General features: G+C 38.3%; 2 protein-coding genes across 6 annotated transcripts; one reads left to right on the forward strand and one right to left on the reverse strand.

The window, feature by feature from the left end:
* Nucleotides 1–8728: 8728 nt before the first annotated feature.
* Nucleotides 8729–39295, reverse strand: CYLD (CYLD lysine 63 deubiquitinase). Of its 3 annotated transcripts, XM_031051810.2 has the most exons (18): nucleotides 39190–39295; nucleotides 34341–35011; nucleotides 32969–33271; nucleotides 31991–32096; nucleotides 30887–30985; nucleotides 29632–29748; nucleotides 27868–28020; nucleotides 27632–27792; nucleotides 26110–26275; nucleotides 25161–25302; nucleotides 24485–24607; nucleotides 23224–23315; nucleotides 21467–21533; nucleotides 17784–17916; nucleotides 17020–17128; nucleotides 15770–15888; nucleotides 14299–14515; nucleotides 8729–12855 (listed from the first exon to the last, which is right to left on the reverse strand). In XM_031051810.2, exons 2-18 carry the CDS (start codon nucleotides 34845–34847, stop codon nucleotides 12671–12673), a joined length of 2799 nt encoding a protein of 932 aa, XP_030907670.1. In that variant the 5' UTR covers nucleotides 34848–35011; nucleotides 39190–39295; the 3' UTR covers nucleotides 8729–12670. The 3 variants fall into 3 exon arrangements, with proteins under 3 accessions (XP_030907670.1, XP_030907671.1, XP_005152272.1); XM_031051811.2 differs by having other exon boundaries at nucleotides 27632–28020; nucleotides 33104–33271; XM_005152215.3 differs by having other exon boundaries at nucleotides 27632–28020.
* A 5422-nt stretch (nucleotides 39296–44717) lies between these two features.
* SNX20 (sorting nexin 20) lies at nucleotides 44718–52994 on the forward strand. Of its 3 annotated transcripts, none has more exons than XM_005152214.4 (4): nucleotides 44718–44832; nucleotides 46754–46931; nucleotides 48559–48710; nucleotides 51106–52994. In XM_005152214.4, the coding sequence occupies exons 2-4, from the start codon at nucleotides 46766–46768 to the stop codon at nucleotides 51772–51774; spliced, it is 987 nt and encodes a 328-aa protein (XP_005152271.1). In that variant the 5' UTR covers nucleotides 44718–44832; nucleotides 46754–46765; the 3' UTR covers nucleotides 51775–52994. The 3 variants fall into 3 exon arrangements, with proteins under 3 accessions (XP_005152271.1, XP_030907716.1, XP_030907718.1); XM_031051856.2 differs by having other exon boundaries at nucleotides 46754–46919; XM_031051858.2 differs by lacking the exons at nucleotides 44718–44832; nucleotides 46754–46931 and adding an exon at nucleotides 48056–48076.
* Nucleotides 52995–72089: the final 19095 nt, after the last annotated feature.

Below are 72089 nucleotides of genomic sequence, written 5' to 3' on the forward strand. Positions count from 1 at the left end.
GCTTTTAACAGCATAAACATAGCCAGGCCAGCCCTCAAAACAGACTCATGGCAAAGCATAAGGGAAGCCAAACTGTGTGAACAGAAACACTTCCCATTACAGGGGAGTGAATGCAGGACTTGCCTGCAGCCTCTGTAAAAGGAGCAGCATACATCAAGGCAACATGTCCATGGGGTGGAGTTCTGGATGTTTCATATGAAGGGTCTAATCCTGCCAGATGACCTCTACTTATGTTTCTTATTTCTCATTTCCTGACATAAGTGTCTGCTGGCAGGACTTTTGCTGAACATGCTCTGCCTTGTTTGGGCACCTAGAAAGAATCTGTATTTTTTCTCACAGGAGGCTATTTTTATATTATGACTTAAAGGCCTTTCAATGCATCTGTTGTTCATAATGTATGTAAGCTTATGACTTGTATTCGAGTACTTATTTTCACAACTACTTTTTATGAAGCTGTTGATGTACTTCAGGCAAAAAAAAAGGCCAATTCACAACATATTTGTGGCTGTTAATAGCCATTTGATGTGGTTCACTGAAGACACACATCTAATTTATGAAGCCAGCACTTTGGTTCCAAAATGTTGATCACATACATGCAAATGCAGTGTGAACCTGCTAGTGTATTGTACCTTTTGTGTCCAAAATCTAAGATTGCATAGGATATTAACTTTTTATTATGATTGTCAGGATATGACTATTTATTAATACTGTTCAGGGCTAATAGTCAAATTCATTGTTAAAGCTTAGGGCTAAACCTGAAATACAAAAACCAGCTGATGCTCCAAAAGCAGGATAGCCTCCAGCAGGAGGGTGGTTCCCCCATTGCAAACACAGACCTGCTTCAGCATGCTGACTAGAACACATCACCTTGTATAGACACGCAGGATGGAAAGTCTAATTCTAAGGAACATGTAAAGCAGCCCCAAAATTGGTAAGAATCTTTTTGAGCTGCTTCAGATTCTTTTTATTTCAGTGAACTTTTCATCACTTATCCTACTCTTTTTTTCAACAGAAATATTGTTTTACTTTACTTGTACTAACAAAGTCTCTGATCTGTTCAACATGAGACAGCTCATGCTGCACATATAATACTGCACAAATGAGAATGTATCTATCTCTGGTTACTGCTGTGCCATTTTTATATATTTTGTCACCCTTTCTTGATAAAAATTTAGTTTACCTTTGCTCTTTTTTTGACAAAATAATGAACAGAGGACACATGTCTTGTGTCATTTGCCTGCAATAATGCCAGACATTTTGCTAAGCTGCTGAATGCATGATTAACCTTAAAGTGATCCTACTTCTCTGTATCATTTTTCCTGTGGTCTGTTGTATGAAACTGTATTCACCATTACATGTGAAATATCATCTAGCATAGTTCACATTAACCCATTCTGAATTTCTCACACTCTCAAGCTGGTGCAAAATAATTCTTTCTCTCATTGTTATATATATTTGGCTACTCAAAATATTTACCCCAAACCAATCACTTACTTAATAGTGGTCTGTAAGGACCTATTAATGATGCTGACTTCTCTGGCCTGGTAAAAGTCATTATATAGTTTGCCAAACTTTTCCTGCTTAGAACACCCTTGTTATTTGAAACGATCTAGTAGAGAAATGTTTCTGTACCAAGTTATCACAGCCTGGCATGTTGTCAGGTAATTGGCAGTTATGAAAACACCACATTAATTCCCCTTAAACTTGATGTAGCTGTTCTCCTAATGTAAAATGTGGATTTAGGGGAGGAGAGAGTCTCTAAACATCATAACCTTGCTGAGAAGATTGTTACTCCACCTGGCAAATGCTCAACTGTGAGCAACAGATTTATTACCTGACATAATTAATGGCCTAGATAGTGACATTTCCCATATTATAGACAATCATGAATTATGAGCCCAGCTGCTAGCCTTCTCATTCACTGAAATCGGTTGATAAATATGTTTATTTGAGGTCAGCTTGGCCTCATCCATTAGAAATATTGTTTTTTCTAAACATTACATTGATTTAATTTAACTCTAATCAATTTAAAATGGTTCTGACAATTAACAAAAGCTTCAAATATGACCTTAAAGTAATAGGATTCATTAGCTATGTTTAGGATTAAACTTATCCTAATAGGGCTATTTTTCTTCTGAGGGCATGTAGTAGGCCGACTGGTGGTCAGTCAAAATGAAATCAATTATTATAAATTATACAGTTTGGGTTGATTATGTCGTGCATACTAATTTGTATAAATAAGGACCTCAAACAATAGAAGCCATTTATTAATAACTATCTGTATCCCAACCTGTATCACACTTTATGTTACAGCTGCAGGATCATCTGTTACCCATGAAGTATTATATTCTCTACTGCTAGGCATATATGCTAATTAAACCCATAATTAATTGTAACAGTTATAGTTAAAGTCAAAATGCTGACAGCCTTTTTGGCCTATTATTCATGGTAATCAACCGATTCAAAAGGCAACGTAATCAACAATTCCTGCACTAGCCAGGGGATCATAATACAATGGCAGCACTAGCGACAGCTGGCACCCACAGGTCTTTGGATACAATAGGAAATGTAAACCTCTAGAACTGAAATGCTTCAGTGTGAGCAGTGTCTATTGTTTGTCTGAGAGAAAATACAAGCAGAAGTCATATTTAAGAACTGAATCCCTAATGCAATGGTTAACAGAAATGCGCAAGAGCCATGCTCCAGGTAGCCCACCCTGCCTTCCAGGGTAGCAGCAGCACTGTGGGTTCTCACGTTAGAGATGGAGAGTGTTTCTGAGTATCAAGAACAGATTTTGTCTGCTTATTGAACATGAGCCTGCTGAAAGGTGAACAGTGACCAAAAGGTGTGTGTCTTGCTGGGTACATTATCCACAGTGGGACAATAGAATATGCACATTTCCTGCATACATCTGACTGTGTATCAACCTTTGAACCTGGAGGAAACTCCTTTTATTTTGTTCCCGGACACAGTGGCAGGTTCCATATCCACAGCAGCCCTGAGACAACAGGCTGGAGACAGCAAAAAGAAAGGGAGAATCTGAGCATTGTCAGCAGAGATCCACAAGTACTCTCCCAAGACTTGCTCTGAAACAAGTGTCCCATGTGGGCACAAATTAGGTTGTCTCCAGAGTTCCCTGAGCTCTTCAGCAGGCTACCAAGAGTGTAGTAAAGGCAAAATTAGTGGCCATTTTTAGCAATCATACCCTGCAGCACCATTGAGGTTTGATACCAGATAAGCCCTACGAACCTGTTGCATTCACCAAATGAATATCTCTTCATGGGTCTCTACTTGCTTTCCTCCTCCATTTAAACCCAGCCTAGTTACCTGGCACTGAATGTGGCCTCAGATCACAGTTTCTTTCTGAGTCGCTACTTCTGTGGTCAGGCACACTCATGGCCCATAGCAGTACTAAGCCAGCAAGTTTATACATACACAGTCTCAGATGTTCTGCTTCTTAAACAAGATTAGCCATAGTTTCATTACTAAGATTTACACTGTCAGTTACAGAGATGCCCATCCAATCCTATAACACAAAAATTTATGGGCATCACAGAGAAATTTTTATTGTTAGAGCTCATATACAATGTGTGCCCTTAGTGACACATTTTGAAATAAAATATACTGTACTAGTGATTTCTAATGCTTAAAATAAAATAAAACAATAATCAACTTTTAGCTGCAGTTTCCCCCCTGGTTATTGAGCTGAACTTAATGACTGGCTGAAAAGTATTTGTCAACGCAGCAGCTGGAGAGCAACACTTTCTTGTAGCTTTATGTCACAGCATATGCCAGCCACTCAGAACATGTGATAATTCAACTGGAGCTGGTACTACAATAGCAGATGGGTTGAAGCATTGTTATTCTCACTCTAGCTCCCAGCCCTTGAGGGATCACTAAATAAAATCAAAGCAGATGGACCATTACAAGCTCATTTGTGTTCACTACAAGCACCTCAACCTCCAGTTGTGATATACTGCACCTTTGTATAAAATGACATGTATGGTAACATGGCCTAATGAAAATAGCATCAGACTTGGCAAGTGAGGAATGAGGCTGGGAAATATGCACAGATCTATTTATCACCTGAGTTCTTACCTTGCAGAAAGGGTTCATTTTCCCCCCTTTTTCTCTATGTTTACCAGTGTATTTCTCTTCATGTTTATAATTTCATTTCCCCACACTTGTCATAAGAACTGAGAGAGACGGCCATTTGTTCTGGCTATAGGAGGTCTAGCAGGTTTCCCAGCCTTTGCAAAGACAGGATGAATGCTACTTACTAACAGTGCACAGCTCCTGGTACTCACTCATTTCTACATAGTGTTGATAAATATGTTCATCCAGGGGTCCCACAAGTGGCAGGGCTTTGACCACCCAGTAGTACCAGTAGCTGCAGGGAAAAAGACTTTCATGTGCACTTCTCAGCCTGCTGTTGTGATGAGGTCTGCCAGAATTCAGCAGCTTTGAGCCTATGAATGACTTGATTTGGTGCATAAAAATCAGTTGCCGTACCAAGCTCCAAAATCTCTGTGAGGTCAGAGTCAGCATCCCTGACCAAACTGTGAGTGTCCCAGGGCATGGGATGCAATTACTCAGATGAAAGTAATTAAGGATAGAAGGTATTAAAACTGTCAGTTATCCCGCACAGGGATCTCCTGGGGCCTGCTGGCAAGGTCAGAGTGTGCACTGAAAAGTTCTTCATGCCAGCTGCAGGAGCCCAACATAAAGTTGGAGCCACATCCAATGCTTGCTTAGAAAATGTTGTATTATTTTAATGTTTCCTGAGCACTTTGTGCAATGAGCCAACAATGTGACCTGGAGGCTTTTGTCCTACAGTTCCCACTTAGGCCATCATGCTCCAGGGAGCAATGGCAAGATGAAGTGTGGCAGGTGAGCTCTTGCATTGTTCTATGACCACTGTGGCCTTTCCACAAACACATGTGCCCACAGATATACCCATGCACATGCACCTGCATCCAGGCAATTCCAAAACTAAATTCTTCTCAAATATGAGCTTTTTGTATCTACACCTATCATTTTTTTTCTGCCTGGTTCTAAAGTTTTGAACAGTTTCTGTGCACTACTGCAGAGACAGCTACATTCAGTGTTAAGTAACATACATACACTGTGAACTTCTCAAAGGCTTTGGGATTTCTTTTTTTCCCCGTCTTAACAGGAAAAGTGGGAATAGTCAGTAAAGAGCTGGGGGAGAGTTCAATGCTCTTGTTTTATCTGTATGAAAGATCCATATTATACCTTGTATCTTCAGTAAAAGCTGTACATGTCAAGTGACTACCATAGGTCCTTCTCACATCAGCTGCTGCAGCAATGGAAAGCCAAAGGAATTGCTTCATTAGGGGTGATGAATACAGTTAAAAAAGCTTCTCCAGCTTCCTCTGTGAAACTGTGTCCTGCTGAGTGTTTTAATTGTGCAAAGACTCTGAGCGACCAGGTAATACTTCTCACCTCATCCAGAAACTGCAGATCAGCCAACAGACTCAAGGACAGTGCTTCCAGCCAGCATAGTGCATGCAGCTCCTGAGTCACCTTCATGGCTGGCTTGTTTGTTCTTCCTGAGTGCTTTATGTTAAGTGCAGCAACTCATCCTCAACTGTGAATGAGCATTACACCATCAGGAGCATGTGCAGGTCAGGTCAGACATCAGCACTGTGGCTTATCTGCTGGCCAGCCTTCCTATCAGGCAAAGTAATTTGCTAAGATAATTCTGTTTCCTGCCATCTATTACAATAAATCAACCACTGTAGCTTCATTGAAGTCTCTGCTAACTAATGAGCTGCCCTTGAAATTCTCAAAGCATATGCAGGGAGGGAGAAACCCCTTATTCTTCTAAGTATAATAAAGATAAACAACTTGATGTTCTGGGCAACACTGTGTCTCCTCAGCCCATGTTAATGGATAATTCTTGCCAGAGTCAGCTCAGACTGGGGCAAAAACCAGTAAATGTATTAATCATTCCTTTTAAGCAAATTTTCTGAATAATGTAATCTCAGGTGGTGGAGCATACATGTGGGTAAATGTGAACACAGAGAGGTGACACACAGCAAGAGTGTGAAATACAGTGAGAAAGAGCACTTTCAGGGAAGAGTGGAAGTAAAATGACAAGGAATCCACTACTGTGGCTTTTGAAGAAAGAAATAAGGATGTTCTCGTTAAATGGTAACCGTCTGACAATTTTGAGTAGAAAATAAATATTGAAATAGGTGGGAACTGAAGAAACATGAAGCATCCTCAAGCATTAGCAGCAAGAACTCAGGAGAAAAAAAGGTATTAAGTTCATTCTGCAGTAGTGATATCACCATTTGCAGCCTTATTTTAAATTAGAAGATGCACTAGTTTACACCCTGCTTCTGTTGTGTTGTTCAGATTTGATGTTTAATAATGCTGATGTATTTTTTTGGGTTATTTTAAAGGGACTTCTGTTGCTCATGGAATGTCAACATTTCCTTTTGGAATAACTGCAGATCAACACTAGGTTTGGAATAGCTCTACAGGGATAAAACTCAGTCGTGCTGTACCAGTTAGGCTACCAAAGAGAGCCAACACCTCAGCAATATTGTTGTGCTCATTCAGACAGTCATTTGGCAGAAAGATGTTTAAAAATAATTGCATAGCCCATCCCTGTCTTTAAACATTCAGGGGAAAAGTAACAGAAGGACTGATAATGTGACAACAATAATGAGGCTGAAGAACAGCATATTATAGTGTGAATACATCTATCCTTTGGTTTCATTTACATGTTTAGCAGCTGCTTGTTTCTCAGTCATAGAAAGATCATTACCTGACTTGTAAGAAGAAAGGGGAAGTCTGTTCACCTTTGGGCGACTAGCTCTGCATTTATTAATAGTTGTTGCCCATCTCATTATACATTTAATTGCTGCATTATAATTTATTTATTCGTTGAATTATTTTACTAGATGAGTAGAAACAAAATCACCTTTGCAAATTACTTTGATAGGTGGGAAGTTTTATGGTCAAAAAACCCAAAATGCAGCATGGCATATGAGATGCTGCCTAGTCAAAAGCATCTGAACACACGAGTGCTAGTTAGAAAGTGAAGGTGAATCCAGCCATTTCATACACTTCTTAAAAAGAAATTCCTAAGTAACTTAGATGCAATTATCTTTATATTCCCTGGTGTCTATTTTCTTCATGGAACAGGGAATAAGGTGAAAATGAAGGATAAATAGGATGGAAAGTCCTCAAAAATTAGAAACCTAAAAGCAAGAAGTGTGCAAAGCATTTGTTTAAGCTATGGCTGTCTTTCTGTTGGGTCTGTGGCTGGGCTGGATCCTCATGACATGACTGAAAGCTGTGACTGACACTGTGATTTGTTCTGTGGTGTTTTGTATGAGTTTTTGGCTTGAAAAATTACTAATGTGTTCAAGTTGTTTGTTTGCAGTTTTCATTAGCTCCCACTAAGGTCTACAAATGCCCCCAGTTTTCCTAGGTGTTTTACATCCCAGCTGTATCTGGTTTAGTTGCTGAAACAAAGGTTTCAGTTGTATCAATCACCCGAGCTTTGCACCACACGGTTCTGATGCCACATGACATTAAGCTGCACTGCCCATTTCAGGCTGATACCAGTGCCAGCCCAGCCTTGGGTAGCACCAGCGTTCAGCGGGGACCTCTGACCTGCGTGAGACCCCTGTGAGCTTGATCGTTGCAGGAACCACACATACTGCCAGCTCTGTGCTAAAGACCCGCCACATTGCATTTGATGTGTGTTTGAAATTTACAAACCTATGAAAGTTTTATATGTACCTAATTACGTTAGCCCAAAAGTAGTTTCAAGAGCGGCACTATAAAAATGGGATTACAATAGCTGTATAGACACATCACAATATAAATCTCTGCGTATACGACCAGGAAAGGCATTTGCAGCGGGTACAAGCAGTGCCCTCTTGTGACTGAACACGCGAAGTGCAGGCAGAGCTCGGCTCCGCGGAGCAAACAGGGATGTCGTTGCTGTAAAAACGGAGGGAGATGTTCCGAGCACCCTTCCCACAGCGAGCCACTTTAGCTTCTAAGAAGTCAAATGATAATCTTATTGCAGATATAAAACTCAGTTTAAAACAACCCAAGCCAACCAACCTACCCTTTACACTGCAGAAGTAGGTATTTTCCTGAAAACAGCGTTTGCAAGTATTTTTGTAAGTGGTTAAATGTTTTTAAGATTTTGAAAATACTTACATTGACAGCATTTCTTTTACAGACCCAGGCGGGACTTTTTCTTCATTATTTATTATTATTACTACAATACTGAGGAAATAAAAAAAGAAAATAAATAAACCACATATTTCTAGCTGGAAAATGCATGCAAATATGGTGTGCAAGCCTTTTAAATTGAAGCAGGCCTGAAGCTACAGCAAGAGCCCAGGAGGAGCTGATCTCCAGGGTTCGTAAGGTAAGCATCACACTAAGCATTTAAAAATACATTCATTTTTCCCCACAGGCAAACTGCAGTTAGCTGAGGTAGCAGCTTTGTGTTGGGTTTCCATTCCATACCTGGAACTTAACAGGTAAGACACAAGTAGCAGACTTAGATCTGATTTGGTACAGTAATGCAAGTCTTAAGTTTCCTAGAAATGCTGATATTAAGAGACTATCAAAAATATATTAATTATTCTACAGGCACACAGAATAAGCTAATTCATTACCGTTTGTAGTGCTCCCAAAACTCCAATCCCCAAAGAAAGGAACTGAGCCATAAGAATAATAAGTTTAATTTAATTAATACAGAAAGCACATGGTACATTCCTTTCCAGCAGCAGCTAATTCCACTCTTCCACTAGGGAAAAAGAAAAAAAGTTAAGGCTAGTTGAACACAACCTGATACAATGGTTTCTTTCCCAAACTCATTTCTGGAGACAGCACAAAACATGGGATGTTTATTTAGCAAAAATATCAAGGACAGAGAAAAACATGCTTTGTTACAGTGATAAAAACACACCACGCTTTCAGGCTGCTTTCTACACCAACTCAGTTCTGAAACCATAAAACTGCAGTTTGCAGTGTGTTCTGCCCCAGTCTCATGTTGGGCAGCTATCACTGGGAAACCTGGGGACCAAGTTCACCTATTCCATGGAGTGTAAAGTGCACAAGAAAAATAACTGCATTGAAAAAAAAAAAAAACAAACATCTGTAATAAAAAGTAATTCCTCTTACATGCAATACTTGCTTAAAGTGGAACTGTCACAGGCTGCATAGTGAAACACTATACTACATTTGCAAGAGCACAGATTCAGCATCACAGGCATCAGAAAGACTTGTACTGAACATAGGTATTTCGGTATTTTTTCCTCCAATTATCTCCCATGCCAAGACAAGCATTCTCATGCAGCTTATTGTGGCTCTAGGGTGCGCTCGTTTGGGTTTTTAGTGATGTGTACAGCATCACCTGTAACTAACACCTTCTCACTTCACCCTCTTATGTTCAAAATAAGCAAGCAGTTAGTGGTGCAATGAGTCTTCCCATCTACTACTGATTTGATCCCCTATTTCTAAAAATAATTAGCAGAGTAGGAGCTCAGAGTTTTATCAGTGCAGTATTTATCCCCAAATATTAAAGTTTCGGTATTACCAAACTTTAAATTTTTTACAGTCTGCCAGGAACCATATTTTCTGTTTTCCCACTCACAGGTTAAGGCCATTGTTAGCAATACTTAGGAGCCAAACCCTGAAACAATGATCTAAGTGCTATTATTAATTTATGGGCACATACACCATATAAAGAACAACTCACTGGGAGGTTCCCAAGTGCATTAAACACATAAAGGGTTGGGTGCATTCCCTGGAATCTTTGGCCATTACATTTACCAGCAGTAGCTGCTTCAGAATAAAGGCTACTGCTTCAAAATAGCTTATTCAGATCCCCTACAATAAATGCTGAAGGCTAAAAACAGTTTCTTACCCTTGTATGGAAGCTATTTTACAAGTTTCCTTTCACAGTGAAATCACTTTTCTGTCTGTGTACTCCTTTCTGAGACCAGAAATAAAAATTGGGGTTATTTCCACATTTCATTTACACTGCTAGATTATTTCCAAGCCAGTGCAGTACACCATAAAGCAATACTTTTTGGATAAGAAGACTCAGTTGTCAAAACCAATGCTGTTTTTTTAAGCTATAGAGACATCTCTGTCCTCTTCACTGATAAGCAATAGACTAACCATGTAATCATATACTGTTTGCAAAACTACTTACTGTTTTGCAACAACATAAAGTGGTTCAAAGGCGCAGGCTGTAGAGTACTGCCAGCACTTCCAAACACAGTATTTGTCAACAAGCAGCGTGCACAATAATGTACTTAAACTCCAGGTTTTCTGCACATTCTCTACATGTACCACAGGAAGAATTCACACAACTTCTTTTCCATTTCCAGTCTAAGGCCAGACAACTGGCAGCAAGAAGCCAAGCAGCTCATTTACACCCATCTGTTTTAAGTCACTTAATCAAAAATGCATCCTGAAAAAATGGGATTTTTGGATACTTGCACTTGTAGAAAAGGATATTTTGCTACAAGATTATTTAGCTAGAAAACTACAACATGGTTGCCAAGTCCCAGTCTCCCATCTGTCTATAGCAGTTCCAAGGCTTCAGGAAGAGGTAAGGTAAAATCATTTTAGGTAGTATGTAATGGCAGGTGGAAGGGGGAAGTGGCGGGGCAGCCTAGGGGTGGAAGGAGGGAAAGATGAAACACATGGAAGACAGAGAAGATAACGCACTGGGAAAATGAGAAGATAGGGAAGAGAGACTGCAGACACTCTGGTCTCACTGGTACATAGGTTTGTGCTTGAAAAGCCTTACACTTACCTTGAGATGCTTCTATGGCATCTTTGTCAATACATCTGAGCACCTGCAGCAGAGCAGAATGGTATGTAGCCAAGGAAAAGCCAAGAGACAGCAATCCACTCACTGACAGATGATTATAGAATACATCACCTAAACCCTCCCTGAAATTTTTCAGGAGAGAAACAGTTGAGAAAGAGTTCAAGAGCAAGCAGTAGTACTGAAACTAAAGTAAGAGGTTTTCCAGGAAGCACAGACTACGTAAGTAAAGCGAGGGAGTGTGGAACTAGTAAAGGCAAAAGCAACAGTGACATTTCTAACAACATTCTTGCTCGAGAATGAAAAATTAGAGCACACTTCATGCAGCGGCTAACAGAACAGAACTCATCACTCCTTGCTTTCCAGGTCAGTCCTTCAAATGGCTTTCAGATCTCTAATACTCTTCTGTGGTAAAGTGTATCCCAAAGGAAGAGTCTAGGTTTTCCAAGAACAAAGTAACACTATTTTCTACAATACGGGATCAGTCTCCATTGTCTTTAGAAGCAGTGGCTTTTTGCAAGTTGTATTTTGTGACTTCTCCTTCTATAGACTTGATCCCAAAGAGGAAGTTCTCCATATAAAACATCTTAGTCGAAACTGTACAGCTCATATATATGCAATTTGTACAACCAGATTTTACTGTATACATATAGTTGCAAGTTTGCTAGTCAGTGTAGACAAAAGTAGCTAAAAAGTAACTAAAATAGTATTTCACTGCAAACATGAAACAATAGACTTCAGAGATTAATATTTTACATCAACACAGGCTCACAGGTTTTGCAGCTTTTCAAGTCAGTTTTCATTAAAAGGTATACAGTAAAACTCTCATCTACTTTTATATATAGTCTCAGCTTTTCAAGCAGATTTCTAATATTCACCACCAGTAATCCTGAAATGAACAACCAGATGTATAACAGATCCTGGGGTAGCTTAATGTACTGTAGAAAAGTCAGTTTTGTTTACCAAGGTCTAGAATCCACTTCAGTAACATTCCCTGAGGCAACCCACTATTTGATTGTGTGGTTCTCCAATCATTTGTATATAGCTACTCTTCTGTTCTAGACTGCTTTGTTTCATTAAATAGACAGAAAAAAAAATCTGTTGACTTTCATTGCTAATTTTGTATTCCACCAACTATGCTTCCCCTTAATATCCTCTTCCCCTCCTCCTTTTCCCCTCCAAAAATCTTTTTTGCACAAGACAGGAGTTCAGATCTTTAAATGAACGTTAATTTTTGAATAAGAAATGTGTGAACTGAAAAGAATGTAGTAGACAGATGCAGAATAGAATTAACATGCAATGAACAGTCTAAAATTTATCTTGCTAAAACTGAAGTTGTTCTCTCTATTGAAGACAGAATCTGTGGTGCTAAAAAGACCAAGGCTGCAGAAAAGTGGACAGGTGGAGGTTACAGAAACAGAAGAGAATCACCATCCCTGGTCCACAGAAACACAATGAGCAAGAATCCAGTGTATCCTTACATGCTCAATGGACTAAGGAGGTTTCTCCTGATATAACTCCACCTTTAATATCTAAAAAAAGACGGTCTGTAATCTTAAAAGCACTTAAAGCTTTTAATTTTTAGTAACTTCACTTAGACTTTGTTTATAAAACAAACACACAAGCACACATCCCAGAGTGCAAAATGCTTAAATACTTCAATTACAGAACTCCACATGTGGTTTTTGGAAAAGTGATCCTTTTGCTCTTATAGTCCATTTCTTCCATGGCCAGCAACATCTGCATTAAAATTAACCAAAACATGCAGCAAATGCAGCAGTCAATAACTTTGTACTGTTTCTTCAGTTTTCCAGAAGCCATTGTTCATTTGTATAAACTCATCGTTGGACTTTGATACATGCACATGTACGCATCACAAAGTAGTCTTCTTGCACAACCTTGAATCTTTCTGGAATCTAATGAGTGTAATTCTTCTAGAGACATCTTCAGATATTCACCAACTTCTGGACATGGGGTAACTTGTGGAATGTTAAAGCCATTCTGACCTCCTTTTAACCATAAGTAAAGAAAAAGGAACAGATTAGGATAGCAGCTACATGCATGTGCCTTTGAAACATACATTAATTATGACAGCATCACCAGTTCCTGAAAATGCCTTCTGAAGAAATCTAAATACGCCTTTCTGGTCTATTGCAGTGTAAACATCTAAGAGACTGTTATCAGCCAAGAAAAATATCAGCTTTGGTGTCAGACTATCTTGTAGTGTTTACTAACAAAATATCCACACAACATCCCACCAGAGCAAGAACTTTGGATTAGTTAACACTAAAAATTCTGTGTGACTGTAGGAAGGTGACCTGAATATATACCCCACTTCGAATGCTACTGAAGTGGTTAATGATACAACAACTGGTAATGGCTGATGAATTTACAAGCCATGTTTGTCTGTACCTGACTTGTCAGACTAAGTCAGGGTTTGCTCCTGGGCACTTTCCATGTAAAAATGAGAACACTCAGGCAACACAAGTGTGAAAATCCATGACACCATTCCGCTGTAGATGTTTTTAGCTTATAGCTAAAAAAAAAAAAACAAAACTAAACAGTATCTGTGATGGAGAAAACTAATATCAGCAGAACATATACCCAGTGATTATTTATCTTGTACGATCTACACTCCTGAAATAAACTGGTTCTCTACACACGTGAGTCCTACATGTTTTCAAGCACTCTGAAACAGAACTCGATTGCCTACTGGTTGTTCCAAGAAAGAGACTTTAATCCTGCAGCAGCTTCACTTTCAACAGGAGGCAAGACTCTTCCCCCCCCCCACCAAATCACACTGTAACATGAGGGTTCAAGAATTCTTCATGCAAAGAGCTGTTACTATGAGTCTGTCATGTCATCTGTTGCTGTTTTTCTCAGGCACCAGAATTAAACAGTATTTAATGCAGCAGCATGTAAGAGAACACTTGTTTTACTGACATTTGTTTTATTACAGAGTAACAGTTTTCCACTGATAACTCGAAAGAGATTCAAAGGAAAGGCATAGATGTTGTGTGACTATTTTATTCTAAAGACACGTAGGCTAAGTCATCTAAGCAAAAGCAATAAAAATATTTGCATGCTACCCAGTAACTCCGTACATCCACTTAAATATCACCAGAAAAAACATTCCTGCAGTTAAAATTAATTCCCTGTCAAACCTGCAAAGTATAGAAAAGTGTCTAAAAGTCCAACCATAAAACCTGTGAAGTTACTACTATACCAGCTACTTACCAATTGGATTATCCATCCAATTTAGATGAAATTCAGATCATGAAAATCAGTGGCTGCTATAAAATCAATGCACTGAGGTAAGGCCGGGTCAAGATTAGTGTCCCAGCATCAAATGCATCAAATTAAACAATATTAATATCCAATACTTTAACAAAGAGGCACTGAAATTCAAAATAATAATAGAAAGAGTAGTAAGAATAAAAAAAAAGGTCTACCATCCCGATCTGCCATGCTGTCAAAGAAGAGCCAGGCGGAATCATCCCTCCCATATTTAACAAAAGCTACATAGTGGCTTGTTTCTATGCAGAGAACAGCAAACAACTCCATCTTCTGGTACGGGATGCAGCCGTGTCGCCAGTCCCAGTCTGGCAGGTCTTTAGGTAGTGACAATGGATTGAATTTATGACTCTGTCTCTTGGGATGAAGATGAACCTACAATTGAAGTGATATTTCAGAAGGGAGAAACTACCCCATAAGATTATTTGTTTCAGTGGCAGACAAAGCTAAAGAGAACATTACTGCTGAACTGAAGATTAGTGGCATTAGAGAAGGAGCTGCAGTAACAATAGCAGACTAAGCATTTCTTCTACTTTTCCCCACTACTGTAGTTCAATATTGCCCGAAAATTCTAATCTAAAGTTAGAAGGGAGGTCAGATTTAATGCAACAATTCTCTACTCTGCTCAGACTTGAAAACAAGCTATGGCTATGACAGCTTCATGCAAGTTACCAAGCAGTTTAAAATTAAGTGGTTCTGTCATGAATTTATTAATTCAAACAAGGTACCATATTATAGGCTTAAATTCTAAACCAACAATAGTGTGTGTGCCTTTAACATAGAAGAGACCAAACTTCTCTAATTACTTAGCATGTAGAGAGAAAGGAATGTTTAGCTGATGGGGGAAGAAACATCATAGGACTCGTAACAACTATGAGACAGTAAATAAGACCAAGGATGCTGGCCTTCAAGATAACAGAGTAGCACCCAACATGGAGCAAGACTGGAACAGGAGAGAAGCAAGAACATACCAACTGCCAACTCAGTACTAGGACCTTGTGAGCATGCACAAGCACTGAGGTCATTCAGTAAACACAGTGAGGAAGACTATCGGGGACCACCAGAAACCCCCACTCAGCAAGAAAGCACATGCATAATTAGGATGCAAATATTATGATTAGTTCCAGGAAATCTCATTAATATGTCAATAGTTTCCTGGAAAAGCTGCAAATATGCACAAGTATGCTAAATATATAGCTGCTGTTGGCAAGTACCGGCTGCGCTCATCTTCGCAAAATGATTCGCATGTGCACTCAGTGCCACAATAAAGAATGCTGCTTTCTAAAACTTCAAATTGAGTCTTAGAGAGTTTCTCCAACCAACTTTTACAGTGACATTTTATGTAAAATTATAATTTAAAGCAGGCAACAGTAAACAGATTCGAATTTGCTTATGATTATCTCTTCACTGTATTACATCCTGGATCTGGCAGTTGCCACGTTTTTAGTAAGAAACCATCAGTGAATACATTGCAGGGTCAAGTGGAGTCCCTAATTTGTCATCTGGTGAGCACAGTCACAGTAGTGCTGGTGAGAAAAATCTCACTTTGCTCTTATGCCTTTCTTTTAGTTATTACAGCATATACCATTTGGGTTAAACCTGCATAGAGTAACAAAGACAACAACTTACTTGGGTATTGCACGTTTTGCAGAACTGTTTGATTTTCCCAGCAGAAATATCAGTATCTTCGTAACATTCTCTGCACTCATACATAGCGAGCCCTCCACATATGCGGCACTGCCTGGGAGCTGCATTTTAAAGGAAGGTATTAGTCTCAAATTCAGGGAGGCATTTTTTGGTTTAAGACCAGGGGTATAGAAAGGAGTGAGAATTATGACTTTAAATTTAAAAAAGCCCACTACATAAAAAAAAAGCTAGAACCAGATTGTAAATCAAATCAAAAATGTACCACAGTATTTAACTTTTCTTTGACATAATGTGGAATAAGAGAAAAACACTGAGAGCAGGAAGTTGCAAAACAGTATGTTCTATCAACTGCATGAACAAGTGAAAGCAGGCTTTTACATAAAATCAGCTCTCTTTCATCGTACTGGTCCAGCTTTTAGCCCTTGGTCTGTCAACAACAGGGAAATAAAATAAAAAATATCGCAAGCTGATGGCCATCACAGAGATTATTACTCTAAATAATAGAAAATATTATTTTAGAATTATAACTCTATTATTTTAGAGATTATTTTTCTAAAATGTTAGTGGTTTTATGAATTCTTATCTCACATTTAAAAGTGGGTGTCTTAGGTGATGTAATGAAAAAAAAATCCGTCACAAAAAAGTGATCCAATTTGTAGTTTAAAAACGCACCATTGCTAGATGCTGCATATTTACACACTAATCTCAGCTTCTCCTGGTTTGACGAACTGATGACAGAAAGTTTAGGAATAAGCAGCACAGACTGATGAAGACTAATGAAACATAGTCAACATTGTAAATACCTGTTAACCAATCTCAGTGCTACACTTACTTAGTTTTTAAGATTTCCTAACTGCATATTAACAAATTGTTTTGCTGTTAATAACTCAATTTTAACAACACTGTTTTGAAATAAAAAAGTTTAGTTGTAGAGATACTCAAGAATTAAACATAATCAAGCAAGTTATATTCTGTATAGTTATAAGCAACATATAAGCAAGTTATATTCTCTGGGTCTTCTGAATTATAGCTTTTAATGGATGTAAGAAAAAAAAATAGCATTCAGCATTCTAGCTAGTAATCTTTCCTTTCTCCTCAGCCTGAGCATCTCGCACTACCTGGTTAAACATTTTATTAAAAACCAAACAAATCCCCAAAACTACCAGGTGTACTTACTTTGACTGTGTCAAGTCACTCTCAACAAATCTTTCATTACAATGCCATATACTTACTGTCTTCAAGTAAGTCTGTTATATTTAATTCCAAGGATGGAAAAATTTTGTTGAACATTTTGAAGTCTTTTCCAAACCGAGGCATCTGGATGATCAGGCAAGAGGGTGCCTAGGTAAATTGTCAGAATATAATGTAACAAGCTTCAGATAGACAATTACCTAAATTTAGAGAGATACATCTAATGCAATAAACGTTCATGTTATTTATAACTTGCAGCCTGTTGACTTCTAAATTAACAAGAGGGTAAGCAAAAGAGAAGTCTTCGAGAAAAAAAAATTAAATATGGGTTATATAAAAGCTTTTATATAAAATATAGCTTTTTAGCTTATAGCTAAAAAACAAAACAAACAACAGGAAAGTGGCATCTAAACCATTGTCAAATATTGTAAGTCCCAATCATATTCAAGTAGGATAGTAAATGTACTGGACTACATTCCCCATGCCATGGGGAAATCTTGCTTTGTAAACCTTTTTACAGAGGTATCTCAAAATACTAGCTCTTACAGCAACTTACTGGTGGTAAATAAGTTTGCTTTTAGTAATTCTTTACCTAAATTACTTTGGTCTGTTCAGCCAAAGGATACGTGGCATTAAGGCAATCTTAAAATATTTCTGTAACATAGGCAACCTGTACCACTGACATAGCACTCCCATTGCAAATATGTCTGCATTTTGTTTTCACACCAAAATCCCACTCTTATTCTATTGCTGAATGAGTGAACATCCAAGTATCATCACTAACTGAGCAACAGCTGTCACCCACCTCTGCAAACTTCAAGTTGCTGTTGATGAATGACCACTCTAGTAACTGCTGAATTGTTGGGACTCCAACTTTCTCATTTTTGTCCATGAAAATTTGATAGAAGTAACAGTCTTGTACTTTCTGACCTGCTGATCTAAAATCAGATTAAAAGAAAGCAGATTTAGAAGCTTTACTGCAACAATGATTGTATTTTCCTACTAAAATAACATCTACCAGAAAATAAAAGTCTATACAACATCCTCTCTACATTGAAATAGGTTGTGTTTTCAAAACCAATTCCAATACACAAAACCCCCCAATCAAACAAATATACCACTCCTCCACAGCCCTCCTTCCCCCAGGCCTCTTTCCCGCCCACCCCCTCCAAAAAAAAAAAACAAAAACAAAAACAACTAAAATGAAAAGAACCACAAAACTTCAATATTTTATACTGACAGAGGGGAAAAATATTAAGCTACCAATTTAAACAAGATTCAAGGTCAAATGTTTCAAAACAAAGTAAAAATTCAGTACTTATATCTTCACATTATTTTTCTCTAACATAAATGTAAAATTGCAATACTTGCGAAGAGAGATTCAGATGAGCAATACAACTCACACTGGAAGGGTGTAAGAAAGTGCACAAAAGACTGTGCTCACATTGGAGAAATGGGTTTTGCTATCATGAACAAAAAGCACACAGGAGAAACCAATAGCGAAAGAAAGAAGTTACGCAGGAGCTGTTTCATCCCAATGTTGACGTTCCTGGGAACATTCATCACATTTGCTATAAATGGTAACCTCTTCCCAACTCAGCTAACATTTAAGAAAACACTGCTTTTTAGAATACTCAAGTGTTGAAAAGATTCTAGCTGTATGATGTGCTCATAGTCACTATTATTAATCTTAAGCCTACTTTTAAGAAGAAAGGAGACTTCAGAATTACTCTTAGAGTCAAGGTAAGTGCATAACACATAACATTTTCAGAGCTAAAAGCTGAATAGTGGAACCTAACTTCTGTTCTCCTCTGTATAGCACAGACATGACAAAAACCTCAAAAGCCAAGGTTTCCAAAAGATGGTTACAGAAACATTGAGGAAATGTACAAGTGGAGTAAGAGGCATTTACTTTTATTTTATTTATTTCAGCTGTGATTTAGAATCATAGAATAGTCCGGTTTGGAAAGGACCTTAAGATCATTTAGTTCCAACCCCCCTGCCATGGGCAGGGACATCTCACACTAAATCATGTCAACCAAGGCTCTGTCCAACCTGGCCTCGAGCATTGCCAGGGATGGAGCATTCACAACTTCCCTGGGCAACCCATTCCAGTACCTCACCACCCTAACAGGAAAGAATTTCTTCCTTATATCCAATCTAAACCTCTCCTGTTAAAGTTTTAACCCATTGCCCAATGTCCTGTCACTACAGTCCCTAACGAAGAGTCCTTCTCCAGCATCCCTATAGCCCCCCTTCAGATACTGGAAGGCTGCTATGAGGTCTCCACGCAGCCTTCTCTTCTGCAGGCCGAACAGGTCCAACTTTCTCAGCCTGTCTTTACACAGGAGGTGCTCCAGTTCCCTGTCCTTGTGGCCCTCCTCTGGACTTGTTCCAACAGTTCCATGTCCTTTTTATGTTGAGGACACCAGAACTGCACACAATACTCCAAGTGACGTCTCATGAGAACAGAGGGGAGAGGCAGGACCACCTCCTTCAACCTGCTGGTCACACTCCTTTTGATGCAGCCCAGAATACGGTTGGCTTTCTGGGCTGTGAGCGCACACTGCAGTCGGCTCATGTTCATTTTCTCATCGACAACCACGCCCAAGTCCTTCTCTGCAGGGCTGCTCTGAATCTCTTCTCTGCCCAACCTGTAGCTGTGCCTGGGATTGCTCCAACCCAGGTGTAGGACCTGGCATGGTTAAACTTCATGAGGTTGGCATCAGCACACCTCACAAGTGTGTCAAGGTCCCTCTGAATGGCACTCCTTCCCTCTAGCGTATCAACAGAACCACACAGCTTGGTGTCATCAGCAAACTTGCTCAGGGTGCACTCAATCCCACTGTCCATGTCACTGACAACTATGTTGACAAAGACTGGTCCCAACGCCAATCCCTGAGGGACACCACTCGTTACTGGTCTACAGCTGGACATTGAACCATTGACTACAACTCCTTGCATGCGGCCATCCAGCCAGTTCTTTATCCACCGAGTGGTCCATCTATCAAATTGATGTCTAATTTAGAGAGAAGAATGTCATGTAGGACAGTGCTGAACACTTTGCACAGGTAGATGACATCAAGTGCTCTACCCCTGTCCATCAGTTCTGTAGCTCCATCATAGAAGGCCACCAAATTGGTCAGGCAGGATTTGCCCTTAGTGAAGCCATGCTGGCTGTCACCAAGCACCTTGTTGTTTTTCATGTGCCTTAGCATGCTTTCCAGAAGAATCTGGTCCAAGATTTTGCCAGGCACAGAGATGAGACTGACTGGTCTGTAATTCCCTGGGTCATCCATTTTCCCCTTCTTGAAAATGGGGGTTATATTTCCCTTTTTCCAGTCGTCAGGAACTTCACCTGTCTGCCATGATTTTTCAAATATGATGGCCAGTGGCTTAGCAACTTCATTCACCAGCTCCTTCAGGACCTGCGGATGGATTTCATCAGGTCCCATGGACTTGTGCACATTCAAGTTTTTAAGATGGTCTCAAACCAGATCCTCTCCTACAGTGGGCGTAGGGTCATCATTCTCACAGGCCCTGCATCTGCCTTCCAAGACTTGGGTCGTGTGGTCAGAGCCTTTGCCAGTGAAGACTGAGGCAAAGAAGTCATTAAGAACCTCAGCCTTCTCCAAATCCACAGCAGCACACCTGTTAACTACCAAAACCTAGAAATACATTCTCACATGAAGATCTATTATTCTAATTATATTAATAATAAAGACCCTTATTATAATTATACTTTGGTACCTTAGCTATTTCACAGGAATAATACATAAGGCACAGGGGGTTCTCAGAATGTATTTCATAGAATTGAAAAGAGGCAGTAACACCGTGAGGGTCTTAAGATGGCAAGCTGTTATTTGAACACTTCTTCATATAAACTAAAAACATACTTGAAGTTACTAGTTTTTGTGGTTTGTGGTGGTTTTTTGTTTGTTTTTTTTTTTTTTTAACCTAACAGTAGGCCTTTGTCTAGACAGAAACAGGAGCACAGTTCCAAATTCACATCTATATGCCTTGATCACTCATCCTTTCCAATTCTTTTCAAGATTTGCCTACAGAACCACCACAGAAGGTAGCCTCAGAACTCTCACATGTTGTCTATGTACTCTCACATGTCATCTACACAGTGAACTAGAGCATACTGCATACAGATGCTGTAACCAGTGCCATAGCTCCCATCTCTGCACACTACAACAGACAATGGGCACTTACCCTCACACTGCTGAGCTAAAGCAGCATATAAACTAATACAATTCCTTAGATGAGGAAAGGACTGAAAAACTGTGGACACTGGGGCAAAATCCACCTACCAAAAAAGATAGCTGCCAAATTTGTCAATAGAACTTTATTATATTGAATCTTATTAGTAATATGAATCATAACTCAAAGGTGCTCTAAGAGTTCAATTGGAAAGGCAGCAGATAGACAGTCTCTCACCAGCCTCTACAAATAGACAAGTTCAACAAAGAGAAAAAGACTCACCTTATTTTCAACAGTGGCTCAACTCTTAAAATATGGTGAAATAAAATATTCAAAAATTCTTCTGGATCTGCAGGAAGAGGGAGAAAAAAAAATCCAGTTACCATGCAAAACCAGATATATAATTAAAGATTGATTTTAAACAAATGTTTCCAAAATTTTAATAGGAACAGAAGTAAAGGTTCATTTTTACAGCTTTATTAACACTAGTAAGATGAGAAAATGAACATGAGCCGACTGCAGTGTGCGCTCACAGCCCAGAAAGCCAACCGTATTCTGGGCTGCATCAAAAGGAGTGTGACCAGCAGGTTGAAGGAGGTGGTCCTGCCTCTCCCCTCTGTTCTCATGAGATGTCACTTGGAGTATTGTGTGCAGTTCTGGTGTCCTCAACATAAAAAGGACATGGAACTGTTGGAACAAGTCCAGAGGAGGGCCACAAGGACAGGGAACTGGAGCACCTCCTGTGTAAAGACAGGCTGAGAAAGTTGGGCCTGTTCGGCCTGCAGAAGAGAAGGCTGCGTGGAGACCTCATAGCAGCCTTCCAGTATCTGAAGGGGGGCTATAGGGATGCTGGAGAAGGACTCTTCGTTAGGGACTGTAGTGACAGGACATTGGGCAATGGGTTAAAACTTTAACAGGAGAGGTTTAGATTGGATATAAGGAAGAAATTCTTTCCTGTTAGGGTGGTGAGGTACTGGAATGGGTTGCCCAGGGAAGTTGTGAATGCTCCATCCCTGGCAATGCTCGAGGCCAGGTTGGACAGAGCCTTGGTTGACATGATTTAGTGTGAGGTGTCCTTTGCCCATGGCGCGGGGGTTGGAACTAGATGATCTTAAGGTCCTTTCCAACCCTAACTATTCTATGATTCTGTGACAAACTATGAAGATTTTTATGACACAAAACGATTTAATCTTTTGGCGTCAAACAGTCCTAATAAGAGACACAAGCTCAATAGGCTAAAAAAAAGCTTTCCAGTAAAGATCCGAAAGATGCTCTCTATTTCAGGGGAATCATTTGGCATAATGCAACTGTTCCAGGAGAAATAAAACTTTTTAAAGAAAACAACGAAACTGCAGTGAAGCAGTGAGAAGTGGTGACAGTAACACACAAAAACCACAAAACAGCACAAAGTTCATCTAAACCAGAGACTGAATTCTCCAATCAAGAATGCAGCCAATAGTGGCATCCCAGAGATCTATTCTCCCCCAACACAGTTTTCTGATGTATTTCTCTTCCTGCCACTAACTAATAAATACTGGTTTTCAGCACTTAACATTTACAAAGAAAGTAGTGTTCACCCCCCCAAAAAAATGAAACTATATAATACAATACTAATTAATCATTGTATGCAGCAAAATATCAAAAGGTTGGGAATTTATTTTTCTAACATGATTTACACATTTTATTTCTTAATACTTAATACACTACTACATACCCATTGTGACAATGGAATGTTGTAGTGTAAAGATTATTCCTCAGGGACCAAAGGGACATTTTGAAAAAGGAGAAAGACCTCAGCTTTATTACAGTCTTCATTTCTGATGAAAAGCCTTAGATCTCCCCTCATTGCTAGAAGGCAGGGAAAGAAATACAGTCTTTTGCTGCCTTACAGCAGAAACTGTTCAGCTAGGGCTCTTCATATGTTAAGGAAACAAAGAGTTCTTTTTACCACCCAGTGGTCACTCAGATCTCTGGTGAAGATAATACTGCTACAGAGACATGTAAGTGTGGTTCAAAGAAAGAAAAATGACCTCATTTACCTTTTTCCTCTGAAGTGAATCCTGATGCAGCTTCAACTTTTTCAAGTATTTTCCTCAGTTTCATTATTTTTGTAGCACATACATATCCGTATCTGAGAGAAATCAGTTTAATAAGCCATTAGCTAGTTTGTGATCAAGTCAAAGATCCCTCTTTACCTGTGTACAATGTTGCTTCAAAACTATGACTGACTCCCAGTTTTTTCAATGCAGTATAAGTTCAGTGAAGGGCTTAACATCCTTACATAACCTTTAAGGCCTCTTTTAAAACATTAACTTACCAGGGTAACTGTTTTCTGGTCTGCCAGTCAATTACTTTTGTTTTCACTCTACTTTGCATCAGTTAATACATTTTCAGAATATCACATAACAGCACTGTGGGTGTTGTTAACAAAACAGTATTTCAGTATTTGAGAAAAAAAGATACAGAAGCTGAAGTTTTGAGGATTCGATCTTTTCCTCTAAAACTTTAGAAATGCAAATAAAGACTTGAGCATGATGGAAAGGCAGGAGAAGTAACACTTTCAGTCTCCTCAGTCACTTTTTCTGCTGACCAGGGTATATCCTACCTCCTATTACCAGAAAACCCTTGAACACACCAGGCAAAGTGCACACACTTGTATAAGGGTTCAGAAGCAGTCATTTCATTCCAGGAATCCAGAGAAAAATTTTGTAATAAATTGTTCAGTGACTGCACACAGAATTTCAAAACTACATGTCTGAAAAATAAAGTTACACACAAATAGCTTTTCATGCAGATTTTTACTGTATTTCCTTTGTTCATTGTGCCTAAAAAATTACAAAGCTCATGTTAAGTTGTTTAAATGTGTTTTGACCTCTTGTGGACTACATATAGAAACTAACAAAACTTTTAAAGCCCCGACAAATCTAACAAATTGTGAAACTCCACATAAGATAATTCAAATACTTTTCTTGTCAGCAACAGCATTAAAAACACGTAAATATGAATGCTATGAATAAATATATTTTGCATTTATCAATGCAAATTTTACAATAGCTTTATGCTGATCAATTTCCAAATAGAGACCAGTGAAAATATTTTATCAGCAAACAATGAATAACTCTTTCCAGCTAGCACTGCTTAAATTTACCACGCTGAATAAGTAAAAATAGTCCAACCAACAGAACAGACTGGCAGCAGCAGCTAGCTAAACTCTTTAGATTTGCAACAGGAATGCATATAAAGAAGAATCTGGTGTAAAAAATTATATTAGACCAGAGACCAACTAATGTCTTCACTTACATTCTCAGAGGATTCACGATCTCTGTCCTCAACAGCTCTTGGGTCTCACTATAATACTCTACGTCATTTTTTTCTTTAGGTCTGAGTAACACAGTGTCCAAAACAGAGCTAAAAGAAAACAAGCTAGGAAGAAAAAAAGAAAAGGAAGGTTGTTTTGATTCTGGAAGATACCACCACTCAGATGCTTGAGCAACATAAGACAAACCAAGCAAAGCCACAGGAAAAATTAATAGAATTAAATAAACTCAAAAATATATAGTTAAGAACAAGGACAACACAGCTGTACTAAACAGGAAAAGGCCACTCTAATCCAGTGTCCTTTCTACAGCAGAGTACAAAACCAGTTGGCCCAGGATTCTGCAAATGTAAGTTATAAGAGATTACCTCCCTCCCTCCACCACCCAGCCTGTGCACGCTCATCCTTCAGAACTCAATCAGGCTAGGGACTCAGTCAAAAAGAGCATGGATACATAAGGGCCAGCACAATTTGGACATGATTAGCACTTGCGTTCTGCTGCAAATGCTGCAGAAGCTGTTCAGATTGAAAGAGCATAGTAATGTGTCAAAGGTTGCAGTGCATGACTTTGTAGGCTGTGCAGCAATACAGTCATTACAACAAAGATCACGCGTTGTGCATTTGTAGCATGGGATGCCACTATACAAATTATGAACTTACCAGAATAAGGTGGAGTCTAAGTAACAGGAGTTGTAATGACCCTGGATACCTTTCTTCTTTCCAATCATTGTCTCTAAACCTTCTTTTTCCATTTTTGGAGGAGTGTTTTCTTCTACCACTTCACTTAAGTAACCTCCAAAGGCTGAAAGTTTTTTTTTCAAAAAACACTTTAAAGCCTCGAATTTTATCCTCCTTGATATTTTCCTATTAATGTTTTACAGCAAAGTTGCTGCCTTAGTGTGTAAGCATTCCTTCTCTGGGCTAGCATAGCATTTTATTATAGCTGAGACTCACTGCTTCCAGACAGCGAACAAGGCTTTACATTCCACTGACAATGCACATTAGAGTGCTTCAGAAAGCCTGGAGCACTGAATTAATTTTATCTAGTAGGAATGAAGTTCTCTTCTCATTATACATGCCCTGTTCTCACTATTTTACAAGTATCAGACACTTGTTTCTTTGCTTTTGTGTCAGGCTATACAACATGACCTAAGAAATCTCAAATATTTGAAGTCAGGAAAAAAAATGAATTTTTTACTACTAACTTCTACCATTCAAATACATGCTTTTCTGTGTTAAGATTTAGGAAAACACTAATCTGACATTACAGAAAAATAACTATCTTAATTTCTGATAATGCAGTCAACTATTAGCGTTGCAAACACTATTTTCAACAAAATTGCTTTGTAACTGCTAAAGATTTACAGCATAACAAAAAAAACTCAACTTCATTTTATGAATTTTTTTAAATATATGAACATTTGTTTGCTTTAAAAGGTAATCCGTAGAAGGGTTATGTTCTGTACAGACTGATATTCTAATTATTCATCTCATTTATGTAATACCTGTACAGATTTTCAAGTGTTCCATACAAAGAGCATATTGCAGAAATAAATTAAACCAAACCCCAGGTCAGTTCCTAGCTGATAAGTAAGCAGAAGCTCAGTACCTAGAGAGTTGCAGCGTTCAATCTGGTTGGAAACTGGCTGTAGTGAGGCAAACCTGGAATCTGGCCTGCAGCTTTTGAGTTTAACAAAAAGAGCTTTCTTCGGAGCACACGTGAAGTATCGAGTTCCCTTAAATGTGCCATCCGTACAACCTGCACATTCATCTTCCTGAAAATTCAAGTGAGAATTCACTATGTTTCTTATTTCTAGAATTCTAGAGTAAAACATTTGACAGTGTATCTACCCATACATCACCCTTCAGATACTCTGAAGCTTGATATACAATGTTCTTGCATTTTAGCATACAAAGCTCCAGCTGAAGTAGTCTTTAACAGGATTTATTGAGAAAATTAAGAGTCTCATTTTTTCCTTCATGCTTAAACTTTTACTCCATCCAAAATAAAAATTCCACCAGAAGCAGCTCGGGGGAGGTGGAAGAGGAGAGCAAGAATTAAACCTGTCAACATTAGGAACTTAATTAAGCTAGCCAGTAACTCCAGATACTTTCTGTAGTTAGAAACAACACACATCCACTACCAAGCATCTTTTAAAATGGAATTAAAATCACTAAGCACTGGATAGCATGAATACTTCCAGGGTGGCTGTTGCCTGCACAAGAAAAATACCTTCTGTGTGCACAACACACAAAATGTAATCAAGGAACGACAACACAAACTAGGTATGAAAAATAACAAGTTATCATTAGTGGTCTTTTGACAACAAGATTTAAGATATACTGTTTGCTTACTAACAACTGCTAGGTTTTAACACAGAAATGCCTGATGGCAAGTCCGAGACCCTGGTTCAACACAAAGCACCCTAAGATGCAGCCTCAGAACACCTGTGGCAAATGGTAGCTTGAGCTTCACAAAAAAAAAACAAAAAAAAAAACAAAAAAAAACCCACAAAAAAAACCCAAGCTGAAATTCCAGTCACATTCTCACCTACTTTGCTAAAGATGTCTGTTGTTTTACATAATTGTACACTGCTCTGAAATGTTACTGAACATGATTCCAAAATAAAGAACTGCATCTCCCTAATTGCATACACATTTATTTAGCTGATAGCCAATCACAACCTTGGCAGCAGCTGCCAGAGAGCAAATGTCAGCACAGAGCAGCAATTCATGGTTGTAGCAACTGTGAATCTACAAAGGGCCCACAAAACACATCAAGCACATGGCAGTCAAATTAATAGCATCACTACTAGCGATTATCAGAGCCAGTGATCTCTCTCTGACAGTCATGGCTCTGACCACTGCCCGTTTGCTGGTATGCAAAAAATAAACACACAATTCATATTCAGTAAGGACTCTTACAGCCAGAGCATTTTATGTAAACCTGCATTTTAACTTTTCTCAATTAGTATCTCCATAACACAAGCAAAGGGCTAAGCTGCTCTATAAAGAAATCACATGACAACCTGTCTGAACAAATTCCTCCAGACTGACTGCTTTGCAAAGTATACAGGCACCAACCCTCAGAAACAAAGCTAACATTAATATGGACTACAATTTATACTCACCAGCTCCAGTCCAGCTAATACTTCATTTACTCCAGGGGGCTGGCCAATCCATCGGATTACTCCATAGAAAGGAGGATTTTCTTTAACTTCGGCCAAGGATCCTGCTTCAAGACCATGCGAGTTCCCAGCTGGGCCTGCTGATGATGGACTCTCCTGGTTTGCTGTAGTATTTACATCACCAATGACAGACTGAACAGATAAAGAGAGAGGACTATGTCCAATAGTAGTACCAGTACCATTAGCACTTGATGTTTTTGTCAGGCTGAAAGGGAGGGAGTGAAATCTGTTTTCTGTAGACATAGAGTTCGTTAAAGGTGGCTGCAGTGGTGGTGAAGAATGTCCAAATCCAGGAGATGAATCACTAAGTGATTTTGCTGGGTCTTCAGCAGCTGTTAAAATCAAAACCAGGATATCAGTTAATGTTGGTATGTTTTTTTTCTTCCCATTTTACGAAAGGAAATACTTAGCTATCAAATCAATGAAGTGTATCTGCAAGCATATCAGATTTAATGGGTACCCTTGTGTAGGAAGCACCAACAGGTGGGAACATGCAGGAAGATGTTTGTCACTTGGCAACACTGGGGAGACAGAACTGGCTAAGCAGATACTGCTGCAATACCACCATTTTTACCACAAACCACAGAAACAAATAACAGAGAGAAAGGAGATGTTAGACAGAAACTACAAGGTTTAGACTGAAAACACTATGGTTTAAGCCCTTTAGCCCCACATCAGACTTTTTTCTCTGAATTCAAGTTAACAGCCGCAAGGATTATGACTGTAATGGACAAAAATAGGGAGAACTCATTGGTCACTCAGTCCTGTGTCACATTGGTGACTGCGGAAAGGATGTGACTCTCAGCTCACACAGAAATGTGTAATTGCTTGCAGACATGATTTGCAAATGCAAGAACATTTATTGCCCTTGCTCCATCACAATATACTTTGGTTCTAACATAATCTCTCAGTGGGTATAAAGAATTAAGGATTTCAATAAGTAATGATTAATGCAGAGCATGATAAAGAAGATCATAACTAGATGTAACAGCACAAGTGTTCTGTATCTTCTCTCATCTCTCTACATGGCCTCAATATACAACTGGTATTCACAGAGCAAAAGCTGCTTCTTTGCATCTCTTCTCCCCAGGCTGTTTTATTAACTTGAAGTTAATGTCCAAGAATTTTAATCCTTTACTTCCACAGTCCTTTCTAGATACGTATTTTCCTTGTTTATTTTAAATATTATAATAAACTAATTTTTAAACAGAGTTACAAACTAAGTAAGAACATCTTCACAGAACAGTTTGAATTTGCTTTCTTTTACGGTTCATGGAATTCTGGGACTACTACTGCTATAGGCTTCCAACCAACAATAACATTAGTCTACTATTTACCCATTCAGTCACTACCCAGCCAGCCATACTCCAGACAAATCAAGATATACTGATCCTTTAGGTATGTGCACCCATACTTGGAAGAATTCAGGGAGAGATTATACAACATAACCTCAAAAAATACTGTAAAAAATTATATGCTTATTCAGATTAATTACACCCTCAACCCCAGACTGATTAGCTGGCATGGCGGAATATTACAGTTCTTTTAGGTCTATAATATTAGCTACAAAAAGACAGACAAAGTAAAATTACTCTATACACTTGGCTGCAAGGAATATCTTCGTGTCTTCCTTCCAAGCCTCAGCTTTTATTTTGCCTGCAAGACATGTATTCCCACAGAGCTGCGCACAACACTGCCAAGAATGCAGTCTCCTACATGCAGGATAAAACCACAGGTCTGTCAATAAAGACAGAGTATGCTTCCGTGGGGGGTTCCAAGATACTTTTTATGATACAGTATATCTTCCACCAAGAAAATATATTCCCACTGCTCTAAATTTAAACTCATACTTATTTTATTTGACAAACATCAGCACATTCTAGTTTTGTTTGTTTTTTTAAATAAAGTGTATGCCTACATGAAAGACTATAATCTCTCTTTACCTTCATCAATATACCATGGGGGTTTTGCTTTTGTTTGAGGCTGAGAGTCAACCGATGAGCCATTTAATGTGTAGAAGGCTTCAGATCTGTTTCTTTTTCCAGTTTCAGAGGTAGATCCTGGAAAACAACATAAGGAGATTAATCTCCATCTAATAAAAGGTTAGCTACACTCTTATTTCATAATATAAATTTATTATACTTTCAAGAGGACAAAACTGCCTTTGAATAAAGCAACAAACTCCCTATCAAAGCTAACTCAGATCTAAGTTTGCAACACGGTAACAGTTTATCCCAAAACAACTTAATCTTCCAAACTGAAATTTCAAGTCACAGCCTGATGGCAGCAGAATATACTATGCAAGTGCCAGTTTTTCACTGCTGTAAGTTACAGATATAAGAAAGTATTTGAGATACAGTATACAGCAGGTATGTTTGGGTTTTAAAGCAAAAAAAAAAATGTAGGCAAATGAATTATGGATCCAATTCCACACAGCTATGACTTGGGCCAACATAAAACCACAGTTACTTGACTGAAGACTATTTCTGTCAGCATCCAATGCCAGGCAGAATGAAAGCTTACAGGATATACTGTCATTAGTATTCTACAACCCATACCAGACACTAGTAAACTCAAAACACTGAATTTTGATTTCTGCCTTTTTAAAATTAAACAGTTTCCCTTACAGGTTTTGGTTTGGGGTTTTTTGGTTGGTTGGTTGAATTTTTTTTTTGTTCATTTTGTTTTGTTTTTTTCCCTGAAGGATTTTCCCTGGAAGGATTCTTCCCCTGGAAGAGCTGGTCAAAACCAGAGCAAGGAGAAATTAATTCAGGAATTCAATCTTTGTTTTGAATTGCAGCAAAATTAACTATTTACTATTGAGTAGATCTGTTCCTGGGTTAAAAATTTGTCCATTTCTAGTCCTGCAGAAGGGAGACCATATTTATTAAAAAATAAAATAAACAGCCACACTTTCAGAAAACAGAATACATCTCTGAAATGGTTATAACAGAAAACAAGCTAATATGCTCCTGAAGTTTGCTAAACCTCAAGCTGTTTTTCATGAAAGTGAAGGTGTTTTGAGCAGGCTTAGGTTAAACCACCTACATTATTATGATAAAGTAAATTCACACTAATATTCTGCTTCAGAGAAATTTACCTTGACATGTAACTGAAATAATAAGTGATCAAAAATACAAGGCAACACTCTTCCCCAAACAACAGAAATTTGTAAAGAAAATTACATCCCATACATACCGGTGGACTTTGGCTTACTATGATTGAACAAGCTTTTGTCACCACCACCTCTTGACGTATAAGCAAGCTTGGGAGGTCTCCTGTCCTGTGACACCGTCTCTACGATACAGTATAAAGAGAATATTAGATTCCTTTTTCTATACTTTCACTATGTCAGAGAGAAGTTCAACTTCAAATGTAACTGAACCAAGGTCTAGCATCGTAAGTTTTAAAACTGAATGGAGCAAAACCTTGTTTGGCTCATAACCAACATTTTATATACATATGATTTGCTACTACCACATCAGCAATTACTTTATTCTGAAGTCTTCCATTATTTCTTGAACATAAAAAATACACTAAAGAACATGAAATCAATCTATGTGCATGCTTCCATTATGGGAACAGATGCATGAATTCCTAAACTTCGTTTTCTACCAACACATCTGCAACAAATGCTCTCTTCCAAAATAGAGAAGTTCCCATGAGTTCTCCAAAGAGAGGGAAAATTCATGCAAAAACATGCATCTCAACTAAACAAACAAGTAGGAAGTGAACATAGGAGAAATCAGCCAAACTGAAGAGAAGAGGAAGCAGTTAAGAGTACAGGCTATACAAAACCACACAACTCAGACAAGGAATCAGAGGGACTGTGGTGGTTACAAGTTAACATTATTCAGTGAGTTCTGTGGACAGTGAAACCGTCCACAGTTTTGTTAGGAATTTTCAAATATTTAGTCACAGAATGCGTATGTAACACTATCAATAGTTCTATCAATAATGGATAATATTATCAATATATTTCATGTGCAGAAAGAACAGTTTTCTGATCCAGGATACTTAAACTCCAGGAGTACACTAAACAACATTAAAAAATTAGCTACAGACACTTACATATTCCTAATTTTACATAACTCTAAATACCATACAATTTGACATTAATTTTGTTTCAATATTAAACCTTTTCTAATATTGAGAGCAAAACAAAAAGAAGAAGGAAACTGGAAAGATGTGTAACACAGAAGGTGAAGGATATTAATTCCACTGTACTATTTTAATCATGTAACTCTGCCTGGGTTGAGATGTTATCAAAGCTTGCCTTCTGGTTAAGAAAGTAAAGCATACCTGGAATAACATCATTGATATGCAAAAGAAGTGTACTTTCAACACTTGCAAAACTGCACAGCTGTATTCCATTATACCTTCCATCCCAGTTTCCGATAGGATTATCCTAAAAGTAGAAAGACATGTTACATGTATCCCAAGAGAAGATTTACAGCATACAAAATACACGTCTTTAAAAATATAAAAAGTGAAATGATAAAGTTTTACAACACCTACTTTTTTCTGTAACAAACTTTGTATTTGGAATATTCAAACATTAGTCTTCAAAGATGAACATGAACTTAAAAACTGTTCTTTTGAAAAATATTTCTTATTTTAACAAGCATTCTTCTACTAAAATTCATTATCTGTAAACAAGTTATAACTCCTATGCATTGCTAGGCAATGGCTACTACAATCAAGACAATGGAAGCACCTGATGATTTCAAAAAACAAAACACCCTTTAACTATCAAGAATTTGAAAGCTGTTAATTTTAAAAAATTCAAATTGCTAGAAATAACTTTTAATGGCAAGTTTCACATTTTCTTGAACAATTAACTTTTGTACTTAAAACTCAGTATTTTTAAGACAGGACAAAATCCAACAAACCAAGGTTACATGAAAAACAAGCTCTTGGAAACAGCTCACAAAGGCGTTAAGCTTACTGTTTCAAAAGGCAGAACAAACCCAGTCTCACAAGACAAACACTCAACTCCATTACAGCAAGACTGACATTTAACATTACAAGTAGCTCAGTGGAGGCTCCTCAGAGTACCCAGAGTATTTCTCCTGAACTGTTTAGAATCAAATAGGATATCATCTACCTGATGCCAAAAAAAACCAATCGCCAAAGGACATATTTGAACACAAGTGTTTATTTCCCCATTTTAGGTCAGCCTCCGCTGAAGTAGCTTGTGGATAATGTTTCTTCTGTATTGCATGTAATTTACTTGCTAACACACATGCAGAAGTTATTAAATTCAGATTATTTTCTTACCATGTCCACTCCAACAACGTATCCTAAACTCTCGTTTCCTGGTAAGACATCACAGAATATAACTGTCCCATACTCTATACTCTCTCCTATCTTCAGAGAAACCCTGGAGTTGATCTCCAGAGGAGGAAGTTCTACCTGCATTGCTTCAACAGGAGCTGCATAGTCACTTTCCAGTTCATTGTCATCATCTTCCACCAGCTCCAGTTTGTCCAAAGCAACAAAAACCCCACAATCCTCATCGCATCTGAAAAGCTGCTTGCCTTGGTACTGTCCATCAGTAAAGCCCTGACCACGACCTTCTTCCTAAGTGTTGGAGGAGGAGATAGGGATGAGAAAGGAAGGCAGGGGAAAAAAAAATAAAAAGAAGGAAAAGAAAAAGTGGTGTATTTTGTGCAGAAGCAGATTACTACAAAAGCTGTAACACAATGCAGTGCTCTGAAGAAACTGCAATTAGAACTAGCCTGGTGAACTACCATTATGTTCACTATATTTGGAGAAATGTGTTGCTGGTATTTGTGGCAAACATATGCTCTCTCTTAGGAGTATAAACAGTAAGATGTTGTTCAACTGGAGAGTAGCTGCCAGCAAAAGCCTTTTTATTTGGAGAAGCATGTTTTCTTCAGGTGCAAATCTTGTTTCCATCATCAAATTTTTACCATATCAAGACAAGACTAATTTGTGTTAGACATAATGCTAAGCATTCAAAAGTTCTACTTAGACACCAAATAAAGAGAGACAATTTTCAGAGGCACTTGGCCCTGATATTCCCAGAGGTTTAGTGGGAAACGCAAAGAATCTGGGGGAAGTTGAAAGAGGACTTTGAAAAACATATTTCTAGTGCCAGAATGGCACCCTCTTGAATCTAACCCTTCAAAAGCTTTTGGCCAACATTAATTTTGCAGACTTATCTCACTAGGCACACAACAGCAACATCCTCTATCTTAACTAGTTGCCATTTGACTTTTAGAGCTCTACAGAACTGGCAACCCTGAAATCCAAGCCTGCATTAATGGACTGTATCCTGCCATGAGCAGGGAAAAACAAAATACTCAGGAGAAATCTGACAGATATTTGCCACAGTGGGAATGTAAGTAATTTAATAAATATAGACTGGAAGAGTCTGAGTACATTCTTTTTGCCAGCCCATGCACCTCATCATGATTTACTTAACATGTGGAACACACAGCAGGTATGATAGGGTGTGTTCACAGGTATTTAATAACAATACTTATGAAAAGACTGAAGATTACAGAATTTTTAGGGGTAGTGATGCTTCCAGAAAACAAAATTGTTATGACTGCCTCTTTAAATAGAAGAGTTTTAGCTCATCTTATAAAATATGCATGATGCTTCCTCTTAGCAAGGAACTTACCAGTAACTCTACTCCAAAGTATATCCCCGTTAGGGACCTTTCTTGCATCAAGGGACCTCTGAAACGAACAACTCCAGGAAATTTCTCATCTCCTGATCTCAGCTGTACTCTAACAGGTGAGCCAATATCTATTTGGATGCCTTTAGTTAACCTGGTTTTGCTTTTAAACAGACTGTATCTTTCCTCACAGTTAGTAATAGCCAAAAGCAACTCAGCTAGTTTTTCATTTATTTCTATAACATCTTTCTCATCCACAAGCAGGACTGCATGAGGTTGTTCCAGAATCTTTAATCCAATCTGCAGTTTCTTGCCTTTACAAGGAATATTTCTGGAGTGTCCCACAGAAGAACGGTCTTGAAAAAACTGCCCAATGCTACCTCTGGGTACTTTCAAGACCTTTTGCGTCGGCTTGTCTAAGACACTGCATTCCTGGAGAAGCAAGTAAAAGATCCGCTCTTCCCAATAGGATGAACTTCCTTTTTCTTGACTCCATAAGCCAGAATTCATTGTGATTAGAACTTTGTAAGCTGCATAGAATTCTTCAAGAAAAATAAGCTGCTGATTTACATGCACGTATCTTCACAAATTCTACTGGATTCTACTGGAGGGTCCAACCTTTGGGAAACAATGCAATATTCATTTTGCAAGGAGCCAAATTCAGAGCAGAAAGCCTAGAAAAAAAGAGGGGAAAAAAGGAAAAGAAAAAAGGCAAAATGAAACTGAGGAGCTATATACTCTAGAGTAAAAGAAATAAAAGAAAAAAAAAAAACAAAACAAAAACCCACCAATCAGAAAAGCCCTTAAATCTATGACCAGCCCCACTCACTCTACAGATAAAAATAGTTCAGCAAAATCTTAAGACACTGAACAGTCTTGAAACAGCCATAGCACTTTTGATCACAGACATACCCATTTCTACTTGTAATTGTTGTGTATTTCCTTTCCTCCTCTAGTTCCTAGAAGAAAACAGCTAGAGGAAAAGCATAATGAGATGTAGAGAACATACATAAGTAAAAGGGAAATGAAAACTTAATTTCAGATGAGCAGGAAGAAATATCCTGCTTGAGTTTTCAAACAATACTTTATGGAAGCTTTCTTCTATGAAGACCTTTTCCCATGATGAGTGACAACCTATTTTTTACAAAGTGTACTGCATCTGTCATCACAAGTAACATTTTGATTCAGGAAAGTATAAAATTGTGTCAATGTAACAAAACAACAGAAAATGGATGGACACTTTAGTACTCCATAACAGACATTTCTTTAGATAACAGAAACTGACAGTTCCAGTAAGCAATAAACAATGTATGAAAATTAAATTACACCAGTATTACAACATGCAATTCTGAAGAAATACGTTAAGACTTTTATTTCAGTCATTGTAGAAAGATGACTCACTTTAACAAAGTAGAAGGAAACATATCAGTTAATAAAATACCCTGTAAAATAGATACATGGGTATGTATGTCTATAGTTTAGATAATTCTGGATACATGAAGATCCGCAGTGTTTTAACAGGGTTTACTTCTAAAGATTACAGAAAAGGGTAGCATAGAAGTTAAGAATATATTGTCATGTAATTTTTTTCTGTTAGTAACCTGTGACCACAGTTTCCATTCAGTTAAAGAAGATTCTCAATTATTTATGGATTTAACTTCAGTAAATAAAAAGCAAATAATCTTTGTCCTCCTGCCTCCTCTTTCTGTCCTGTTCCTCCAGATCTTTTCTCTGATGCAATTCAAGTATCGCAAAATCTATCGCTACATGTCCTACTCAGTTTGATCTGAGCTTCAGAAACTTAACAGAAAGCAATGGAATCTAGTAGTACTGTAATTGCATTCATTATCCGTTTTTAAATAAAAGGGTATTTAACAAAACTCCCCCAGAGAGGACCTGAAATGTAGGCAAAGTAACATCTTTCTGTCACTAGGAATCTACCCATCCGTGCTGACTTGCCAAGCCTCCTGTGAGGCCACTGAAACCTCACAGCCATTCAAATTGTAGATAGGCCACTTCTCACAGGTGCTATGGGGGTGTCAGTGTCATCAGCACATTTGGACACTGCAGCTGCAGAAGCTCACAGTAATTATGTTATTTAAAGTGCTTCCACCTACAAAGTAATTAACATAGAAGGGACAAAACCTCAACAGTTTCAGGCCACACTGAGATGAAGTCTGTTAGACTGTCAATCTGTTTTCAAATTAAGAAACATATTTCTTCATTTTCATTTCATTCACATAAAATGGGCTTCAATGTTTATTGGTGATTAACAAGAAAGTCTGATATCAATATTGGATTGAAATAGCAATGTTTTAGATAGACATTGATAAGGAACAGATCTCTCCACCCTCACCCCCCACACAAAGCAAACAAAATTAAATGACCACTAGTTTTATAACTACTCAGATATTAAAATAGAGTTATATCCAAGCTGTGTCTTGTTCCCTCCCTTTACTTATTCCAGACACTGGGAAAAAATACATACTGTCTTGTTCCTCACAGCTCCATTTTATGTTCTCAGCTTGCAAAGACTGGTGCACTTATTTAACCTTCCTCTTTGTGAGCCACTTCACAAAGTTAATCAACCCCCAGTCCACTGCAAACAAGAATCTCCAACATTATAGGGTTCATGATCTTTCCTATTTCACTTATAAAAATAATTCATGTTAATAACTACGTATGGAAACAAAATATCAATAGAGAGGTCTGTTCAAGGGCTTAAAAATAAATTTTAATTTTTATTAAAAATATTATCTTTTTTTTTAGTAAGTATAATCTGCTTGCAAGGCAACTGCTTCAATATCACACAATCTTCATGTCTTTAAAAGAATTTTGTGTGAAAACATGTTAACATCTGTGTTTAGATTACACAATGGTAACTTTACACGGTGTGGTCAGCCTTTCAAAGTTCTAGTCATCTACACAAATGTTACTAAACTACTGTATACTGTACCAAAAGGTCTTCCAGTATGAAGAAGTTCATCATTACTATAGAAAATGTCTTCCCTTAAAAACTCATCTACCACCACTATCCCCTACCAAAGAAAATATACAGCACTAAACCAAAAATCATCTTTTAGAATAATGAAAGTGCTAAACTAGTATTTAGCATTTCTAAATTTTAGCATTTTAGCTTGCTAAAAATGATGTTAAGTTCTGGCAAGGACCAGAAATATATGCCCATAAATCACTAACTTCAAGATTTTTTTCTCTTTTACAGCCATTTTCTATGGAATTGATTATCCTGCGAGAAAAGTATACCTGCTGAACAAACAGCACACCTGTACCACATTAAGACCAGAATGAACTATGAGACCTCAGTATAAACTAACTGGGGAACCAAATTATGCTTAGCAACAAGTCATCTTTACACTCCACAACATACCAGCAACCATAAAATTTTGTGCATACCAGAGAGTACCTCACTATCACAATGTTTGTCTGAGTGTCAGAGCCCCTTAAATTGTGTTCAACTCCACCTACTACATTGTTTTCACGCACAAGGATTTTAGGGAGCAACAAGCAAAACACAGTTATGACTGCAACACTACATACTTCAGGAAAAAAAAGATATTTAAAAATTGTCAGAACTAGGCTATAACCCACTTAACTGCAAAGCACCCCTAACTTCCTTTTTGACCAGTCTTGAATCACTGCTGTCACTATAGTCATCATAAAAACAGTTTGCACTGAAATATGAGAACTTTGTTTCTACCCTGGAGTAACCTTAGATGAACTACACAGACATGTCTGAATCTGCTACCAGGTTTCAGCATGAACACACAATTCTGTAGCTCTGATTCAGAGTACAAAATGAGGAAGCTAAAATACATTGTACAGTTTCTTACAGAACTTTCACTTTAAATACCAAACTTTAAACAGCTGAGACACAAAGTTATGTTCTTCACAGTCCAAAAATAATTTTCAAGGGAAGGTTAAAACTAGGAGTAAGTAAATTTAGTTGCAGCTTAATGTATATAGAATTACATAACTGCAATACAAGCCAGAAGTAGAAAAAACAGAAATTGTTTCTTCAAAACAGTAGGTGAGATATTGCCCGATACAAATAAGTTCATACTGGTAACATGATTACTACAAGAAATGCAATTGGAAAAAATCTACTGTTTTGTTTGCTGTTCTAAATTTGATATAAATATACCACTTCAGAGGAAGAACAAAAGTCATTACCAACCATCGCATCCTCTGTCATTACTCGATTGAACAAATACACACCAATGCACAATCTTCACTGTTGTGCAGAAAACCCCTCTGCCAACGTGATACGCAAGCACCCTCAATAAAATGAAAGGCCTGTGCCTTCAGTTTTGAACTGAAAACCAAATTACATTTAACTTTGCTCAGTAATCAACACTTAATGGCAAGACTGATGCACTCCTTTATCGCCTAGCAAGACAAGATGCGATATATAACGTGCAAGTCACAAGGCTCAACGCAAAGCTAATTTTTTTGAGAGTAATTATTCCCCACCCCCTATCTAGATGATTTTCCATGCCTCTCTGGGCGGCGATGAGCAGGGAGAGACGGACAGCCCCGAAGCACTTGTTAAGTCGAAGCAGAGAGCGGTCGGGGCCTTAGCGCCGAGCTATCGAGATCGCACAGCGCGGACAGGCCCGACTACCCACGCCACTGCCGAGCGCGCCCAGCCTGTCCCCGCCGCTGGGCCTCACCTCGCCCCTGGCCAGCAGCGATAGCCGCGCTTCAGGCGGGGGGTCAGCGGCCACAGGAACAGCGGGGGAGAGCGGCCTGGAGCGGCGAGGCCTCATCACACCTGGCACGCCGAACAGCGCCCCTCAGCAGCGCTCGCCCTCGGGCTCCGTCCGTCACTCACCTCTTCATCTCAGCTCCAGGGCCCGGCACGCATCCGCCCGCCCACGAGTGTTCCCGGAGCGAGTCCCAGCCCCGCAGCAACATGTACACCTCCTCACACACACATCGTCAACACCCAACGCCCCCTGCGCCACAGAGGACCCACCCTTTCGCCCCCTCGGCCTCTCTCATAACCAATCAAAGCGCGCTGCCGCTGCGGCATCGTAGCGCTATTGGCTAAGAGAGGTGCCAGGTTACAGGGCGATTCGGGGATTTCCACCGCATCAGGGTTGTATGAGCCACGGGAGGGGGGAAGGAGGGGGTCTGCAAGTCACCGTTGGCGGAACGCTTCCCTGTCAGAGCGCTGATTGGCCAATCAAAGGGCGAGGGCGGGACGTCGGGAGCTACGGCGGGTCTGATTTGATTGCTGCGGCGCCTGCGCGTGACGGTCGCGGTGCTATCGGAGCCGGTTCTCTCCAGCCAACGGCGATGGCGGGAGGGTGCCTCGTTTAAGCTGTTGGTGGCAGTGGCGTTTACACATGGAGAGCTCTTCCTGAGCGATGAATGAGAGGACAAACGCTGGAACAGTGTTGTTCAGCAGTGTTTAAGCGCTCTGTTCATGCTTGCAGCATGTCCAGAAGACAACCTTTGTTTTTAGAGATTATTTTTTTTCAATCGCGCAGTCTTCTAAATTGGTGCTTTTAAAGCACCATTCTGTTTTAAATACACTCTGAAATGATGTGCTGCTAGAAGTGGGCTTCCTGCAAAGAAGCAGCATTGGGAAGGCTAGCCCATGTACCTAAGGTGGCTACTGTAATGTTGACATAAAAATAAACACTTTCCTCATTTCTTAGTACCTTCAACATTCCTTTAATATGCGTTTCTGTGTGATTTAGGAATACGTGGAGTTCAACATCCCAAAGTGAAAAGTTTTCCAGTCAGTGCTATTCCTTACAGATAGTCAGGATCTAGAGGGAGTTGGTAAACAGGCCCCAACGCACCCCAGGTCAGGGCTGGGTATCCATCTCTGAGCTGGGAAGCAATGTGTATCACTGCCATAGCTCTTGGCAGGCAGCTGGGAAGGCACAACACGGGCTTTGGCTGATGCAGACATGAGCAGGATGGAAAGGATGTGGCCTGAGTGTCGGGAACCAGCAGCAGTTCATTTGAAACTCCTGAGGGAGCGATGAGATACCATCAGTTATGGAATCAGTGCTGACACTAATCATTTTGTTTAGGCACTTGGAGATCGCGTTTTAAAGGCTCATTTTGCTTTTGAAGAATAAGGAGTTGTGGAAAGCTAGTATGATTAGTACGTGGAGTTTCTTCTCCCTGCAGAAGGGCACACAATGATCCGCGGCTATGCTCTGCTGATCCTCGAGGTGGCTGTCTACACACAGCAACTGCATTTCCCGCTGTTCCTAGCGCTGCCTTTTATCCTACCGCAGAATGCATTAGCATGTCTGCTGTAAATCCTGAATCATAGAATCATAGAATAGTTAGGGTTGGAAAGGACCTTAAGACCACCTAGTTCCAACCTCCCCTGCCACGGGCAGGGACACCTCACACTAAACCATGCCATCCAAGGCTCTGTCCAACCTGGCCTTGAACACTGCCAGGAATGGAACATTCACAACTTCCCTGGTCAACCCATTCCAGTACCTCACCACGCTCACAGTAAAGAATTTCTTCCTTATATCCAATCTAAACTTCCACTGTTTAAGTTTTAACCCGTTACCCCTTGTCCTATCATTATGTTTACATTCGGGGTATAAATAAATTACACGTGGAATACAACTCTAAGCCTGAGTACACCGTAATTATATTTGAGAAGAAAAGGGGACAGAGACTTTAGAAGAATAAAATATCAAAATACTAGATAGGAATGGGTATGTGGAATACCTAATTACTCAAAACCAACTGTTTAAAAACATTTCTCTAGTCCATGTAATTATGTACTTAACTCTCCATGATTTCAGCAGGAAAAATATCACAGACCATTTAGAAAGTGTCATCCTACAGACAGAATGGCACTTGTGAAACACAGACCAAGTTCATACCCCACTGACCCATGAGGCTTGTGTGACAGCTCTGTGTCACCAGCAGACCCCAGCTGAAAGCCTAGCCAAGACTTCTGTTTACTCTAAAGCTCCTTCGTACTCCTGTAGAAGTATAAAGAAGTTTTAGAGTGATAACAGGGCTTTGGCAGCATAAAATGGGCTTGTTAACAGTTCTTTCATGTTGAAAACCCTGTCAGTAACACCAGCATGAGATACTTGCCATTAAACAGTGAATTAATTTAAACCACACTCGGGTTAAAGGAGATGTGCTTTGTAATAATAAAGTTCGGTAAACAAGTTTCACTTCAAATGACACTATACAATTAAACGTTATATAAATAGCATGGAGCAGAATTTTATGCTGTGACAGGATAGAAATATGGTATTCATTTGTCACAGCATCATCCCAAAAGTGCAGACTATTCATGCAGAACAGCCAAATTTCTCTGCTGATCAAATATGGAAATGATAGGTATTTATCCAGCTGCATTAATAGAAGAGAGGAAAGGTTCTTGTAGAAGCATCAAAGACAACATTACAGTACTTTCTAAATATTAGTTATGCGATAAAAGGGGACTTGGATAAATACATTAGGTATTTCTGTCACCTGTTGTTTCTCATTACCTACAACACTAATGAATGATGTGGTAAAAGAAATAAGGCTTACTCACATAGTTTGGAGCCTGAGAGGGAAAAGTAGCACAGACTCGGAAGCTGCCTAAAACTGTATTTCTGAGGACAGAAGCTGAAGAGTATCTTATAATAGGGCTATTACAGCCACATTCTTGAACAAGAATAAGACCTTGCTGTGCCTATAATAAAATGCCAATAAAATCTGGCAGTAAACTGCAGTTTGTGTGTAACATTGGCTTATCTCACAATTTTTCAAGCTGATACTGGCTTTGTTTTGTATGGCTAAATATCATTCCTGTCTGCTTTTATATAATCTGGCTGGGAACATGGGAACTGCCCAAATCAGGGTGTAATTCAAGGCAGGACATTTTACACTGTTGCAGCTGCTTCTTTAACAATGTAAGCACAAACATGGATTTGCAATATATGGCATTGCAAGGCTAGCTCATCTAGTGGCTTGTTACCAAGATTTGGGCAGAGACATTAAGGTGAGTCTTCCTAAAATGGGTACTTTCATCTTAAATCAGTGTGTAGGACTTAACTCCTATGACAACAACTTCCATGTATTAAGCATTAAGGTTTTGACCTTGCCTTGCTCCTGTCTTATTGCAGAGCTCTCTTTTTCCATATCCTTTGCTAGATGCATTTTAGCACTGTTCTTTATGTATGCCAAAATCAGTGCTTTCACAGAATACAGACTCTTAGTGAGTCAGTGCATCTTAGTGAGTCAGTGCATCTTTTTCATCACTATGACATGGTTTTGCACTAAAATTTACCACAGTTTTATGAATAATCAGATAAATTGATGGTGTCAGTGTACTTGCCCATCTCTCAGAAGGGTATGCTGCCATTGTGAAAAATCCCCTTTTTCACTTCTTAGCCCTTTACATGGTGTTTGACTGTTCGGAGTGGAACTGAGAATATAAGAAAGGTAGTAGTTACTCATATTGCCAGCAAACACCCTGCTAGAAGACACCATTGTATACTATATAGGTTTTTTGAATGTGCTAATCAAATAGACATTAGGAAGTAACATGCTGCCAGACTACAGGCACTGGGTCCCAGTGAACAGCTGTTTGGACCAAACCCAAGCTTATGGGAGCAGGGTGAGGAGAAGCAACCTGTGGATGTCGTAGCTACTGAGCAGGAAAAACCCCTTCAGGAACCAGCTCTAACCATAACAACTGGCTTGACTTAGGCAGGCAGAATTCTTGCAGAATACCCCTGATTTGTAAGTTATTTCATTAGTCAGCCATGCTCATAATAACAGATTTCACCTTTTTTTATCATCCAGGTTCATTTGACTAGAACTTGCTTATTCTGAAATAATTTAGAGATCACACTTGATCTACCAAAACTCTTTTAGCTTCATCAAAAGCAGGACAATAGCACTAAGCATCGCAAAATAATGCATTGCTTTTTGGCAACACATAAATTAATAGATTCAGAATTCAAAGTCCAGATACATCTGTGAACTGTCAGCATAAGTGGAAAATGCACTGAAATCCCCTTTAGTTTTTGCTTACAATTGTAACCAAACCCATAAGTCTAACTTTAAAGGAATGAGACTTAAGCCAGAAACCCATGCTTTGTCTACACTTAAAAGGGTTGGCTGGTATACCTACACCTTAGAGCTCTATTGGCAAGCACAGATTTCTTTTCTGGTATAACTTAAATCATTTTCTGCATGGAACACACTGAACTGGCTAAGGGACTCTGCCAATATAACAGCATCTACACTCGCGCTTTTGCCAGTGTGGCTGTAGCTGTATGGGAGTGATTTTTCATCCTTCTGATAGCTATTTTGGCAAACTTCTATATTTAGACTGTATCCAAGTTAAAGTTGGCATTGTTTTATGTTGCAAATAAAGCAGAAGAGAAGCATTGCCAGTTTATGGCCCCGGTTTTACATTATTTTAAATTGTTTATTCTGGAGGAATGTGTGGGGCAGGATCCATGTGGTCCTTTGAATGTTTGCCTCCCACATTTGTGTTGCATTAAAATCACTTAGTTTTTCAATGAGTAAGCTTTGGCAACGGGAAACTTACATTACTAAAAAAAAGATAGTGTCCATATTATTCACCTCAGAAATAGCTATTCCAATGCTTCACAGCAAATTTCCAAAGTGAACTGCAAAAAGAAGCATCTGGGCTAAAGGACCTGTGGATTAATGTGTCATTCTTCTTCACCTTGCCATCAGTTCAACAAAGAGTTTAAGCATAGGATTCATTTTAGGCACACATAAGCCCATTTCAAATTCAGTAGTCATGTCAGATATGATAATGCTTCTTTTTTGAACTTTAATTAAGGAGATATTTGAAATTAATCATGTTTAAGCACTGTGCAGATTCAGGATTTCTGTCAGAACTGCAAGTTTAGATAGAGTGAGGCTATTTATTGTGGTCCCTTCTGCCTTTTCTATTCTGAACTGGATGCTAAGTCTGTAGTTTAAACATGTCCCAAGAGGCATATTTTTTCTGCATAAGTACATTCAAATATTTGGCTCTTTTTTCCTAACCTCTCTTTTGTTAAGTGAGCTTTTCTGGTTTCAGATAATCCATGCAGAGAAATTCTCACTGATTTTGTACTTGTTTTTACTGTTGAACTCTTTCCTCTGCCAGACCTTGTGTTTGCAGGTGTAGTCTTGATGCTCGGGTTTGCAAACCTGCCCTTGCTGCTGGAGCCACACTGTGGGCAACAGGCCATGTCTCACTGGCAGACAGCGCAGGAGCTGTTCGAAGCAAATAGGAAACCTCATGCGTAATCAGTCAGCACTGAACCAGTGAGCCAATTGGATGAGGAAGTCTGATTTAATCAAGGCTTCTTCCTTCCTTTTTGTGAAACCCAGAATGTGCCTGTTAGAAGAAAGCACAGACATATTTTTCTGCGTTTTCAAAACACAAAGCAAGCTTTTTGTGACTTCACACACACTATGCAGGTACCACAACTGAAAGATCTTCAGCAGTATCCAGGTGGGTACACTGTGCACTTTGGTTTGTGGTGTTACCTATGACTCAGTGGAGCAGTTAGACTGGCATCTACACTGAAACGGAACAGGATGAGTTTCTGCTCAGAGTAAAACTGTGTAATTTGTTGCAGTGGTTTTGAATTGTTTCAACTTTTTTTTAGTATATATATGTGTAAAAATAAATTACAGCTTAGTTAAAAGAGCTTACAATGATTTTTAATTGTAAAACTGAAACTGTTTCTCTGAAGTACAGGTAGTTTTCAAGGCATATTCAAGGCAGAAGCCTTGTATATCATAACATTTACTTCTGCATTCTACTCTATGAGTGTGTTGTGTTTCTCTGCTAAATCATGTTTTAAAGAAGTGTTTATATAGAGAGACATGAATACATATTTTATGCATATAAAGTTATGCATATATAAAATGATACATATTTTCAGAATAAATACAGTTGTGCTTATGAGGTTATACCACCTTCAAAAAAAGAGTTGTAATTTAAAATTGGCAATTTTCAGATATCTTATTTAATCTACTATATTTAATATTATCTTTACATTAAAAAATAATATTTACAAGTTTATGCTCTTGGGATAAACTGTCATGGTTTTCCAAAGACTGAGCAGTTAGACAATAAGTGCTACTCTTCATGTTCAGAAAGAAGATCTTAAGAAGAACTAGAACAGTGAGAACTTTTACCTTCTAGTCCAAAGTCCAAAATTAAGGGCTTCCATGATGCTCTTATTAAGGAGGATGACATGTCTGTACTTGCTTATCCAAGCTCAGCAAAGGAAGAAGGATTTCTGTTAGAAGAAAGTGTTTTGCATTTCCATTATTTCCAGTGGGGAAAGTAATTGCTTTTCATCGTATGGCCTTGCAGTTTGCCAGAACTCAATATGCCTGCTGAAGAGGTTTCCTCACCTTTGTATCCAGTATTGCATAACTGTGGTGCAAAAGTGGAGGCAAGATGCTATGTAGCAACATCCCTGTACTAAACCCTCTCATTACTTAATAGCCTCTGCTTGAGCATTAATTTTACACCTGTAGCAGGGAGACTTGTTTTTTAAAGAAGTAGTTTGTTTTGTCATTTGATTTTCACCCCTTGGCTGAATTGTGAGCAGCAGTGCTAACGGAACACAGTACCCCAGCAAAGAGTATACTGTGTTAACTATTTTATCAGCATGTGGTAAAACAGTAGTCATATCAGAACAGGAATATAGATCTACTACAAGCACAGTATATAAGTTAAAAGGACAAGTAACGGGAGAATGCTTCTGTACAATAATTAGAAAACTCAGTTGTCCTTCCATCTAGCCATTGTCAGATTCAGTTGTTTTGTTCTCATAGCACAGAGACAAATCTCTGGAGAGAACTTGAACCTGTGAAATATGAAAAAAATATATTATACTGTAGTAGATATTGCCCTTTTTTGTCCTACATATTGCAATTAAGAACAGATGGCAAGTTTTGGAGTGTTAAAAGCAGTGAATCCTAGCAGTGTAAAGGGACCAGGCTGCTGGTTATACTAATTATCTCCAATATTTTAGTTCATCAGAGCTCATATTAGCAAGCTTGAGGGCAAAATACAGGTAGAAAAAAAATCTGCCCCCACTGAAGTGTATGCCAGAAGTCTCATAGATAAGAATGGAGTTCCACACCTCCTCTTATTCAACATAACTTCTTAGGTTTCTCATGTTTAATTTTAATTTGCCAAGAAGATATCTAAATACTTCCAGTGGTAATGGTATAGAAATGGTTCTTCACTGGTGCCTATCTAGATATTTCTATTTATTACTTCAGTTTTTATGAAACTTCAGTTGCCATCCTACAAGTTCACAGAGACCAATGAGTAAGTCAATAAAAAAGATTATCAGTCTGGATGCTCTAAAAGCAGGCTATTAAGAAATGTCATTTTTCCAATCTTTCAGTGATAGCTTGAGATGGACCAAGACTCACATTGCACAGCAGAAAGGGAACCGTTGGAAGCTGTAAACAGGATTACTACGTTTTCTACCACAAGTCCATCTGATAAAGAGCAAAATCAACCCCAGGCTGAAATTTCCTGTCAAGTGAGAAAAGAAAACCCAGAAAAAGGTGACCTGCAAGGTTGATGCTACCCTTTAATTTTATTTTTCATGTAGCTATTTATGCCATTAATCTTTTTTATTAAAAACTTTGTTTTATTTATCTGTAGTCCAGATTTACACTGCTATACTTCACTGAAAATAAGCGTTAATTAAACTTGGAATAATAATGTGGCAGTAGTGAAACAGATGCACATTCTGGTGTATATATGCACACAGAGAACTTTCCTTTTCAATCCCTTACACATAAAATGTATTCCAGATTTAAGTTACACACAAGGAATCAAAATGGTGATTATCAGATGGCATGTCTCAGGAGTGGACTTTCTGCATATCACAAAATCTGAACTTCTTGACAGTATCAGCAAGGATACCAAGACTGAAGCTAATCTCAAGCAGTAGTCTTTCACATGCCCTATGGAGAGGCACGTTCACTATGCCTAAGATTGCTGACATCTGTTATTAAATAAAATGTTATATATAATCCAAATATATATATCATCTCATCAAGATTTTCAACCTGCAAAGATGTCATAAACACCTCGTCCCTTAGGAAAATATATGCTTCATAGTGATTGAGCCAAACCCCAAAGGCCTTGATAATTGAAACTGTATGGCCAAATGATTAAGAACACGTAAAATTGGGGCCAGTAAAGGAGTACTGTGGTGCCTTTACAATTCTATTGCTGCATCAAACTGTTATCTTCCCATTCATTTGTGATCATTCAGATCCATTGACTGAATGCTAGATATATTGCAGACTAACTTCAGCTGACTGCATTGACAGAGACATTATTAATTTAAAATTGGGACTGGTGTACCCACTGAAATATGAATATTCCATTTTTTAATCCACTTTCCTAGCCCATACACTGCCTGATGAAAACTGTTGTCAGTAGATTTCAAAGACAGAAAATCACCCTTTTGAAAAACTATAACAAATTCCCCTGTAAGCAAAGTCTTCAACCAGCTGTCCTACATTTTTATATGTGCATGTGTCTATGTCTCTGTGTGTGTCTGTGTGTGTCTGTGAGGGGAGAGAGAGAGGAAGGAAGGGAGGTATATAAAATATTTGTGGTTGAACTGTGGTATCATCTTCGCTACAAGATAAGAAGAAATGAGAATTCCTCCTTTGGCTGAGCTGGATATCCAAGTTTCTCCTGTCAGGTTAGGACATTTGTGTGTTCTTAGCTTTCACCCATTACTGCACAAGCCCAGTATCTGAGTAGACTCAATGTTTGAATATATGCACTGTATTATCTCCTGCTTTTAGCAACAAAGAAGCCTGGAGAAACATCTGATTCAGGAGACTGAGTCAGCATTTCTTAGGGCTACTTCTGGGAAGGTGAAGTCTACCTCCTGCTCAGACTGTGCCCAAGCTTGCAACCTAGACGTTCTATAATTTTTGTCAGTAAATTTTATATTACTTTGCATTCTGCAGACTATTTAGTGTCTTTCAAAATGTCAGACCACTGTAGCTTTCCTCAAAGAATCTGGACCTGTCTTTATTAGCAGTGAAATCACTTATTTTATCAGTCTTTAGGTCTTACGGAAGCAGAAATTCTAGCCTTTCCTTTCACAATAAATGCATAAGTTTTCTTTCCAAATGCAAAAGTTATAATCTGAAATACTAAATTTATTGTTTTCAGGTTCTGGTGCATCCCTAGGTCCCAACTCTTCAATGACCACTAAGGAGCTTCAGGAATATTGGAGGAATGAAAAACGCCAGTGCAAACAAGTCAAACTTGTTTTTGAAATCCCATCAACCAGAATTGTAGAGCATCACTTATCTAAATATGTGGTAAGCTAAAAATGAATATGTAAGAAGATCATTAGTTTTTATTCACTCTGCAGGGGTCTTCACAGCACACAGCATGCTTCACTACATGAAAGCCTTACTGAGGGCCAAGTTTTGCAAGCTGTGATCACACTGAGTAGAAAGAACTTGTTATCACTGATCTTATGGGCATAACTGATGGAATCTTCCTGTAAAATACCCCTCTGACAATCAGTTCACAATATCTGCAGCAATGGAAATGTGATACCATGTGCATTAGTCACTTGAGTGTCCTTAACACCTGGAGGCTTGTCAATACTGAAGAAATTCACACAAGTATAAAAATATCAGTATAGTTGCACTTCCACTGAGCTAGCCTGCTGTAGCAGCTGCATTGCATTTGTATGATTTCATCATCAGAGATTTATGTTAGCAGAAGTGCAAAATTCTTTGATGCTGACAAAGTCTAAGACATCCTCCAGCTAGGTTGCTTGGGATCATTCCCCTTACCTATACAGAGCTCCATTAGATGGTATATTTCTGTCATATTTTTAAGGTGAAGCATGAGTATGAGAGACAGAACAACAGAACAAATTGGATTTTTTATCTTTATTCACAGTACTGACACTTGTTTTTTATTTCTCGTTCTGCTCCTGGCCTTCAGGGTGGCTGAAGAGACTACAGCAAGTTTCTTTCAGTACTCTTGTGAAATAGAGATGTTTTCCTTGTTTGCAAGGACCTCTGAGAACTGTAGATGAAAAATACTAGTAATCATACTAGTTTCTGATACGGGATGGTGCAGCTTGGTAGAATATGGAGCAGGTAAACGTTCAGGAGACTGTCCTAAGACCTTGTTGCATACTATACACACCTACTTAGGTGCTGCCATACTTGCATACACTCAATAGTATCTAGCTTGGTGACTATTTAGAAATTATTTTAATATAACTGTATGAGAACAAGAGTATGATTCAGTATATGTGCAAGTAGTTAGACTTAGCCATAAGTTACATGCCTAGGCAAAGAGATGTATATTACAACAAAATTGAGCCAATCTGAATGGTTATCTAATTAAATGGTATTTCGGCCCTTTTTCATGCATACTCCACAAAGAAAAGAACAAGTACTTGTAAAATATTCACTTAGCTGCTCTTGATAAAATGATAGCTTAAAAAATTGCTCTAATCTTTGTTTTGGATATGCATCAGGCATATATATATATTTTCAGCAGAGAGTAGGAAAAAGTATAGGAAAATGTCACAGTGCTTACAAATGAAAAGAGATCAGAGAAGTCAGCTCAAATTTAGAAACCTTTCAAGGAGCACCTGTAGAGATCATTTATGAAGATTAAAAGAGAGAATTTCTTTTTAAGGAAAATCAAGGAAAGGAATCAGACAGAAAATAATGTTGATACTGGTTTGCACTCTTCAACAGCAGCAAAGGAAACAACTGGCATGAGTACAATGCCTCCAGGTTTTGTATAATTTAATGAAAACAGGGTCAAGCTGAATATGAACCTGGTCATTGTCTAGAAGCCTGCAAGGTCAACAGTCCATGTCCTTAGCTGGTGTGCAGTGATGCAGTTAAGCAGCCCTCAGTGGAACTCCACTGGTTTACATTCATCAAAGATTTGGCCCTTTCTCAGCATCATTGTGCTTGCATCAAGACCAGTTTTGTACATCACGTAACACAAAATTTTATTATGCATCAATTTTTCTAATATCACATTTATTATTGTCATTTTGAGGGTAGTGAAGAGTTGAGGAAGACGTATTTTTGTGTACTGTTAATGTGGACAGCTTTTCTGTTAGTGAAAAGTTTTGGATGGCAAACTGATTGCTGTAGAAATGTCAATTTTTTGCATTATTTATATGCCAAATAAGTTTTGAATAACAGGACAATGATTTAAAAGGGAGAACAGGCTTTGGAATTGCTCCATCTTATTTTGCACACACTAAACGTTGCTGCCAAATACTCCCTCTTCTTCCACAGCATTAATAATACCCCCAGATTCCTAGAAATGCCTGATACAAATAGCATTTCTGAGTATTACGACCAATGTAAAATAGATTATATTCAATATTAAGTCTGGGAAAGCCATTCAGTTCACTGTAGATGATTGATTGCAGCAGCTATGGCTGTCATAAACAAAATTCAGCTACAGAAATGCTTTGTATCAGTCTTTACTTGCATCAGTCTGCTGCTAATTCACCATTCCCAGCACCATGCCGGATGGGATCTGTTAGTGCATTGCAACTTACGTACACACTAAGGTTAAATCTAGTGACAAAAGTATAGCACAACAGGATGAGGGAATTATTAATTTGATGGCTGCAGATTTTAAAGCAGACAAAATTTGAGTGCACTTAGGTAAGAGTGGTCCTTCTCATGCTTGTTTTTTCTGTTTCATTGCATTTAGATGTATAAAATCATCATTCTGCAAACAGGGAGTTTTGACAGCAACAAGTCTGTAATTGAACGCCGTTACTCAGATTTTGAGAAACTGCATAGGATTCTGCTGGATGAGTTTAGTGAAGAAATGGAAGATGTGACCTTTCCCAAAAAAACCCTGACAGGGAACTTCACAGAAGAAATAATCAATGAGAGAAAGTTAGCCTTCAAGGACTACCTGAGACTTCTATATTCTATGAAATATATCAGAAGATCAAAAAAATTTATTGATTTTTTAACAAGGCCAGAGCTTCAGGAAGCATATGGGTGCCTGCGGGGTGGCCAGTACACCAAAGCTTTAGAAATCCTTTTGGAAGTCATTGGTCTCCAGGCAAGGCTGACAAGAGGCAACCCTGTCTCAATTGTCCCTACTCTCTGTGCCATAGTGGTGTGCCACAAGGACCTGGAAAACCCAGCAAGTGCCTTTGAATATGGAGAAAAAGCTCTGTCGCACCTTTGTATGCATACTAGCCACAAGTATTACATTCCATTGTTAGAAACAATGATCACTCTAGCATATGAACTTGGCAAGGATTTTCTGTCTTTGCAAGAAAAACTGGAAGAATGGAAGGCAAAAAAGGATCCCATTCGTATTTTTACCCTGAAAGAACTTGCAGTTCGCGAGTATGTACAATGAACACAAGAAACAATTTCTTTAAAGAGTAAAACTGTCAACTTCTATTCCCAAATACAAGCTTTTGAAAGAATAAGAACTAGAAATTACCTGTTAGGGTAACATAATATTGCATTAATAGAAAAAAAAAAAGATATATTTTTCATGTTTAGAAGGAACATTTACATGTATGTTGGAAAGTATTATACTTACTCTACAAACATGAAGAGCACTTGAGCTTATTAAGGTTTTTGGAAACAAATTTGCAACAAAAAATCTTTTATGATTTGCTGATTTTGAAAATAGCCTATTTCATGTGAAAAGTCAGAATAGGGAAAAAAAATTAATAAAGACCTTAAGAATCTGCAGAATCAGAGGCATTGCTTCCTTATGTGGAAACTTTTCAAGAAGAGAAACACCTTCTCAGGCAATGCAATCTAAAGGATCCATCTTCAGACACTAGTTTTTTAGTCCTCCAGCTGAAGCCTGGTCAAACAGCACTTTGCCTTTTCTGAGAATGGTGGGATTGGTCCTGTTCCCACTGGAGTCGATTGCTGAGGGAAGGAGGACCTAGGGGTAACACTTACAATCAAATTTGATAGGAGCATGATATACAAGCAACAATCATTCTGTCAGAGATGAGGGAGTATGCTTCATTTCCCTTTTGTAGCTAATACAGTTTTATAACTTGCATTGAAGGCACATCCTTGTTTGGGGTGATCTTTAAGTAAAGATCTGTCCAGGGTAGAAAATTCATGCCACGTCTGCTCTATGCATAATGCAAAGAAACCCCAGAAGGGTGCTGTTGGGGAAAACATATGGCTAATATAATGTTAGCATTTAATTGTGCTGTAAGGCATGGTTATCAGACAGTCTGTGTTAAGCATGTGCTTCCCTGTTGCCTTTCAGAGGTTTATGTAAATTGGGTGTTGCCTTAGTTTTACAGCCTAGTACACCATGCAAGTATCATCTTGGTGGCACTGCAGTATCATAGCTCATTCTTTTAGAGAGGCAACCCACATGTACAAATTCGAAACTTCTCTTAGCCCTAACGCTCCTGTGAAAGCTTCCTAAGAGCTGAAAAAATATCTCTGTTTACCTGCTTCTGTAGTTTCCCTCAGGTCTATTGTCTCTCCCATACACTTTTTTTTCAGTAATCTGGTAAATTAATTCTCATAAATATTGTAATTAAATGTCATGTTAGCATGGGTCATTATTCCTTGCTGAATAGTACACTGACTACTTTCAGGCCTGTACCTCAGGTACAGATGCTACACACACACCGCAAGGACACCATCTATAAGTTAGGAATAACTGTATTAACTTATCTCCCGGACATGAAATACTCAGTTAATTGAAAGTGCACTGAGCCTCTGAAACATTGCTTTACATTGTTACAAAAAGGATGGCTTGGAAAAAACACAGAATATAATGAGAGTATCTAGGGTGGAAAGTTGACGTTTTAAGTAGCTATTAACAGCTAAGTGTCAAAACACTTGTCGTGGCTTATTTGTTATTACAGATTATTTGTTAGAATAGTGAGAAGTTAGAGAAGTAGGAGTAATTAACCAAGAAACTTATGGACTAATCTTCCCACAACATGCCGTATTGCAGGTCAGATAAAATGGATCAAAAGTATCACCTTCTTAGAGGATATCTGAATTAATAACAATGCATCAAAAAAGAAAGTATGTCTGGGGTCTGCCTTACACTCAGGCAACTTGAAGTTAAGAAGGCAGAAGGAAAGCATGGCCATCAGGCTGCTCTGTTTCCACTGCAAATTGTGGTGAAAGACCAAACAAATATCTTGGGTTCTCTTCAGCTTCCTATGGGACTGTACGTGAGTAGTTAATTGTGTCCACAGACTCTCACCTTACAGCTGAGTACAAGATTAGAGGGTCTATAGGCACATGCTGTCTAGCAAAGACAAATACCTCGAAAATGGCACATCAGAGATCTTACTTAACCTCTACTTGTGGTAATTCTATAATTTTTCATCTCCAAAGGATTAACTGATCCAAAACTAAACAATTTTTGTTGGCATGATAGCGCACATTGGGAATATGAGGAGATGCAATTTGGCCAAGAGAAAAATTGACATAATTCAAAAGGCACTAAAATAAGCAATGCTAAAACCCCCGACTGTTTTGCTGGCATAAGTAAAATTTCTGAGAATGCTTTTCCATATAGTAGAGTTTTGTCAGCAAAATAGTTCTAGAATCACTTTATCTATCATTAGAAGGCAGAGGTCAGTTTTCTTGTATTATGGGAGAAATTGAAATAGATAAATGCTGGAATGCTGTGAAGAAAAAGCAATGTGTCTGTTGGCTAATTCCACCACAGTGGACTTCTTTAATGGAAAGCCATTTCAGTGGGCTATCTGTGGCCATCAGTCAGACACAACACGTCAGAACTACCCAGGAAGAGTGTATCATATCATCTACATCACTCAGAGGGCTGATTTCAACTTCTGTTGCATTGAAGCATCCAGTCAAGCCACTTCATGTAGGAATCTGCACAGCCAAAGCACGTGTCATCAAAGGGTCAAGCATAATGTTCATAAAATCAGCTTATGATTTTATTACTGTTAGAATGCAACAAAATTAAAATCCCCAACAATTCAACATCCCTCCAGCAAATCATGCATGCATTCCCTTCCTACAAATGCAGAGCCTGTGACCTTTGGATTTATTATCTCTTCAGAGGTGACATTGAAAATCTTTGGAGAGAGAAAGCTACGATGGTGATGGCATTGAATGGGGACCAATGGGCCTGGATTTCGCCTGAAGCTCTGCCACAGAGTTGGTCTGAACTTTGCAGAAATAACAGCTTCTGTGCCCTATTTCCTCATCCAGTACTTCCTCAGTAAAATTTCCTCACTCAGGTTTTCAGTCGTCATTAAACAGAAAAATTGTGAAACTTGACCCAGTAAGTTAACTCCCTCATTTAACATAGAAATGTGAACTGAGATGGAAGCAATTTTGTTTTATACAAGCCTATTTCATTTCTTCAAGGTATCCTAACATAGAAGAGAATTTAAAGGCAGTAAGTTGCCAAATCTGTGTGCATAGTTTCTTACTAATGCAGTCATTATTTTAGACTCAGAGTTTACTTTCCTCAAATACCAGAGAAGTTACAAAATTTATCTATTTATTGCATAGGACTGTAGTGAGACCATGCTGGCTCATCAGCCCCATGGGCCATTGGCCAGTTCTGATTTCTTAGCTGTTTTCTCTCAGAGGCTGGTTGGACCTGCCAAAAGAATTCTGCTTTCATTTACTCACATTTCAAAAGTCAACTTCTGCAAATTCTTTTTCACTTGAGTTTTATAGCAATGTGAGTATTCAGCAGTTACTAAAATAAAAGGTAATGGAATTCCTGCTCCCATACTGACACTCTTACCTTCCACTTGGAATGACAGTCTGCAAGGAATGAGTTCCTTCTGCCTGTATATGCAACTTTATCTTCCACAGTTCAAAACATATAACCAGGTAAGGCAGATTTACTGAAGAGAACCAGAGATTAGTTTCTTTCCCTATTAACATTGCCTGGTGCAGGAATACAGTAGTGACTGCAGAACCTGCATCCATGAATTGAATCTGTCCTGGCTTTTTCATAAGATGTATAAAGTTAAATGGGTGCTTTCCACCTATGACTCTGTCTTGGTTTTCCTCTGAATAATGTTCTAAGAATGGCTTAAAAAGGAAGTGAATATTTTCATCTGCATCTATTTGTCTTGCTTATCTATTGCTCTTCCTTAACTCTTGTTAAGAAACCACTGAAGAAACAATGACTAAAAACCTTGTGCACTCTCCATCGGGCTTGCATGCTGTCTCCAGAGTACACATCCCACCTCTTCACATGCTGGGCCAACAAAAGTGAACAGCACTGCATTAGTGAAGCCATTTTGGAAGAAGAAAGCTTCAGCACTACCACATCTGCAAGAACAGAACATAAATTAAGTAAGCAGGTGGTTCCTGTTCCAGACAGCTGTTTTACTTCCACTCTTCATTGCAGTACAATATTTGAGTGATAAAAAACTGGTTTATAAATAAATCCTTTTGCTGTCTCCCAAAACAATGTGTGCTTTTTACAAAAACTTTCTTCAGTTTAATAAAATAAATGAAAATAAGCATTTGCTGCCATTTGCATTATTAACATTCATCAGCCATTCTCCATACCTGGAAAGCAACTGAAGTCAACTAACAATGTCTGGTTACTCAAGCTCTGCTCTTGGCAACCTCACAAGCCCACTGAGTGACCTTGATTAAGTCTAATCAAATCTCAGATTTCTTTCGAATGCCAGTATTGTTGGGAATTGTACAAACAAGAGAAGTGATTTTTCACAAAGTCAAATACAGTGGTCTGGAGACCACACTAACTGTGTGGAGAAATATTTCAGCACAACTGGCATCACAGCTTTGAAAACAGAGGCATGTCACAGGTGCATGTTCTTCAGTACATCTTGCATGGAGAAACAAAACACAGCTTAATTTTGGTTGGTATCATACATGTGAGACAATAGCCTGTATATGGTAGAGAAAACAGTTTAGTATGTCTGACTAATGTGAAGATGTAAGAAGTGGTTGAAGAGAGAAAATATTCTAACCACTACCTTATAAGAAAAAAAAAAATCCCCAAACCAAACAACCAAACAAAGCAGAAAGTCTTGTGTAAGAGATTTTTAGAATATGTTTAAAAAAACCCTCCAGGCTTCAGTATCATTTTCCACAAGAAGGAACACAAAAATATTTTTCAATACATTTTTCCAGCTTTAATAATTTCTTTGAACTCTGTTATTTCTTTCCACTGCTCTTGTAGCCTAAACAAGGAGAGTCACACAACCACTGCAGAGTACCATATATGTTAACAAGCTGTTGGTATCCAGTTTTCTGAACAGCAGCACACAATCCAACAGAGCTTTCCACATGATCTTACTCTTCACATCGACACCTCTGAAGTGTACCTACAACAAATAATAAGCAAAGTATAAATGCATATTTAATTATTTTTGCAGAAAAAAAGTCAAAAAGAAAACACTGTCTAACCAACAGCTGCCTAGCATGTCTAAAAAACCACAGTCTGTATGCATACAAGCTAGAAGAAAATTTAAATAAAATCTGTTCAGAATCATCTCCAAGATTCCATGGAGAGTTGTACTATGATTTATTGAGCTTTGCCCCATTTCCATATCAATTATTATATCATTTGGGGCATTAAGTAGATAATACTGTTTACACAACTCTCTAAAATAACTAAAGAAGCCCATGAGAATGCCTAGTTACTTCTGAAACATATGCAGACAAGATGTGCTCTGTGCAATGCAGCATCTTGTTTACAGGGAATCCTGTGATCTTTATCACATACTTGTTATTAACTCCTGTTGTCTGCGGTATCACTGGAGGATAATATTTGCTTTCCTGAATCTTAATAAGGCTAAATATATTTATTGAATTCAACAGATTTGTACAAGCAGCATGGGAGTCGAGTTCAGGACACAAGACGAAACCTAGGTTCTGTGGCTCAGGCAGCAGCTGAGCAAATCAAATCAAGAATGTTTATCTTCTGATTAGATCAAAGGCAGGAGCAAGATGTGTTGAAAAACTAAACACAGTTGTAATGGTGTAAAATACTGAATGTCAATACCCATCTGGATGAGGTGAGAATCCCAAAGAACCAACCTATTTACATTAAGATCACATTACAACATATGTTCATCACACTTTGCCGAGTATATATTTGCTGTATATACAGATAAACAAGAAACTAAAGACCACTGAGACTTGAGGGTAATTACACTGAAATAAATTAAGTTATAATGTAATCAAGAGCAGAATTAGGTCTACTGTCTATCTCTATATATGATGGATGTGTGGATGGACAGATGGATTGATGAGTGGATAGAACAAACAAATTTGAATGGTTTGATGCTCAATAAATATTTGACAAGCATTTTAAGAAATTTGGATCAAAGCTACTTTTACAAGTACCACATGGTTATCTATGCATACATAGTTTTAAACATACTACCTTCTTTTATTTGGAATAGAATTGCACCTGTAAGTTTATAATTATTCAGGCAAGAAAAATACTGAAGAGAAATAGACTGGATGGACTGTGATATACTAATCGCTCTAAACTAGTGACATTTAAATATTGTTTCATTCTAGGCAGCACTAGTGTAGGCTCTAACTGAGATATCAAAAAGAAAATCCTAAAGAATTTTACGGAAAATAGAAAATTTAAAGCCCAATGTTTTTCTTAGCATTTGTAGAACATTTGCCTCCCCATTGACAGCTGGTTGCAGTGCCACTAGATGGAGCTGCAGCATTTGCAGGAGCTCTGGACCCCTGCAAGCTGGACTAAATGGAAAATAAACCTTTTTTTTTTTTTTTAAATAACTTGCTTTTTTTTAAAAATAAATCTACTCTAAAGTCTAACACTTAAATTTTAATATGGTTAAACTAACTAACTATATATGTATATAAATTCCATTTTTAATTCACACATCAGAGCCTAGATTTCCAGCTGTCCTTCAGGACAATTTACCATACCCCTTTATCAGCTAGCTCTCTGAGCTGGCTAGAAAGCTGAAAGAGAAAATGTTCTTGCAGGCTTTTAGACCTGGTGAGTTCAAAGCCAGAGTCACTGCAGCATCTCAGTTCCTGCAGTACCTTTTCCTTCTGATCAAAAGGAACCAAGTAAAACTCACAACTCTTAAAAGAACTATCAAATAATGGGGGGAGGGAAGTAAAAATAAATGGACCAGTAATGCCTTCTGAACAGTGCCAGGGAAAGTTCATTGACTCCATTTTAGATAGCTGCACTCCCAAGTATGAAAACAAGGGCTGATCCTGTTTTGAATCCAACTACTATAAAATATCCTAAAGCTCCATTAACTTAGTTATATAAAGGTACAAATATACTGCAAACACCATTCATACACACGTTGATTTTTAGCTTTGTCCCCTTGTTGATAACATGGAAGAGGAAGACACAATGGCTAAACCTGGACTGTAGTTGTCAGTCATCTCCTTCATCTGTGCTTTAAATAGAAAAACATAGAAATGTTTTTTGAAGCAGCCCTGAAAAACACAACAGGTCTGGCTAGCATTGGCTTACAGTTCCCTGCGTTATGCTAGTGATTTTTATCAGGGTGCTGTGCTGGGATGGGCAAGATCTGAAGGCTGACTTCTCCCCCACTGCATGCTGTCTGCAGCCCTGAGTTTGAAAGCAGCCTTCCTGCACTGAGTCCTCCTTTTGTGTTTGTTTGGTTTTTTGTGGTTGTTTTGTTTGTTTTGGGTTTTGGTTTTGGTTTTTTTTTTGTTGTTGTTGCTTTTTGTTTTGGTTTTGGAGTTTTTTTTTGGGGGGGGGGCTTCGTTTGGTTTTTTGTTTGTTTTTTTGGGAGGGGGGGTGTTGTTTGGGGTCTTTTTTTTCTTTTTCTTTTTTTTTCCCCAAAAAGATTTCTGCAGAAACTGTTAGCTTTTAAGTGCTTAGGAAACAGGATGCGGGAACTGGGCACTCCAGTGGCAGCAAAACGAAGGACAACTATGCTAAAGACTGAGAGAATAGTCTCAGGAGATGAAATCTTTGAAGGAGGTCTCCCTCCTTCCTTTTATTTTTTTTCCAGAAATCCTGTAAGGAAAATTAAAAAGAGACAAAACGAAAGAAAAGAGAGAGAGATACAATCTTAGAAGACGAGACATGGATTTGTTTGTTTCTGTCACTGCATCTCACCTCCAGGAACAGCAGCTTAAATGTGTGCTGAGATAGCAGGTCAGACTTCCGTGGACTTGGTAATAATATACAGTGCTTTTATAGTGCTTCACATGTTCAGAACATTTTACAATACCAGGCCAGATTAATCCAGGCTTTAAATCTGCATAAACCTTGGCAGAGAGCTCTGGTGCCCATGAGATTATTAAGTCTGCCATGAAACTAAATTGTGATGATCAAAAAAAGAAGATTCAAAGAAGGCAGAGCCAGGAAGAAGAGTTTGCTATTTGTTTGAAGAGACAGAAGAAATCTTGGAAGAAGCAAATAAATGGTTGGTTAATTGCATAACAGATGGCTGCATTTTTAGGGCTGATGTTGGGAAACTGGCAAAGGAAGGCTATAAGTTTCCATTCATTTCATCTTCTCTGGAGAGCAAAGAGACATGCAGATTTTTAAGGTAAAAAAAGTAACTCAGACTGACAGGAAGAACTCATTTTGGTTTATGTATTTATATTTTTATTATCCTGAGGAGACAGCAGTGAGGATACTTGGTTGCAAGTAAACAACGGTATAAATTATATGGTCTTGACAAGCAGTAGTAAACTCAACTAACTTATTCCTTGATTATTATGCTCCATGTTCATCTGACTGGTCCACATAGCAGCTGTAAGAGGCTTGATTTGTACTGCATCAGGATATATTTTAAATGTATTTAAAATTATGATTTGTCCTGCTGTGCAGTAGCTTAATGGTAACTGACTTAATTTGCAATATAAATCTCCTGTTTAGGAAAGGAATTCATTTGCCTTTGGGAAGGCAGAGCACCCTGAAGCAGCCTTTGTTTGTTGCTGCCACCCCAAAGCTCCTCAGTACTCAAGAGGCAGCACATGAAGACAGTGTGGGGGAGACACTTCATCTGATCTCAGCATGTTTTCCCTATTTCTCCCACATTGTAGCATGCCACTGATGCTCACAACAGAGAGGGTAAGGGAGCAGTAAACACAATAAACAGAAATAAGTAGAATGCCAAGACAAAGAACAATTACACAGGTAATCACAGCCAGAGGAAGCACATGGAAGAGCTGGGCAGATTATTTGCACATCAGTCCAGAGTTTCAGTCTTTCCATCGGGTGTATTGATAGTTACTACTTTGCATCTGTTTCACAATGTCACTATGTGGCTCCACAAACCTTCTCTCTGCAATTATCTTTGAAGCAAAGTAGTTCAGTTTATTAGCTATGGAAAGGTCTCTAAATTATAAATAATGTGCTTGAGACACCATTTCTCTGTTGCTGTGTTTGACAATTGATTCACCACAGCATAAAGGGCTGGCTGCAGCAGGACAGGCTCCAGAGGTGCCCTTAAATTCCTAATTGAGCTATACTGTTGCTCTTTCTTCACACCCAAATGGGATTTATTCACTGAATGCTGTATTATGTATGTACATCCTCACCACATGCTTTCTGTTTTAGTAAAGTTGATAATTTCACAGAAGCACATATAGCCAAAGACACCTAAAAAGCTCAGCCTAAAATGAAGTTTTCAGGCATACACACTTCCAGCCTTTCCTGCCATGCTGTAGTACAGCTTAGCTGCACTCCGTAGTAAGTTTTCAGATATAGTCTGGGGGACATGAGGTGTTAGAAAACAAATCTCCACAAAATGTGTGACTTGCTTAATGCATTAGCCATGGTTACAAGAGTTTGTGTCTCCTTGTACAGTTGCATTTAAAAATCTGACTTTTCTCTGATGATGTTTTTTTCATTGTTTTTTGTAACAAATGCCAGACTTCAAACGCTGTCTTTCCTAGCCATGTGGCTGTAAAAGTTTTCTTCCTTTTTTTGCTGCCATTGAAGTATTTCCTTCCTGTTGCAGCTGATCCTCAAAGCTCACACAGTTGCCATGATTTCATGTTGCCACTGATGCCCTTTGTCTCACTGCTTTGCAAGCTGCAGGGACAAGCCATGGAGCTGTACTTTCACCAGCCTGACTATCACCTTTAGAGTCATTAACAGACATGCACAGAGCTAAGTATGTTCAGTTCCCTTGCTAGTTCAGACCATCGCTAGGCAGCAGTCTCTCTTCTAATTTTCTCAGCAGGTTGAATGCATCTTCAGGCCCTATAGATCTCTTCCATGAAGGAGCAGCACTAGTGATCAAATTACTGCCTTAAAGAAATATTTGTTTAAATTAAAAGACTTTTAAAAGAAAGTTTTACAACAATGAAAGAGTTCAGATGCTAGTCTGATTTTCATCAAGATCTCTAGGTCTAGGAAAAGATCTAACTCTTACCCTTCTTCAGCACGTCACCCTCTTGTCAGCCTGTACCTCCCGGCAACTTCTGGCAACGATCTTCTTTCTTTAATCCTGAGAAACCAACTAGAGTTTGCTTTATCTCCAAGCCTCTTGCTCTGGCAAAAAGATTTGTATCATTTTGGATCCATGAGTCACATCCCTCAAAACTATTTGTTTATTCCTCCCACTGTCTTCCTCAAGGATGACTGAAGCCATGTATCACAAAAAATTGTGTGTCTTCACTTCTTATCAGAAGCAGCAAATGTTAGAACAATGTGTACAGAAATGGAGTTCTGACAACTCGCTTATGTACTGCTTCACCTGCAACCTCCAGGTCATTTACAGAAGTCATGCAATTAATTCTGATCAGCACTGTTAGAGCAGCGCACTGCACTGTTTGGAGAATCACGCTCCAAGCCTGTTACAAAGCAATACACTGAATTAGGTCCTCCTCTGTTACTCTGGTATAAGAGAGAACTTAGCCCTCGACCATTTTAACTTTGAACTGAATGCGTACACTTCAACCTTATTTTTGCCAGTTTTTTTAATTAATATTTTAGGAATTTGTATGTAGTTCAGAGCTAATTTTAGCTTGATCAGAAAGTGCTCTGGGAATGCTTGCATAAAAGGTGTGAAAGAAATGTACTACATTGCATCATGTCAAAATCAAATTCAACATAGTTGGAAATTAGCTATGGCAGTAAAAAACACTACAGGGACAAAGCTGGCAGAGAGTTTATGCTGATAGAAAATGCTCAAATAATTGTGATCTCTGTATTTTCACAGGTTAAGACAGGGGTCTTCAAGAGCGATTTAAATCTGATGCTTTGAGATATGAGCTGACCACATGCAGAATTTGGAAAGGGATTTATAAACAGTGGATAACTGAGCTTTAGCCATACAGAAAAACACTGGTGGACCTAGTTTATGTAATGCTCAGTAGTTGTAGGCAGGAGGATACATTTGCTCGCGTTTTTCTCCCTGCCCTCTTGGTAATGATGCAAGGCACACAACCAGGGCATCTTGCTAGCTGAATCAATACGCAGAACCACCAAGAAAAATCTTATTTTTCCATAGAACAAGGAAACAGTGGTGCTCTAAGGTCAGAGTTAGGCAGCCAGGTATACCTGGATAATTGCAAGCACTGCAGTTCCTACATGCAGTCTTCACAAACGTACATTGATTCACCACAGAATGCTTCCAAAAGAAAAGGAATTCTTCAGATTTCTTAACATTCTCCCATGAGAACAGGTTTCTTTTTCAAACCATTGTGCCATTGTTACAGACTTATTTTTATTTTCAAGAATTTTCATTGAATCACAGAATTTCTTTCTGGCACAGCTCACCTTTTAGAGATATTTTCCAATTGATGTAATCCATCCATTCTACCTAAGAACATCTTTGCCTGTTGTCTTTTTTTAAAAAAAAAACAACAGCAAAATAACAAAAAACCCAACCAAGGACCTAAGGATGCATGTAAAATGTAGCATCATTAACAATTCTTTAATATATACAAGTAAATCTGGCAACTTTAAATCATGTTACTTCTTTGAAACATGCCACAGACTGTCTTTTCTACTTTCTACTTAGTGAATCTTCATAGGGTTTTTAATACTCTTTCTACTTTTGCCATGATCAAAGGAATTGCTCTCCGTTTGCTTGTTCCTCTGATAAGTGATAAAAGATGTCAGTGAGACTAATGAGAACTGCCTCCAGCTTCCTTCATAAAGCCCTGTAGAAAAGAAATCACAATGCATCGTCAAACCCGCTAGTCTTTTAGGAAATAAAGTGTGGAAAAATATTAGGCACAAAGACAACAGGGGGATGGGAGTAGAGGAAGAGGAGGGGAAAAAAGCTTTTACAAAAGAAACAAGAGGGTACTGATGAGTAAACAGAAATATTACTCCCATCAATAATCTGAACTGGGGTAAATCCTGAAACAACTGCATATGCAAATGCGGAGCTTCATTTGTTTGTGCAATAGTATTTGCTTTCATACACACACACACATTGTACATGCTGAAAAGATAACAGAGCTTCCCCCTACCCCATGATACAGCAGAGTTAAAAACCAGAATCCAAATCCAAGTTAGGCCTTTACCCCCCAGTGCTCAGTGACAGTTTACATTACTTTTTTCAGGATCTGACAGAGTAAAACTTTTCAGCTCCAAAGTGAATTTTGCCCTCTAGTGCAAAGGCCTTCGTTCCAGTGAGGACTGAAAGCAGTTAGCACATCTTCAGGCCCTAAAACAGTGGATGTGTTTCCATTCACTCACACTGGAAACAACTGGAATAATATCCGTGGACCAAATGAAGTGTGTGGGCATTGAGACCAGTCCAAACAAGCGGCAAGATTTTAATTTGTGCTGTGAAGAGCTGCTTTGCCTTCTGAGCAAATTCCTCCTCCAATTCCTGTTTCTAATTTGCTTCTGCAGATTTGAGGAACAATATCTCATCTGCAGGGGCTGCTTGTATTTCTCTAACCCAGGTAGGCATCTTGCTAAGGTAAGACAGGCAGTCACAGTTTTCTCAATTAAACAGAAAACAAAGATGCGTGCAAAAATCAGGCTCATTTCTTACATAATCTCCTCCTAACAGCAGCTCACACAAACCTATCAACAACATCTTCATGACAGATGCTAGAGAATGTGCTCTTGTTTTTCAAGACTGACAGGGACATGCCAGGACGTGGTAGCACTGCGATTTTGGCTGTAAAAAACCTGTGCTATCACATGTGCATATGGATTGCATATTAAACCCTGTTGAGCTAGACCTCTGGGCTTCTTAGCAAGTTGTATGAATGTTTAGAACAGAACATCCTGAGAAAGAATCATGACCTTCCAAACAGAAAACTTGCTGATTTATTTTATTTTTATTTTTAATTTATTTCTATTTATTTTGTCTTGTTTTGCATTGATATTTCCCAGTTATTTTCCTAAAGAGAGACTGATTAGTTTGGGCTGGTAGCTTTTAGAACATGTTGATTTATTACTAAATATAATTATTTTATTATGTCTACATGCATAGTTTTCTAATTATACACATTTATTAAAGTGTATTATAGAAAGTAATACTCTACAAAAATATAGATTAAAACCAGTATTTATAAATGCAAGTTAATGTAAGTGTCCTCAAGAGGAAAACTGTAAAGTTAAAAAAAAATATATATTTTGCTTTTCAAACAAATTATTTTAATCAACAAAGGAAGGCTTATTGAAGTGATTTGCAGTGGCTGTTTCTGACTATTATATCATTCAAGATTTAAAAATTATTAGGTCTCATCTTTATTTTTCATTTTTAACCATAGGTAGTAGAAAAAATAGGCATCCTGCTTTTTCAGACTCAGTGCTGAGTGCCAGCAAAAGGGTTATATTTAATTCCAAAGGGGAAAAAAATAAATTGCTATCTTTTTAGGAAAATAACTGAAGACTGCACAGTAAAAACAAATATCTCAATTTTCTCTGTGTTGAGTTTAGTCACTGAATGAAGTAATTGAAACCTAGAACAACTATTTTCTTTTCACTGCTAACGAGTAGTGACTCACTGGCCTGATGTGAGCAGCTTGCCAGCAACACACTTTGGGATTCTTTTATTTAAACCTTGAATGATTTAATACATCAGAATAAATTGGGCTAAATATAGGCCTAAAACTTAATTCTAAATAGTTTTACTCAATAAAGATTTTCTTAAACTTAAATTAAAAATCCAATTTATTTTTTAAGTCATTGACTTTTATCCATCCTGCTGTTCCTCTTCATTAGGGGAAGAATGAATCTGATGCCTCAACTCTGATCTTTCTCCTGAGGTGCGGTTTTCCCTTTATACTAATATTAAATATGAAAGGTCTATGGAATCTTAAATAAGAAAAAGAAATGGATTTTTAGGCTAGGTAGGGGAGAGATTAGGCCAGGGAAGTAGCCTAGGGGAGAGTGCAGCTACATAAAAAGATAGAACCCCTATGGCACCTTCTTTGGCCATTAGTTTCACTGGGCTGAACAGCCAATAAATGCCACCCCTGAATTGGGTCTGACATCCAAGGTCACAATCACACACACTCTTAGGGCTCTGTTCTTCTTCTATAACAGTACTATTTGTAATAACCAAAGTAAAATTACACACCACCAAAATCCAGCAGAAGTTGTTTTTGATTCTGCCTGGGTTATCATTAACTTGTAAGAGTCAATGTGTGCACCAATTAGCATAGGAATTCAGTTTCCTTCATGATCATATTCACTGAAAGAATCATTGATTTGGGAAGATAGGCAGTTCTGCGCTCATCATTTAAAGCTCACAAATGCTGCCCTTGCAACTTTCCCTTGTAGAAAACACTAGCAGAGAAACAGTGCTTCTTGTACTCAAAGCAACAGATCTTTCATGTTTTGTTTGTTTGTTTTTTCCTTCACTGTCCTTAGGGTCTGCAGGGCTGTTTCTCTCATATATTCTCACTCTTTTCTCTGGCTGCAATTGCTGCTGTAATTTTCCCTCTTCTTAACTATGTTATCCCATAGGTGCTAACTCCAAGGGCTTGGCCTTGCCTTAGAGCCTTAGAGTCCACCAGCATTGAATCCATTGGACACAGGGGAAGCTTCTGGCAGTTTCTTGCAAAAGCCACCTCTATAGACCCCCTGCTACCACACCCTTGCCACACAAACCCAGTATCCATGTGCAAGCAGAGACGAAGAGAGTAGTCTCCTGTCTACCTTGACTATCCATCTTCCATGGGGAAAGAAGAGCATACCAGAAACCACAGAATTTCAGAATTTCTAAAAAGGGAGCTTGTGCAAAAAAAAAATAGATGAAAGAAAGAGGATAAAGAAAGAAAAAAAAAAGAAGAAAAAAAGTAGTCAAACAGATGTAGAGAGATTTAAAATTATGAGTGAGGAAGTGAAGGATTTAAAAGATTAATGAAATGCCGATATACAATTAAAATTTAACAAATAAAATGCATGAGGGAAAAAAGAAAAATAAGAGGGTAGTTATAGAAGTAAAAAAGTGGGAAAAAAAGAAAATAAAGACAACTAACTTAAGATGCAGATTTCAGTTATTGTGGTATGCTAGACAGAAATCCAGAATGGCTTTCTCAAAGCTGCACTTTAATGTCAGTCTTTACTTATTTTCAGCTAGAAAATTATTGCTCTTTTCATGTTGCTTTTCTTTAAAAAAAAAGAAAAAAGAGAAAAAAGAAAAAAATCTGACTGGAAACTTCCCAATCCCCCACAAACAGTGAGGATTTTCTACTTGAAAATGAAATTTTTCAAAGGAAAATTGTATTGCAGCTCCATGTCAAAATGTTTTAGACAGCTCTAAGAACACTATGGACTTTTCTTTGTCAAAAGAAAACCAAAACATCTCCAAGATTTGCTTAGAAATTGCTTAAAGATTATAGGGAGAGCTGGGAGTTTTTCCAAAGCTGATTTTGTTATCCTCACGTAGAAAATTCAAAGGCAGATGAATGGCCACAGTTGAAGTCTGGCAGAAATTAGATCTTAGATCTCTGTACCATCTGCCTCACACATTTTTTATATTATTCATTCAGGTAACATCTCCTTCCTTCAGCAATTTCTGTGAAAACCATTCTAAAAAGCTATTCCAGAAATTGTATTAAACTTAGAGAAACATCTTGCGGAACCACTGCAGTGATGCATGTATTAGTGTTTTTCCAGGGGAATCAGTTGATTTTAATTTTGTTGTACAAATTCTGGAAAAAAACTCAGCCAAAGCAAATTTTTATATTTGATCACTTATTACAGTATTTCTTACACTTAGTAGGCTTTTCAGTATATGTGAAAGACTAGGGATTTACCTATGTAATTTTTAAGATATAGAGGCAGAGTGCTCAAGGAAAAATGTTTGTGGCGAGGGCTTGTAACAGGAATGTCATTGAAATGCTCATACTTGTGATAAATTCCATTTCACGGCTGTTAGCCAGACCTCTTGTAGTAAATTTAAGCTTTCCTAAACAGGAAACCTCAGGAAAATTAATTTGAATGAACTGTAGCTGTAAATTAACATTCCCAAGTGCCCTTACACAGACACTCACTTAAGGGTTTAACAGGCCACAATGCAGTAGAGTCCAGGCATGCTTGGGATATACCTGTGACAGCACAGCTTCTGTGGGAAGTATTTTTTTAACAACATAGTTCAAATTGGAAGACTCATACTGTTTTTAGTGTCTTCAACACTTCAGTACCACTTAGGTTGTGCTTGTTTTTATCATTGAGAGATCCAAGATAATGAAATGGAGCAATAGTTTGGCTTAGTGCTGCATGGATATGAGCAGTAAGACTGAATTGCTGTAAAAAATTAGCAATGCTGTCCACAACAAGTGCAAAACCTGGGAGATGGAATCTTCCTCTCTTAAGGCTCCCCCAAAATGAAGAACAAAACCTCATCTGGTTTACAGCTGTCTGGACAGACACATGGACACATAACTACCGTGGACACAGGATCTATAAGGAGTCAGTTACAGATCCTGTAGCTGCAGATCCACTGAATCTATATATCACCTCCCTTGCTGGGCAGCCCCTACATTTTCCCAATTTTTAGTAGAATTTTAGAAATGTAATGCTAGAGCTGCATGCTACAGTCCTGCATGAAGTCAGAAGTGCCACGAAGAGGTGAACGTCCTCTCAAATTCCATTTTCTGCTGCACTACTTATGTCGTGTGTTCAGTTGTTTCTCCACAATGACACCCAAACACATTTCACAATGCCTGCTTTCACAATACCTCTCATAATCATGAGGCACAGTTCATAGTCCCCATTACCTGGTTTATTACTTTGCTTTTGGGTATATAACAAAAGATTTTTTTTTCCAGCTCCAATCCTACTTTGCAATCCAAGTCACCCAGAAGTGACTGGGCTGAAGATACCTATTTTTCTTATGGTTTGTGATTGATTTTATTCTCACCATTACAATTATCTTTTTAAGGATATACTACTATATCAATTTTAGCAGCTTATTTAAACATCAAGAACAGTAGAATCATTAATTTTCACTTAGATAGGAACCTGGTCACTTTTTAGAAGAGTTAAGAATCTTGGTAAAAGTGAGATTAATTTGTAGCCACCAGAGATTTTCTCTGATTTATAAACAAAATTGTCTTGACATAGCGAAAATGCATCCGAAACAAAACCCAGAAAGGATACTTTCACTGTGAAAGAATTATTCTCATCCACCTAACCAGCTCCCCTGGGAAAAAAAAGTATAGTGAATCAATCCATTCATTATAACAGAGGAGCTGCACAAAGTATTATTTAATTGAAAACCCTCTTGCATTTACATCATCTTTGTTTGAAAAACAACCCGTTTTGAACCAGGTTGAATCTTTACATAAATTGACATATATTCATTCACTTCACTGAATTGCTACGCGAATTGGTGCAAGTGGTAGCCCACAGTATGTTTTTATTTCTGATGTTTAAAATTTAGTTTGAAACATCTTCAAAATTATTATCACTACAGAATAAAAAGATTTGATACTGTGCTGTAGAAACCAAAGTTACGAAGCACAGAGGACAGAGGGATATTTAGGTCAGTATTTCTTCTCAGTGTAGTATTCTGGGATATGCAGAACAACCACCTCCCACTCACAGAATGAGAGTGGACACAGTATTAGCTAAAGTAGGGTACTACCAGCATAAATCTGGAGATTTTAATCTGCCAGTTTTGGGGTACAATGACATTTAGACCCCGTATGTTTTTCTTGTCAACAGCACTCGTAATCCCATATATGAGAACAAGCTTTCCCTAAAATGTTTTAAAAGCAGCTCTTAACTGAAGTACCATTTAGTTGAGTTTAGTACTGTTCAGCTCAACAGCAAAAGTCTTACTCATTCCAACGTGTTGAGGATGATTCTTAGCAAGCTTTTTAAAGGGAAGGGTTTTTTCCAATTATTAAAGCACTAGTCTCAGCTGTGAGAACTAGATGTTACTTCTCACTCTCCATCGTCCTCAAAGCAAGGCAAAAGAGAATTTAGGCATTTCAAAACAGTCACTTACTGCACAGCAGCTCTAGAGACTAGAAACACATGCAGAAGAGCAAGGCAAAATCCTGGTGTGCCATCTGTACCTTATACACAAATTCCTGTAGATTAATACCCTCCATCTGCTAAAGAAGGGTGCTTTGAGCAATTTGGAGCAAAAAGGCCGTTATAGCTTTAAGCTCATTATATAAAATAAAACATATTTTTCAAATTTATAAATAAACTTAATATGCTCAGAGAAGAGAGCAAATTATTAAATATTGGGAACAGATGGGGAAATGTCAGACCATGGCTACTTGTATTTCCTGCATTTTACAGCTGGTTTGCAAGTATGAAGCATGCAAAGCCTTAAGCCACTTAGATCAAATGATCACAGTGGACCAGATTCGGTGCCCTTATTCAGGCTATTTATTCTGCACTTGATTCAAGTGTTGTTTTGCCTGAAAGCTATATCTTCTTGTGCAAAGTGCTTTTACTTAAGTCTCATTTTAACCATCTCTAAGACAGTTCAGAAACTGCATCAAATTCCCAGATTCCTTCAGACCTTTCGTGTTCTCCTCTATGTCAAGGAGAAAGGACTGTTCAAGGCACTCCTAGTCTCATTCCACATCGTTCCCTAAAGAAACTGGTAGTTACAGCATGTCCCTTCCTCTTTTCCTTCGGTCATTGATATATCTTAGCCTCTTCAACATTGTCAGCCTTGGAAAATATGAAAGGCATCTTTATTTCTTTGGAGAAGAAATACAGCAGCTGTTTAGTACTAAGAACATTTTAGCCTAGTTTAGGCTGTTGTAAACACAATCCCTGTAAAACAAAACAACAACAAAAAGCCAAACAAAAAGCAACAACAAAACAGAAACCAAAAACCTCCCCAAGAACAAACTGCTGGTGTCATTATATTTAAAATAAAAGAAAATCGAGATGAGAGTTGCAGCCAAATGCTATGAGTGTGTTTCCTTTAACCTGAAACTCTGCCTGTGGGCCATATCACCCTAAAAACTCTTTGATACAAGATAGGAACTAATGCTAGGGGCGTATCCAGAACTGTACACAGGTACCTGCTGATTTGCCGACTCACAGGTTTTAAAAGTCTCCTAGCCTGCTCCTGGCACTTCTTGTCAGTCGCTGACAGGAAGATATTCCTCTGTGAAGGGCGATTTGCACAGCAGGGGATCTGCAAAGCAGCTGCCGCAGGTACTGCAAAGAAAATATAAAAAGCAAATGATATAAAAATGAAATGGAAAAGAAGGATCAGGAGAGGGAGGGGAGGAATTCGCTCTCATGAAAAATGGGGCATAGAGCAAAGAGGGCAGAAGAGAAAGCAGACATGAAAATGTCATAAAAATCATGGAGTGCATTGGATGTAACTGATGAAAGGCATTAAATGCCACACATTGAAGAAAGACTCAAATGCATACAGAGGCCCTGAAGTGCCTATGTGCATCACAGCTGCACATGTACTAGCTGCCTGCATGTCCTACTCTGTGGCCTGGCCAGCGAGGGCAGGGGTGTCCCATGCTCTCAGTACAAGAACAAAGCTTGAGCCACAGCAGACCCTACTTTAAATTCTCTTGGGCACAGATAAATAGCTGGTGTTTTGGGCAGGATGGTAGAGTCCTTATGCACTGCAGTCATGTCATCTCATCCTCTGGAGAACACTTCTATGGCAAGCAGAGGAACCATTGCACATCTGCTGTATTCCTCTCAGAAGCAAGCCTGAATTATTTCAAGGTACAAAAAGGAACACTTTAGCTTAAGTTTGTCATGTGTGGAAATGAGAAAATATAAATTGGTGCATTTAGTCTTTATAAAACACAAATCTAAAACCAAACACAGGATTAATTTAGGTTTTCTGCCTTACAGAACAGTATTAGAGGTTTGGCCAGAACTTGGCTTCTCTCTCCCATTCCCAGCCCAGGTTTTATTTTTGAGTAACTAGGTATTGATCTCTTCAGCATTTATCCTTTTACCTGCCTCTTTCTACTTCCCCAGATCTGCCATCACAACGAATTCTCCTCACACATGTAAAAAAGAAACCTGAAATATCTATTGTAACAATCATATCCTCACTCTTTCTTCCTAAAGGGTTTAAAGATAGAAAAAGCTGGCTTTGTTACATCACTATAGAACATAAACAGAAGATGAACAGGGTAAATCAAATAAAAGATACACAGATAAAAAGCTAAATAACCACCTTTTTTTTAAAAAAAAGTTAATTTAGCATGCAGGATTGCAAAATGTTTGCCTATTCTTGCTAATTGGGATGTTCATAGCTACGACTTATTATATACCTGAGAATTCAGTCAAGGCATACTTTCAGTCTCCCGCCAGCTCTTAGGAAA

Source organism: Melopsittacus undulatus, chromosome Z, assembly GCF_012275295.1.
Source record: "Melopsittacus undulatus isolate bMelUnd1 chromosome Z, bMelUnd1.mat.Z, whole genome shotgun sequence".
In the NCBI taxonomy this organism is placed as follows: Eukaryota; Metazoa; Chordata; class Aves; order Psittaciformes; family Psittaculidae; genus Melopsittacus; species Melopsittacus undulatus.

Bases quoted from the DNA above. Each gene is read 5' to 3' on its own strand.
- CYLD (XM_005152215.3), bottom strand. From the start codon at position 34,847: ATGAATTCTGGCTTATGGAGTCAAGAAAAAGGAAGTTCATCCTATTGG. The intron at 30,986-31,990 runs GTATGCTTTACT...ACTGTATCGTAG, and splicing joins TATCAATGATGTTATTCCAG to AGACGGTGTCACAGGACAGG. The intron at 17,129-17,783 runs GTGGGTGACAGC...CAATTTACCTAG, and splicing joins GCAACTTGAAGTTTGCAGAG to GCACCCTCTTGCCTGATCAT.
- SNX20 (XM_005152214.4), top strand. From the start codon at position 46,766: ATGGACCAAGACTCACATTGCACAGCAGAAAGGGAACCGTTGGAAGCT. The intron at 46,932-48,558 runs GTTGATGCTACC...TATTGTTTTCAG, and splicing joins AGAAAAAGGTGACCTGCAAG to GTTCTGGTGCATCCCTAGGT. The intron at 48,711-51,105 runs GTAAGCTAAAAA...CATTGCATTTAG, and splicing joins ATCACTTATCTAAATATGTG to ATGTATAAAATCATCATTCT.